This window comes from Mytilus trossulus, chromosome 12, assembly GCF_036588685.1.
Source record: "Mytilus trossulus isolate FHL-02 chromosome 12, PNRI_Mtr1.1.1.hap1, whole genome shotgun sequence".
Classification (NCBI taxonomy): domain Eukaryota; kingdom Metazoa; phylum Mollusca; class Bivalvia; order Mytilida; family Mytilidae; genus Mytilus; species Mytilus trossulus.
The window spans coordinates 42,852,032-42,924,120 of record NC_086384.1 but is presented as its reverse complement, the minus strand read 5'-3'; the positions used below and the strand labels follow the sequence as shown (position 1 = coordinate 42,924,120).

Here is a 72,089-nt window from a genome sequence, read left to right as displayed (position 1 = left end):
GGATACGTTACGCTTTTGCATTTTCACACTTTACGGACTTGAATTACAGGTACATTGACCGATAATGGTTTACTTTTTTAATTTTTTATTTGGACGGAGAGTTGTCTCATTGGCACTCACACCATATCTTCGTATATCTATGTATGTGTGTGCGCGCGTTAAGCAAATCTTCTCTAACAGGGTAATGAAAAAGAACGACGTGTCGATGTCTCAATTCACTAATGATCTTTAGATACTAGCATCACAATATTTTCTGATTCATCAATTGTTTTTTTCTTCCTTCTGAGCGTGAATTATCATGTAAGTTGATAAATAAAGGCAAAAGTAGTATACCGCTGTTCGAAATTCATTAATCGATTGAAGAAGAAAAAATATCCGGGTTACAAACTAAAACTGAGGGAAACACATCAACTATATAGAGGAGAACTACGACACAACAGAAACACAACATTAAAATGTAACACACAGAGAAACGAACTATAATATAACAATGGCCATACATATGTAGCTTGAAACACCTAGCATATCGACAAAACCGACCTCGATTGTCTCAGATTCTGTTTGTTACTTTGATTTGTCTAGTCCTAATTGATTTCGGAGGTTTAAATAAAGGCAACAGTATTATACCGCTGTTCAAAACTCATAAATCCATGGACAAAAAACAAAATCGGGGTAACAAACCAAAACCGAGGGAAACGCATTAAGTATAAGAGGAGAACAACGACACAACGCAACACACACAGAAACGGACCAAACATCAGACAAAACACCACGAGAATAACAAATATAACATGAAAACCAAATACATGAATTTGGAATAGACAAATACCGTGCCACGTCTTATCTCACTATCACATCTATTGTCGCCTTATTCACTAGTACATTAATGACTTAACGTATAATGTGTTGGTACGAACACTTACATGTATCGTTGCGACCTATAAACTTTTGTAAATGAATAATTACAGGTTGCATAAATCGCGAAAACAATTAGGGATACGCACCGAGTTTGTGTCTTGAGGAAACGATGATAGTCCGTCGGAAGGGGACGATAAATGGCTGACCCGTGTTAAGAGAGAGTCATATCTCTTGCACGTTAAAGACACCCTTGTAGATTTCGAAAAAAGAGTAGGCTAATGCCGCTACAAGGCTGCACTCGCACCCGCAAAGTGGAAAGGGATTTATATAAGTTGCAAAACTTGTTTCCCAATCCACTATAAATAAATATGTTTAAACTAAACCGAGTTTTATCTTCACGAAAGGACATTTTAGTCAAAAAGTAAATAATGGTTTGTTGCACATTACAGTTGTGTTCATAAGGCTATGAAGGTATATATGAAGATTATAATCGAATTGCAGTTACATAATAATATAATTATATGTATTTGACACGAGCTAACAGATGCTGCGCGTATTGTAGTGTTGATATCATATTGTATGGAAAAATATAGATTACTCAATACATGTCTCCATCGATACTTTTATCATTTGAAAACTTGAATATAGCAGTTAAGGCTCTACCATTGTTTGAAATAAGTGGAACGATAATATGCAGGCTGGACGATATTGTGATATCATTCTAAATGCATGTTACGATTTTGGCTTGATGATTGATGTCCAGATATCACAAACAAAACCACACAATTTAACACATCTTGTACGTGTTGCATGTCATCAAAAAGTCTGATTTTGCATACTGTGGATTCATTATTATTCATTCGATACCAAATTTTGAGGCTTTCGTGTGTACAGGTATTAGTCTTATATACAGACTATGACTTCTACAAAACCACGAAAACAAGTATCCACGAACATGCAAATTGTCTTAAATCCACGAAAATTGGTAACCACGAAAATAAATGAATTCACAGTACACTATTATCGTTTCAAACACAAATAACTGAACTCTTAGTTATTCATTCATTAAATAAGCTTTTGGTAAAGCTTTATGTATTTTTTGTGAATAATTCTTTTCCTATATCATTAATTTAAACTTATTCTAAAATTTAACAAGTAAATGCTTATATTTTTTTTTTGCAGAGCAATCAGTGATAGCGGATAAAGTCGGTATAAATGCACGTGTCACAACAGAGGCTAAAGTCGGAACAAATGCACCAGTCACACCACCTTCGAATTCACCGGAGCGGACGACCGCAGATTATTTTTATTAATTCTCTGTATCAATCGTAATTTCTTTTAGAAAATTAAAGATGTGACTACATAACCAATAAAATAGTGCAATAATCATCGTTAAAAATTACTTCAATGTATATAGATACAGGAAGTGGTACGAGTGCCCATGAGACAACTCTCCATCGTGACACCAAATCGCCTGCACTGCAGCCGTCCCGCTAGACCACACGACCACCTGGGCTCTACAAAAAATAGAGCTTTCGCTGGCCGTGTGTTACCTTTCCACGTCAGAATTAATCTAGAGGCGTACTGCAGTACGTCTTCATGCCTTATATAGCATGTACTGCAGTACGCCTCTAGATTAAAACTGACGTGGAAAGGTAACACATGGCCAGCGAAAGCTCTATTTTTCGTAGAGCCCAGGTGGTCGTGTGGTCTTATGGTTTGTGTCTATTAAGTTATTTCCCGTAGTTTAATATTAAATTGTTGGTACACTTTTTGATTGAATGCCAATTTTACAATGGACTACGTAATTAATTATTCTCTGGACTTGGTGAAACCCGGTCCTACTAAATAGTCTTTTTTTTCGCAACTGCATGCATGTGAACAGGTCTTTTTTTATACAGATGCTGAGATATGTTTATTATATCTTTTTATTAAACCAAAACTGTTTTAATGGCTTTTTGGATGATTTTTATGTATACCTCTTTTAATTTTTGATTAAATTAATATTTATCTGTGAAATTTGAGTTGTCTTATACATTTTTCATTTTGATATCGTTTTTGAAAAACATGTTTTTTTATCATGTTGATGTCGTACATTTTATATATCTTCCGCATAAACTGTGATCCATCATTATTAGTCTTTCGAAATAGTATTCATATATTATTGTTAAAATCGAAATATTCATACTTGTTTTTGTGCCTTATTTGCAAATTACTTGTCTAAAATCAATGTTCATAACTTAACAAAGTTGTCTCATGCCAATAAAATATCTATATATATTCCCCGAATGCTTTTTCTGTTCCCCGGGCGTTATGTTCTCTTCTCCGGGCGCTTTTTCCTTTCCCCGGGCGCTTTTTCTTCACCCGGGAATATATTGTACATAATTTGTTATACACAATGTCATTATAATAAACATTGTGTATAATGAAGGCCGTACATTGAAGGCCGTACTTTAACCTATAATGGTTTACTTTTTAAATTGTTATTTGGATGGAGAGTTGTCTCATTGGCACACACACCACATCTTCCTATATCTATATATTTGTATTGTATTGTATTTGTATGTGTTTCCATGTGTGTACAAGAGCTCATGACAAGTATAGGTAAATGAGGGTGGTAAAAGGGGGGGGGGGGTGCTTGCACAAAAAAACATGAAATAAGACATAATTTCACGTTCAACGTGAAATAATTTCTGTAATGAAATTTGCACGAAAAATAAATACTTTTATGTGAACCTTTTGTGACTGAGTCACTGTCTTCTCTTATATAAACAATAGACAATATCTTATTCGCACAAACAAATTGACATTAGATGGTTATGGCATACAAAATTAAGACAATAAACTGACAATAGTTAAATTGATTACAGTTATATTAGAGTGACAGTGGTATTCACAGCAAAGAAGAAAAAGGCTATAAATTTCAACAGTTAACACATTATTAATGTTAATAAACAATTTAAAAAAAAAGGACACAAACAAAAATTAGGTTGCATACATGTACATGTATATATATATCAGTTTAATAAAGGGAATTTACTATGCATCACAATTTAATTTTCTTACTATCAACCAAGCTTACAATGAATCGTACACGTACATGTATAACCATTGTTAGTTTGTACAGATATTGTTTTTCACTTACCTAAATATGCAGACATTTCAGCAAAATCTGTCTCCGTCCAGGTATGGTCATTTCGTCCGGCTAGCTGCCGTTTGCGTGTTGCATTTAGGTTGGTCTCTTGGACATGTTTACTAATCATGTCTGTGCCAGTTCACTAATATCAGCATTCAATAATACTTGAGGTCCGGTACGTTCGGTAAACTATCGAACATTTATATATCTTGATTGGCCTCGCTCAATATTATCTCATTCATGCCAGTATCATAAATTTATTTTCCATCCTCCTGATCCTACACGATTTCATCATCAATATCATCTTCCTCCTCGCTAACCAACGGTTCATCTATATCAGATACATTCCCGTTATTCTCACCTTCAATACTTTCGTCGTCTGATATATTTTGAAGGGCTGGTCCAAACACAATTTGTTCCTAAACATCCCATACACTTGGCCTGCCGGAGGCCGCCATATTTGTTATTGTCGCCTGTTATTACATTTGTGTACACGTGTGAGAATCTCATGAATATTCATCGATTAAGTGTATAATTGCCGCCCATTTCTTACGATGAGCACTTGCAATTGTCTCATTTATTGATTTTTAAATGCCACAACATTTATTTGTACGTAAAATTTTTACATTAACGTTTTGAAGACAAGATTCATGACTTTTCGTAGGAAAGCGTAGTTGCGGGGGAAAGGGATAAGCGTAAAAAGCGTATACGCGGTGTAAGGGGGTATAAGCGTAAAAAGCGTATCTGCGTGGTAAAGTATTAAAAGAAATACAAGTTATACAGATGTTCTTAATAAAAGAAAAACTCTTTGTTTGACTTGATATTCCCGATTTAGTATACACATTTATGATATAATTGGTTTACGTTTTTTAAAAAAGTATTTCTTGACGATCCCTGACAAGTGTTTCAATAGACCACTTTCGAGTTCATCCGTCACCGGAAAAAACTCGTCAATTATACGCGCCTTTATCATCGTCATTTGTGCGTTTAGGGGCGTCGTCACTTCCTTTCAATGTTGAGCGAGTGGTTGGAAAACTATAATTCTATATTGTACGAATTATTCGGCAAATTGAATTCTCAAAATTGACAATCAACACTGTAGTCATTAGGGAAATGTCAGTAAGTACCTACAGAGCAACCATTATTTCTAGTTTATCCTGCACAAAGACGATCACTAAGACGCTTGATGAACGTAAATAGTGCAGGGATACAGGCGAGCCCCTCTATCTGGTAAATGACGTCATAAAGGCGTGTATAATTGACGAGATTTGCCGGTGACGGATGAACTCGAAAGTGGTCTATTTTATTTGAAAAATACCGAGCACGCAAAATAAGACTTTTAAAATCACGATGCACGTAAAATTAAATAAGGAAAACACGTTGAACGAGGCACCTGTCTTGCACGACTGAACGTCAAATAAAAAAGTGATAACACGTTGAACGTGAAATAAAAAACGGCGATCTCGTTGCACGAAAATAACCCTTGACCACCCTCGTAAATCTAGCTAGATTATTTCACTTGTATTTAAAAAGGGACTAAGAAAGTCCCTGATTTAAAATATTGCTTTATTAGTATGAATTTTGATTTCTAAAGAAATTTCTCCATGTTTTTGGTTAAAAGCATGTGTGTGTTATTATTGAATGCCGTCTTCAAGAATTAAACTACACATATTTTTTTTACTAAAAAGACAGTAAAGAATTACTATTTGTATGCAACTTCAGAGTACTTCAGTTGTCTTTAAATTCTTTTATATTGCTGTTAAATTGACATTCATACCACATTATCTATTATATGTTACTTTAAATATCAATAAAATCATTCTGAAATGATGAAAATAAAAGTTACGTGCTATATATTTTTAATTAAAATATTTGTGAATCACAATAGAGCATATATCAATGGTTTGGTCTTAGCTGATATCTATTTAGTTCAAATGTAAAACTTGTAATTATGTCTTTAATAACAAAAATCTTTCCCCGAGAAGGATCATTTTTTATGTTTTGGCATATTCCTTCTCTCCAGAAACCGGATGTAAACACTGCCGTCCCTTTGTTCATAGCTGGATTTGTTTTGAATTGCAAATACTCCCCAATAGTAGGAGTGAAGATATCCTGATAATTGTCAGAAAACAGTTCAAGAGGATATATCTCTAGTTGACGTTTTTGAAAATAATCCATCAGCCCACTATTCATAACAGATTTTCCTCCAGTCTAAAAAAATAAATCATAAAGCAATTTTCAACCATTTGTATTAATAAATAAAATATTAACTTTACTTTTGTGGTATAAACCACATTGGCACTGACAATGAATAGATACATAAAAAGTAAAAGGATAAGATTTTTTTTTTTTTATAAATTAACATTTGATATTTTTATTTACATATATATCTACATGTATGACTTACGGGAATAGCATTTTCTTTATCGTTGCTATCATTTACAAAGCGTCTTTTGTAAAGTTCCTTGTAATACGGACTTGCACCTTCCATGGTATCGAGATTCTTTTGCATCTGAAAGAACATAAAGTAAAATATTCGGAAAAAAAATTAATTTAAAAAGAACATCATTAATTTACATGATTTTTTTCATTTCGATTTGTTTTAATTCATTCAAAGGTGAAAACGTGTAAGACGGATCAACCTATTTTTTTTTAAATTAGCGTATAACTTATTTTTTCAAAACACACATACACTATGCACACATGTGCAAAGTAGCAGAAATATTCTATCATACTAAAACATTACTTACGACTTCTAAAAGTGCAATATCATTTGTTTCCGTAGTGAAGTATGTATCTCCGGTTTCTGTAACTATATGATCATTTTCCAACTGCCTCCCTTTGTTTGTCTCCTGAACTTCTTGGTGTTCTTCGTTAGGTTCCGACACAATATCCATGGCTTCTTTAATAAAAATAAGTTTAAACAAATTAAACTGTATAGTCGATGGTTGTGTAACGTCCAGTGGCAAATTTAACGCAAACATATAAAATATTAACATGATAACACAGTTAATTTAAAATATGCATTTTTTTATATAGATAAGACCGTTGGTTTTCCCGTTTGAATGGTTTTGTACTAGTATTAATTTAGGGGCCCTTTATAGCTTGTTGTTGAGTCAAGGCTCCGTGTTGAAGGCCGTACATTGTCCTATAATGGTTTACTTTTAAAAAAATTGTTATTTGGATGGAGAGTTGTCTCCTTGGCACTCACACCACATCTTCCTATATCTATTTACATTTATTTTTCTCATAATTGTATTTTAATAATAATTTTGTTCAACTAATATCAGGGCCTTAAAAAGTAAAACCTTTCAGATTACTATTGGAGTAAATAAAGACTTGTATTATTACCTTCAAACGCTACATCTCTGTCATTTATGTTTCTCAACATCTCCAAATTTCCATTTTCATCTTCATTTATGTTACTTTCAGGTAATATTTCATCAATCTCTTCTTCCTCATTTTCTACATCTAAGTGTGCCTGTGCTAGGAACTTTCTTTCATCTTCAGTTAGGAGCACAAATGGAAGCTATAGAAAAAGAAACGGTTTTATTGCCCGTAATATTTTCACCAATGCTACAATAGATACGTCATATTTACATACAGTACATGTATCACTTTGGCATTTTATAATATTTTAGAATAATTTATGAATGAAATAGAATGAATTTAGTGTAAAACTTTCATATAGTTTCACAAGATGTGTGTGTGTGTGTGTGCGTGTGTTACTTTGTTTGTGTTGTGTTGTGTGTTTTTTTTATTTCAGCTGTTTAATTCGCCATATATTTTAAAATAAAGAATTAAGCTAAGTTTATAGTTACCTGTTCATCAATAGGTGGTGCAAAGTTAGGTCTTTTAAAGTAAAGTTGATATGGTGTAGAAGGCTTTGTACTTTTGTGTACCCTGTTGTTGTAGTTGTAATAAAATTCTGGCAATTTTGAAGGCCAGTCTTTTTCTAACGACATTTCTTTTCTAAAATATTCAGTTAGTGTTCTGTTAAAGCGTTCTACGCGTCCTTGGCTTTGTGGATGATAGGGATGTCCATGTATCTGCCTGGTCTTAAAAATTGAAACAACTTCAGCCAATTTTACATTGGTAAATTCTTTTCCGTTGTCACTCTGTAATATTCTTGGCGGACCATACAGATAAACATATTTTAAAGTTAGTTCTGCTACATCTTTTGCAAATTTTCCTTTTAATGGGCCACCAAATGCCAAGCGAGAAAAGCAATCTACTATGTTGCAAATGTAGTTGTAACCTCTGACTGGTGGCATTTTCTTTAAATCTATTTGCTAACGACTGTTAGCATAAGTTGCAGTAATTGGGCGCCTTAAAACTGTTGTTTTGGGAATTTCTACTGCATTGTTACAGCCCTGGCAGTTCACGTTTAGTACCTTGATGCTTTCTCTAACGACTGGAAATACTGTACTTCTTAAGCATAATATATGTATCAATTTTTACCTAAACTTTAATCATATTTATGATTTTGTTTTTTGTCCATGGATTTATGAGTTTGAACAGCGGTATACGTGCATATTGTATTCTCCAAGGAAGTGATGGAGCGTGTAATGTAAATGGTGTCCGACTTACGGTCGAGTTCAACCAATGGTTTGCGTAGAATACTATACAAATCTTTGATTAAACTGGAGGGGCAAAAGATACCAAGATCGAAAATAAACTAACAACGCCATGACTAAATAAAGAAATAAAGACAAACGGACAAATAAAGCTGTACACAAGAAAAAAAGCTAAAGACTAAGCAACACATACCCCACCAAAAGCTGGGTTGATCTCAGGTGCTCAGAAAGGATGATCAGATCCTGCTCCACATGTGACACTCGTGTTGCTCATGTTTTTACAAACCCGGTAAATAGTATAAATTAGTAGATCAATTAATGGAAAGGGAACGGGATTTGTTACGACATTAGGAAGATATCCGATATCATCTGTGAAACGGATACACCGTAATGGTCAATTAACTTGTGAAGGCGTCCGTAAAATTTACGAAGGTATGATTTCAACTTGACTATAAACAGACAGAAACTTGTTTAAAACTTTTATCTCAAATATAGAGATATTATTGTGGACTTATTTTTCATACTGCTCAAGAAAAAAAACCGAGTATGATGATTTCGCATGACGCCACCTGGTGCAGAAAAATTGGTACAATTTATGTTATCGCATTTAATTATATGATAAGTATCAAATCTAATTATTAAATTAAGAAACTTAATTATTCATAGAATAAAATATTGATTTCGAAATCTCAAGCACGACCTGTGTATTCTTCTTGAATCTTTTATTCTGTTCTTCCTAATGATATACATCGTCTGAATTTTACAGGTATTTGTTTTTGTAAGGATGGGGTCGCATTTATTATAAATCTTAAAAGTATCATGCAAATGATAATAGGCTTCACCTCGATGGAGTAAGTAATGTACAGTCAACTGAATTGAAAAGGCCATACACTGGTTGATAAAGCTCAGATATAGAGTCGTTTTGCAGAGTGCTGAAATATAGTCCACGGACTATATGTATAGACACCGAAGTCAACTCGAAATTCACTAAATTCAAACACACTTTTAAATGAAAAATTCTAAGTTTTCAGTAACAAGAATTGAGAATTCAAGGAGTCAGCTATGATAGAGGAAATAAAGTTATATATACATAATTATATACATTTATTTTTAAATTAACAGTGCTTTGTTTTTGCAATATAAATTATTTGAACATTTGAAACAGATAAAAAGTTAACAATAAAGTGTGAGAAGAAAATAGAAGACATCGTACTGGCAAAAAATATAATTATAAATACTTATTATGTAATCCTACTTGTAAATACATTTTTAAGATATTTAATTTTATTTAATGAACCCCTACGGTACCGTATACCTTGTATCGAGAGAACGATCACTATATTATATAAAGATATTGAATCTTTACATGAAAAGAGCCAGCTGATTCCACAATAGAAAATCACCCTACCCCCCAAAAAATAAAAAAAATAAAAACGTTTTTGTGTGGGTTTTTATGACATGTAAACTATAAAAAGCAGAGTTCTTTTTTCAAGGTGGTTCTTTGAACTTGGATACTGGACCTGACAAAGACTTAACCGATAAATAAATATAGAAATTCGATTTGTCTAATAAACTACGCAAATACAACTACCTGCTATATTTCTCCAGTGTGCAATGACACGTTTTTTGAAACTTACGATTCATTTTTATGCAATCTTTTCCCCGTTTTTCTTTTTTATTTAAATGAGCGAGGACACGTAAAACTTAAATTAAAAAAAAAACATTGAAATAATGCATGAATGTTTTAGATTTGAAAAAAAATCTATGAAAACTGCGCATCAAGAGTCCTTCATTACTGTTACGTCAAACAATGGTTGTTACGTACGACGTCACTATACCACTCTGATAAACAAATCTTCTGAATATCATCTGGCACTCACCAGATAAAAAGCTCGGCACAGTCATAAATTGCCTCACATTTTCTATGGTCTTTCATGTGGTTTTTTGTTTATTAGGTGAATTAACTGCTCTTTGTCTAAACATTTTCTATGATTGCTATTTAAGTCTTGAGATTTTTTGTAGATACATTTAGATTCTTGATCATAAAAGTAAAGCGACAAAAACTTTTTTACCATTCTGTCCGAAAACAGCACTTTCAATTCGTCAACAATTTTTTTTGCTCCCCAATTTTGATGTTCTTCTTTGGCCTTTGCAATCTGTACAATGTACGGCATATCCGCCCAAAACGATTCTGGATTTGGATCCTTTGAAATACCTTTTTTGCGCTTGTTTGATATAGTGTATCCTTCATTTGGAATAGTGTCCTGCTCTGCCATTATTTCTTTTTTGCAATGACGTCATATACTTGATGACGTTTTGTTATGTTTTACGTCGATGAAAGGACATAGATTGGAGCCAAAAATGGCCATAGATTTGAGTAAATAAAGGACAAAATTTGTCCCACCAGTTTCATTTCATTTCCTATTACTAGTATTCAGGTAAAGAATATATACAATACTTTGTTTATAAATATGTAATTAAAGCAGCTGATATATAGCAACATGTTCAAGAGAAGAAGCCCCATTTTTCAAAAAGTTTTCTTTCATAATCTATAAAATACCCTGAGAAATAAGACAAAGGGCTACTGTACAAGCTAATCTAGTAGTTTAATTTCACAATAATGATTCTGAAATTTAAAATTGTGTCACTTTCACTTATAATGTATTTTACTGTTTAATTAAGAAACATAGGCTGTCTTAATTTAAAGACATTTGTTGTGACTCTTGGTCACACTTTATAGAATATAAGATATATATAATCAGTACTATCTATTTAATAATTATATCAATTTTCAGAAAGATTATTCAAATTGTATTTAAACTATGTTTTATTGCATTAAATGTTATCAGAAGTGTTTAAAAAATATGCTAGGAATGATCCCACATATAAAAATTACATGTAGTATATTTCATCCGCCAGATCTAATTTCTTTCAATATATATATATATATATACATAGCTAGGTTTTTAGTTTTACATGTAGGTGTCATTATCCATATTTCTGAATTGGTTTTTTTACTTATATTTTGTCTTTTATTTTTTTACATTTAGTCCTTCTCTGACCAATAGGGAAATATCTCTTTTTTATATCATCATAACATAGTTATAAATCGAGTTTCGTTTATTTTCTTTCTAATTTTTGTAGAGTAAACTCCTTCTTAATTTTTATGCATTTTGCTGGGTTTTTATTTTTGACTGGTGATATTAAGGGGAGATAACCACTTGCACAAATCGGCATAAAAACCACCGCTTCGTTTTGAAATCAATTTGACGTTTGCGTATCCAACATTCGATTGCCGAGATATTCATATCGAGTGTTTGTCTTAATGAGATGCTTTATTAAATTTGAATTCAGCCCATCATTTTTAGTTTTCTCGTAAATATTTAGATTTTTCGATCAGGAGACTTGACAACTTTCACCCAAACTCCACGTTTGCAGATAAAATAAAGAATAAAGGACTTTGATTTGATGTGTGAGCTTTGACGAGAATAAACTATGGATACTCAAGATTGTTTTAGTCAATAAGTTTTTATTACGACAATAGTATTTAGTGAGTAAAAATGAGGTTTGTCTCGTCCGTTTTTTTACTGAATTTTCACGGTCACGTGACTCTATTGTTGCTGATAAACTTGGGGTCAAACCGTGACCTGCTTTCCAACTGTTGAGACAATACAGGAAATAGAGTTGGAACATCTATGACGCAATATTAAAAAAGGACATAGATTTGGGGAAAGGACATAGATTTGAGGCCGGACATAGATTTGAGGCCGGACATAGATTTGAGACTTACATATGTATTTCAAGCATATATAGTATGATTTAACCATTGATATGAATTAACGACATTTAAAAACTAAATGTTAATTTTTTTTTAAACTGTTACCTTTAACATTTTTGTCTCTAATCTATGTTAATGAGTATAATTTGAGAAGCTGTTAAAATTGAACTTTTCAAATATATCATCTATGCAGGCAGATCAAAGGTACCATACATTAAAAGTAATATATGACAATTAGAGCCATTTTTTACGAGGTCATCATTATTTAAGTTCATTGCTTGAATGCTTGACAGAAAATATTTAACAACCTGTAATGAACAAACTGAGTCTATATAAAAACTCAAGTAAATAAAAATTACAGACTACTACTGAATTCATAACAAAGATGTTTGGTGGATTCTTACTCTGTGTTGTGTTCGTATATGGTAAGTTACTTTTTTTTTAACAAATACATTTAAGGATGTACTTAGGTGAGGTTAGGTGAAAATTAATAAATTAATAGATTAAAATTGATACTATAGGTTGGTAGAGCATCAATTAAGGATTAAGATAAGCTAAATATATTGATAGGTCATGGACCTTTTTTCGAGATATTTGAGATTTAAAATATGGCGCGAAAAGGCTGACTCGGACTTTTACCTTATATTTGCATTCGTATTGTTTGGGTCTCAAACAAAAGAAAGAAAATTAAGAATCTTCTAAAATTTTGGTAAATGACCTTTCATGAGTTATTAAGTCTTATATAAAAAATTAAATGGGTGTTATGGGGCAAAATAATTCACATTGTATTGTATCGAAAAACACCAAGGAGTCCGAACATTTGACGCAAATTCCAAAACCTCACCTAAGTACATCCTTAACAGTCTATGGAAGAAGCGTATCGATAAAAACTTTTCTCATATCAATGAGCGATATTGTCTAATATCAATTGTAAATATGCAGACATTCCATGCGGAAAATGTTGTTTTCGGCAACGAAAAATTAAGAAAATACTTACTTTAAAACGTATTGTTCAAATATAAACAACAATTGAGTCTAAATATACATTCAGAAGTAAGTTAGAAGCTAAAGTTTATGTCCGTGTAAAATTTGAAGTGCTGTGTTTTTCTTATATACATAAATTGACAATGCGATACTTTTAAAATATCAATGCGATACTTTTAAAATATCAATGCGGTACTTTAAAAATATCATAGCGGTGTATTTGTAATATCGATATTAGTAGTTAATAGTATTAATATTTGACTGCTGTATACATATTTTGACAATTTTATATATTATGTTTGTTTTGTTCATGCATCGTTGTAAATATGACAGAATTTGATGATACTGTCATACACGTGACAGGTTTTGCGCAATATAACCAGGTTCAATCCACCATTTTCAAAATTTGAAAATGCCAGTACCGATGGGGTTCAATAAACCATGTCGTAATCAAATAGCTAAGTATCCAAATCATTGTTCACATATATATAACATTTAGCAAATTTATAATGAACGCACAGAAATAATATATATCAGATATGCTCGCAACGCATGCATGGAAGACTTTCTTTATTGAAAACAATGAAACTGACTTTTGATAAAGATGAATCATACTGTCCTCGTTCAGATCGATTCGACAAAATTTGGCCTGTGCATTTTTGAATCTCCTTTTTTAACAAATTAGATTGTTGGTTTTCCTGTTTGAGTGGTTTAATACTAGTAATTTTTAATATATCCATAAATCTTATATCAGATAAACCCTTTATAAATAACTGCTTTCCTGTCCTTCAAAACGTCATGTGGGTGCTGAATCTTTTGTGAAGTGCAATATGAACAAACACACTTCTAAAGCTTTAAAGGTAACGACAGTTATGACGGTACAAGAACCATTTCGTCAATAAAAATACCAAATAAACAGCACTGAACGATCTAAATGTATGAATATAGAAAAAAATATATACACATATCTAACGTTAACGACATTTACATCTTATTCATTTGATTTCTAAACATTTTTTTTTGGGTATTCACTTGAATTTATAACAAGCGATACGGATTGTTATTTATACGATCGATTACTAGTCAAAAACGCAAGTCAAATCTCTGTGGTAACAAAGCAACGGAATGCCCTCACGGTCATTGCGATGTAAAAGAGCGTCCATGCGGCGAGCTGATTATGTTCATAGTGATATCGATTTACCAACAGGGAAAATCTTTGATATAAAAAAGAACTGTTTTCCTTCTCAATATTTTTTCTATGTTAATAGTAAATACATTTTCTGTTTGACAAGATTTTTGATTTTCGTTGTATCTGAAGTTGTTCAATTTATAGTCTGAGGCTACTCAGTTGGTATCTTCAAAGTTCGGGACATCAGCATTTGTACATTTTAATTTGTTTGGAATATTTATTTTACCATTTGAATATTTATTGTTATTTGGAGCTGTATTGGATTGGACTATTTGAAAGAATGTTTTTTTTAAGTAATGACATGTATGGTCCGCAACGAAGTTGTCGGCGCCATATAGCTTTACCCTTGTTCGAAATTCCGTCATTCCGAAATTCCGTAATTTCGAAATTCCGTCATTCTGAAATTCCGTAATTTCGAAATTCCGTTATTCTGTTACAAACCATTATACGGAGGTTTTTTTTGAAACGCCTTCATATATTGGGCTGATTTTTGTTATGTGAGTTAACCATGATGAGTTACAGATCAAGAGTAAGTTTTGTTCTGCTTGGCTAATTTTTGCCGAAATTACGGGCTATGGACTTTGATAAATTGTTGAAAATCTCAGTTATACAGACTTTTTTTCTAACTGATTTTTTTTGTATGTGAGCTACATGTAACTATGATGATTTGCAGATGAAATTTAAAATTGTTTGCTCCGCTAATTTTGGCCAAAATTAAGGGTTTAACAACTTCGAATTTTTTTTGAAATTCACAGTTATACTGACTCTTTTTCTATACGCCTCTAGATTTTGAGCTGATTTTTGACATGTGAGACTACTATCATGTTTGTGTCCACATTTGTTATTGAAATTGCAGATTTTTCAACATTTTAAGACAATTCGTGTTTCTTTGACATATCTAGTTTTTGTCTGTTTCGATATTACCCATGTGGAGAAGCTATAGCAGTGTGACGTCAAGGGTAGATCCAGCCGTTTTCAAAAGGGGGTTCCAAACCTAGGATAAGGGGGTGTGTTCCAACCATATGTCCAAATTCAAATGCATCGATCGGCCACTGGACCTATATTAGAATCTAATAGGTTGGTAGTTAATTTACAACCGCATTTAAATTCCACCATTGCATCATCACTTCAAACAGAATTAGTCGGTTAAACCATGTGATTGAAAACAATAGACTGAACAGGTTGTTAACACTTTCAAATATCAATAGGGTCAAGCAACATTTTTAAAATGATAAGATCGTGTAAGCGTTAATTTTGTTACAGATACGAAATTTTAGTGATATTGATCCTCAAACATTAAGCCGGTCATGTACTAAGTTTGTGAATTATGTTTGCGGTTCTTTTGACATGCATTGTGACGTGTCATCGTATTAATTTTATGTTAGAAAACTATAGCAGTTATATTAGAAAAGTATCGCATTCATAAACTTTTGATATTAAAAAAATATCGCATTGATATTTTAAAATAAAGCAGTATCTTTGACTTATAGGTGATTTTGGCTTATCCAACAATTGAATTCATCTCAATTGCATTCCACATAATTTGCTACATGACATTAATTGATTTTGTACATCTACAAACGATAAATCGTGCATTTATGTCTCATTTATTCAACAATTCAATTTTCTCGTTTAAATACACCTTGCTTGGTATAACTTAAAATAATTCATGGAAATTATACAGCAGACGTATGTCTTGTTTAATGTCAGCCTGTTTTTATAAAAGAATCATTACTTTATACCGAGAAATCTTCGTTCCTTCATAAAAATGTAAACATTCGTCTGAGATTTCCCACAATGCAACTCGTTGATATAAGACAATATCGCTCATTGATATAAGAAAAGTTTTTATCGTATCGCACCTTCCATAGACTGCTTAAGATAACAAGCTTGTTTTTGTTTTCAATAATGTATGTTGGATTGATTCCAATTGTAACAGAAGAGGGGCGAAACATAAAGGAAGCCTTTGATGTTCCACTCTGAAATGCGGCTTAAATTAGAGATTTACGTACTAAATAAAACATCCACGGAGCTATTAAACTTTTATATTAATAGTTCATTCAACTTGAAAACTTCAATTACACATTTATTTTCATAAATGAGTGAAAGTTTCCCCAAATTTTTGGCTTAAATAATTGAATTTTTAAGGAAATGAGAGGTATAAAAGGACCAAAAGATACCTTGTTATGAAAAAAAAGAGGGTCAATTATTTAAATTTATCATCAAAAAGTCATAATTTGTATCATATTCAACTATTTGTAAGCAGATGAGATAAATATTTGTACATTTATTGGTCCACATTATATTCTGTCATGACGCGGCTTAATTTGAATTTTAACAAGATATGATGATCGAACCGCTATAGATTTCGTCTAACATTATACTTCATTTTCTTAAAAAAAGTAAAATCACAAAAATACTGAACTCCGAGGAAAATTCAAACGGAAAGTCCCCAATCAAATGGCAAAATCAAATGATAAAACACACCAAACGAACGGACAACAACTGCCATATTCCTGACTCATACCATTGTATTGATAATAGCAAAACGTGATGGTAATATTCGAAACAATCAGTATTTTGAAGTAAAAATCTCATTCAGTTTGTCCAACAAAAAAGTCGTCTTTATGTGTAATACCAACAAATCATAGTTCGTCACATTTGGTTGCATACGAATAAGGCACATTTGGTTGCATACGAATAAGGGTCGAAAAAAATATTCCATTGAATTTGACAGTTGTTCGAAATTAGTTTTGCATTTCATTGCAGTCAAAAAATTCTTAGTCATAACATATATCTTGAGTGTTTCAAAGCACAATTATTTTTTTATTTGTTTTTTTGTTATGAATATTTTGGAAACTTGAGTTATATATTTACTAAAGCTTGTACAAAGGAAAAAAAGTATGAACATTTGATTGTTTAACATCAACTGACGTCTTTTTTTTAATCTTTTTATTTATAGGAAATGAAATGTTATGTGAAGTTGTGTCTATGGGACTGGACAGGATATAACTTTACTCTTGCCAAGTATTTATGTATTTGAAAAACAGATAAATTCTGTGCAATTGTTTTTTAAATTGCAAAAAACAAAGACAAATCGGGGAAATTAATGGTGGTATTACACCTAAAGCGAAACTATACAAAATAAAATTTAAAAAAACTATTGAGTATTGTCCTTGTCGTCAATAATATTGATTTAATGAAAAAAAAATAGTTTAATCATTAAAATGTGTTGTTAAAACATCAAATGTGTCAAACGAACAGTAGCTAAAAAGATGAATAACAAAGCATTTGTTTTACATGTTCAGTATGCTGTGATGACTGTCCCGATAAATGGTATCAGTATAAAGATCACTGTTACTGGCCGTCAACATCCTCAGCACATGACAGGAGACGTGCAGAGGTAACATCAAATCTGTTGATTCATTTATTGTCGTGGGTACCAAATATCGTGGATTGTTGAAAATTTGCGTAATGGTTGATATTCCTTGGTTTTGTCAATCTCTGTACACATAGCCTATAGAAAATATCTCATTCGTTGAAACTTTGAATTCCTAGTTCAACTGTACTCACGAAACCCACGAAAATAGGTGTCCAACGAATAATAATTAATCCACAGTAGATAATTCGTGCTACATTTGCCGTATGATAGATAACTAGATTCAATCTAAGTTTTTAATCACTACATATATGCACTACACAGGGCCGAAAAATATAAAACAAAATTACAGCATGTTAGAAACACAACGTTGACACAGATTATAAAAGACAAAATGAAATAATCAGGATGAATATAAATATTACAACATCCAAAATAAAATAAAAGCTAAACAAAAAACGGTAAAAGTTATGTTTCTTTTTCATTGAATCTCAGTAAATAGGCCAACAAAAAGTATGCATGTCTGTAGAACTACTCTGTAAATTGAAACTAACAAAATTTTAAATAAATTGATAAGAATTTACTATTATATTTCTCCCGGTTTTATTGGCAGTTAATAGTACAGGAATGAATCTTATGGCCATTGTTGTAACACTACAGGGCATTGTTAACAACCATTAGTGAAAATATCTGAATTTGGAAAATAGCTTCACGATATGATAATTTGATAATTCTACTTAGATAATAGGACAAAATAGTTTTTGTTCTGGCATAATATTGACAAAGAAAACTTTATTTATTTAATTATTTATGTATTTCTCCGTCTGTGGTGTTCTTGCATTTATTTGTACTGTATTCCCGTCATGGAATGTTGAAAATGAGCGGTATATTTCACATTGCCATAAAGCGCTGAGGTTTGGCTAGCCACAAAACCAGGTTAAGCCACCATTTGTTCTGAAAATGTCCTGTACCAAGTCAGAAATATGACAGTTGTTATCATCTAAATATTCGTTTCTGTGTAGTTTCAACGTTGTTTCGTTGTTTTCTTCTTATAGTTGATGTGTTTGCCTCGGTTTTAGTTTGTAACCCGGATTTGTTTTCTCTCAATCGATGTATGACGTTTGAACAGCGGTATACTACTGTTGCCTTTATTTTATATAGGAATAAGATACCACAGGGTTAATGGTCATATAGCATCACACAATTAGATGCGTCATAATCAATGTAATTTGAATAAAATAAATGTTTTGAAAAAAAACCATTACATATCCTTATACTGTTTGGAAATAATCATTGTTGACTATAAAAAAAAATGTTTTCGGTTTTACGAAATACATATAGAATGATTTACATTCTGCCAAAAAAACATGTGTATGAAATGACATTATTTAATTTTTATTGTTTAACCACACTACAATTTCGGAAGCAGACCAAACAATAATCTTTTTTAAAAGAATGATCAGGGGACTTCAATGGGAATGCAATTCATATTTATTTCATATTTTTTGTTATGGCTTAAGTTGGAATAGCTTTATGTTTATCCCTATGGTGTATTTCGTAACGGAATTATAACTTACTCTAAATAGCTATAGAATTATACCTTGAGATTTTCTAGATTATTATTATTTTTCATATCTATTGCTTATAATCTTTACAGCGAAATTGTGAGAACAAAGGTGGATATTTGACAGAAATAGGGGACCGTGACGAGAACGATTTCATAGCTCGAATGACGTTTGGTGCAGGTAATTATAAGTGTTAAGGGGTCTCGATGTCCCGGTGGTCTGATTAGTTGAACAAATAAATCACTCGCCAGTCGAAATTAAAGTTGTGAGTTTGAATCCCGTACGGGGTAGGTGCATTCGACTTCTAACTTTATTGACTAGTATTGTAAATTTTCCTACTTAATGATTGATAAATTTTATTTGCATCACTATAACATTCTATGACTATATTTTTAGAATTGATACGGGTCAGCACAAAAGTTTAAAAAAATGGCATTGACTTTAGAAACAAATCAACAAGCAAAATAATGTGTTCAATTTCAAAGTGCTTTTATTAAACTACTGATCACAGTGATGTGATTTTACACTGAACATTAATTTGAAAAATTCCCACATTTTTTTCATTATAATTCTATAAACTTACAATAGATATTGACCACTTCTAAAATCCCAATTTTTTTCTAGTTAAACAACTGATTATTTATTCGCAATAACATTTCGCAAAACTGTCATAAATAGTGTCTATGAGATACACACGTAATTCGAAATGTGTTACTCAATAAAACAAAACCATAAAACATTCGGCTTATCATTGAAACTTCAATACTAGCAACAAGTCTAAATATTTCTAAACCACAATTCCTGAAAGCAGTACCATTTATTTCCAACGAAATTAAATTGATTTATGGAAATGATATTTCTCTCCCTGCTTTATTAGTACATTTTGTTTGGGTATTTGACATCTTTTAAAATTTGAAGCTGAGTGACATAAAGTGTGAAGAATTCCAAAACTATTTATTTTGCTTGTTTGAAACTATTCTTTGTGCACACTTTTCAACAAAACGATCTGTTTTTGAGCGAAGCGATATTTCTTCTTCTAAACTTGTGATATAACTGCATACATTTCCTAACAGATATAACACTGCATAAGAGCCATACTCACTGTTTAGAATATGCCAAAGTCTTAATATATAATTCTAAATTGAAGTTGATAGCTACTCAAAATATTCTACATTTCATACATCCTTGCCTTGCAAATTTATAGTTTAAGCTTTTTGGTAAAGTTTAGTCAGAAAAAAAGTTTCTGATGCACACAATGAAGGTCATATTATGTCCACATACTACATATTTAACTTGATAGCAAGTTCTATATCAAATATGTAAACCTTATTAAATTAGATTTATTAAATTAAAAACTAGGTACTGGGTTCTTTATTGGAATTGTTCATGAAGAAAAATCTGGTGGATATGTTACTGCAAGCAATAGTAGTGAATTGGAATATAGTAACTGGCAAGAAATTGTAACAGCTAGACCCAGTTGCACAAGAATGGGCTATCTTGGCTACTGGGAATCTTACTTGTGTGACGAAAAACAGTATTTCATTTGTGAGAGGTATGATTTTTTTTAGATTTGAGGTATATTTTTTATTGTGGTTATAGTTAATCATCGAATCTTATGGTCAACAAATGTTCTGCTTCCGAACTTTTACAAAACCGCATCGTAAAAATGGAAAACAACACGTTTAAAAATTTCTTGCGTCCGAAGCGCTTTTCTGGATTTACCTTCATCAGGAACGCTCGAAGCCAAACATTTGAAATCCGAAGACAGATAGGTACCGAAAATCGTTAGGTATATGTCAAAAATACCTAAAAAAAATAGCCAAATTCATCTAAAGCCAACTTTGCCTGAGGGAGTTTAAACCTTAATTTCATAATAATTTCAAAATTTATTAACGGTCAATTTTAGTAAAGTTTGTTGAACCATGTCAGTACCGAAGCACTGACTACTTAGCTGATGATACCCTCGGGGACTGATAGTCCACCAGCAGAGGTATCTACCCCGTGTTGTAAAAAGTTGAAAACAACACGTTAAATAATTTTTTGCGTCCAAAGAGCTTTTCTATAAAAATATCTATAGAAAACACGTTTGTCCGAAATAAAAAAAAACAAAAAACAACGTATTCACGAAAAAATGAATTCATTACATCACACTTTAAATGCACCTATTCTCAAAGTAAAAGTCCTGGCATTAACTCGACACAAAATATATATTTATCTGTAAATGTTTAGACAATTCTAATATGACGACCAATATATCGACAACAAGTATAATAAAGTATATCAATTACATTAAGAGCAGTCGCATTAATACTCAAAAATGGCTGTTTGTGTTTAGCTTACCTTCTTTATAGTATGTAACCACATGGTGTTATAGGTGTTTTTTTAGTTTACAAACGATAAATCGTGCATTTATGTCTCATTTATTCAACAATTCAATTTTCTCGTTTAAATACACCTTGCTTGGTATAACTTAAAATAATTCATGGAAATTATACAGCAGACGTATGTCTTGTTTAATGTCAGCCTGTTTTTATAAAAGAATCATTACTTTATACCGAGAAATCTTCGTTCCTTCATAAAAATGTAAACATTCGTCTGAGATTTCCCACAATGCAACTCGTTGATATAAGACAATATCGCTCATTGATATAAGAAAAGTTTTTATCGTATCGCACCTTCCATAGACTGCTTAAGATAACAAGCTTGTTTTTGTTTTCAATAATGTATGTTGGATTGATTCCAATTGTAACAGAAGAGGGGCGAAACATAAAGGAAGCCTTTGATGTTCCACTCTGAAATAGGTGCATTCGACTTCTAACTTTATTGACTAGTATTGTAAATTTTCCTACTTAATGATTGATAAATTTTATTTGCATCACTATAACATTCTATGACTATATTTTTAGAATTGATACGGGTCAGCACAAAAGTTTAAAAAAATGGCATTGACTTTAGAAACAAATCAACAAGCAAAATAATGTGTTCAATTTCAAAGTGCTTTTATTAAACTACTGATCACAGTGATGTGATTTTACACTGAACATTAATTTGAAAAATTCCCACATTTTTTTCATTATAATTCTATAAACTTACAATAGATATTGACCACTTCTAAAATCCCAATTTTTTTCTAGTTAAACAACTGATTATTTATTCGCAATAACATTTCGCAAAACTGTCATAAATAGTGTCTATGAGATACACACGTAATTCGAAATGTGTTACTCAATAAAACAAAACCATAAAACATTCGGCTTATCATTGAAACTTCAATACTAGCAACAAGTCTAAATATTTCTAAACCACAATTCCTGAAAGCAGTACCATTTATTTCCAACGAAATTAAATTGATTTATGGAAATGATATTTCTCTCCCTGCTTTATTAGTACATTTTGTTTGGGTATTTGACATCTTTTAAAATTTGAAGCTGAGTGACATAAAGTGTGAAGAATTCCAAAACTATTTATTTTGCTTGTTTGAAACTATTCTTTGTGCACACTTTTCAACAAAACGATCTGTTTTTGAGCGAAGCGATATTTCTTCTTCTAAACTTGTGATATAACTGCATACATTTCCTAACAGATATAACACTGCATAAGAGCCATACTCACTGTTTAGAATATGCCAAAGTCTTAATATATAATTCTAAATTGAAGTTGATAGCTACTCAAAATATTCTACATTTCATACATCCTTGCCTTGCAAATTTATAGTTTAAGCTTTTTGGTAAAGTTTAGTCAGAAAAAAAGTTTCTGATGCACACAATGAAGGTCATATTATGTCCACATACTACATATTTAACTTGATAGCAAGTTCTATATCAAATATGTAAACCTTATTAAATTAGATTTATTAAATTAAAAACTAGGTACTGGGTTCTTTATTGGAATTGTTCATGAAGAAAAATCTGGTGGATATGTTACTGCAAGCAATAGTAGTGAATTGGAATATAGTAACTGGCAAGAAATTGTAACAGCTAGACCCAGTTGCACAAGAATGGGCTATCTTGGCTACTGGGAATCTTACTTGTGTGACGAAAAACAGTATTTCATTTGTGAGAGGTATGATTTTTTTTAGATTTGAGGTATATTTTTTATTGTGGTTATAGTTAATCATCGAATCTTATGGTCAACAAATGTTCTGCTTCCGAACTTTTACAAAACCGCATCGTAAAAATGGAAAACAACACGTTTAAAAATTTCTTGCGTCCGAAGCGCTTTTCTGGATTTACCTTCATCAGGAACGCTCGAAGCCAAACATTTGAAATCCGAAGACAGATAGGTACCGAAAATCGTTAGGTATATGTCAAAAATACCTAAAAAAAATAGCCAAATTCATCTAAAGCCAACTTTGCCTGAGGGAGTTTAAACCTTAATTTCATAATAATTTCAAAATTTATTAACGGTCAATTTTAGTAAAGTTTGTTGAACCATGTCAGTACCGAAGCACTGACTACTTAGCTGATGATACCCTCGGGGACTGATAGTCCACCAGCAGAGGTATCTACCCCGTGTTGTAAAAAGTTGAAAACAACACGTTAAATAATTTTTTGCGTCCAAAGAGCTTTTCTATAAAAATATCTATAGAAAACACGTTTGTCCGAAATAAAAAAAAACAAAAAACAACGTATTCACGAAAAAATGAATTCATTACATCACACTTTAAATGCACCTATTCTCAAAGTAAAAGTCCTGGCATTAACTCGACACAAAATATATATTTATCTGTAAATGTTTAGACAATTCTAATATGACGACCAATATATCGACAACAAGTATAATAAAGTATATCAATTACATTAAGAGCAGTCGCATTAATACTCAAAAATGGCTGTTTGTGTTTAGCTTACCTTCTTTATAGTATGTAACCACATGGTGTTATAGGTGTTTTTTTAGTTTCTGACTTACAAAACTTTGTCATGAAATGAGTAACAGAATCACTCATTTTACATACGGAATTCATTTCATTCTTTTATTTTCTTATAATGTCATCTTGACATTTACCATTATCATTACAGTGGTGAATATATAGACAAGAGTTCTTTCGGAATATGGAATACACGCACCAATTCATATATATATGATGGTCATTACTACAGAACTGTGAGTTTAAAGGCAACATACGATGATGCTCAGGTAAAGGGAATAAATATTTATTACGACTATTTGTAAACATGAAATTTATGACAATACACCAGGTAAAAGGTTTTACAAAAAAATATTAAGTCGTGAAACTGAATACTAGAAAGTTACATCAAGAACAATTTCAAAATATCTACCCATTAAAAAAACCCACAGGATCCTTAATTTGTGTAGATACATTGAAGACTGCAAGCTGGGTTTCATCACTTAGTACTGTTAACAAACTTTTTTTTCGCGGATACTTTATTTCGCGTTTAGACCTCGCAAGTCCACTTCGCAACGATTTGATTTCGCAATTTTCTAATTAACTTGATGTAGTTGAAAAAAGAATAGATCCAAGTTATACACATTCGCGACGATTTAAATTCGCGGTATTTTTCTCGCGAAAATTAGTTGGATTACAGTATATCAATTATACGTTTTGGTCAATGTTTCAACATTTTTCTACCTAGTTGCACACTAAATATGTGCGACGAAAAACAATGTCCTTGACGAGACTGCTGCTAGTGAAATTTATGACGTTAAAATATTAGTAAAGGGTTTGGTTGAAATACCTTCATACAAGAGGGACGAAAGATAGCAGAGGGAATATGTCGAGTCTGTCGTTTACTTTTAGAAATGTTTTCATTGCGAATAATGCTCTTAATTTTTCTCCTTTCAATATATTAGCAAGTTAAATTTCATGACGTTTAATAAGATAAGATAAGACATGATGATATAACTTTTATTTACCAATCATGGTGCCCAAAATGTGAGCTACTTGTATCAAATCAAATAAATTATAAAATAAAGCACTGTCAAAGATTAGAATGAAGATGTCATAATTACACGGGTTGTGATTGCTAACAAACGGTGTGAATTTCGTGTTGCTATAAGCTGTAGACCTAAGTTGAGACATGTGTCTAACTTCTACCGTTCCCTTGTTTTGTCTTATAGTGCGGTTGGATAGTTTTGTTCCGTCAAATATGTCTATATTCATTCAAACGTGTTTCCTTGAAGTACGCGTTACGAACAATAGTACATACGCGTCTGGCAAGTACAACACAATATATTTCCTTTTATGTTAAAAAAAAATCACGAACATGTAAGTATTGTTGGGTGGGTGTCTTCTCATATAGTATATAAAAAGTAAAAAAAAAAACAAAAAAAAAACTGAACTCCGAGGAAAATTCAAAAAGGAAAGTCCCTAATCAAATGGAAAAATCAAAAGCTCAAATACATATAAAGCTAACAACTGTCATATTCCGGACTTGCTACAGGCATGTTCTTATGTAGAAAATGGTGGATTAAACCTGGTTGTGAAGCTAGTTAAACCTTTCACTTTTATGACAGTCGCATTAAATTCTTTTATATTGACAACGATGTGTAAACAATACAATCAGGCATAAAAGGTGCAAATGTCAAAAATCGGGATACAGCAGTCAATATTGTGTTATTATCTTAATCCCTATAAGACAAACAAATATGTATCAATAAAGTACTGTCTTTATGGTTTATCCATTCTTAAATATCAAATTTTTTATATGTATTTAATTGCTCAAGAATATCACTCTATAGGAATATACAGATGAGTATTACATATGAATTCTTGTTATATTTATATAGATTTAGGTAATATTTTGCCCTTTTATAAACATTAAAAAAAATGCCAGCACAGTATGATTACAGGTACACAGTCTTCAAACAGTAAACCATGAAATGATTGGGTTCTAATTAGCAAGGAATAGAAATAACTTATGAAGATTTAGTATGAACGCCATGGAGACAATAAACAAAAGTACACATGATGGTTTTTTTTCTATTTTAGAAAAAGTGTAAGAAAGCTGGTGCGTATCTTGTTGAACCAAACAGCGAAGCTGAGAATATCTATGTCCATGACAAAATGCGTGAACCATGTAAGTGACTTAACAAGAATTAAGATAAACTAAACATGTAATCGACGATCGCAATTATTTAATACTGATGGATTGGGAAGAGAAATCTTGTTTTACATTGAAAGAAATATCAGTAAATAATGTTCAAAATATGTTTAAAGGGTAGGTGTTCAGGCAAATACAATCTAGAAACGGTAAAGATAGTCTGACTTATACCGGCGTCACGTATTGGCGTATAGACCTACGTGCACCAGACGTACAGAGAAAATTGACTAATTCAGTATACTTAAGGTGCACGCGAAAGAAACGCTAAGAAATCGTTAGACGCGTGTTGCATAAGTTTGAAGTACGTCAAAATGCAGAGATATGCTATAACTCTAAGAAATTTGTATGCAGCATAAAAATGTTCATCTAACTGTAGCGTTTGTCAAGCGTATACCTGTTCGCTACACGCACGTACTATATACGTTACATGCGCGTTGCAAAACGCTACAGATAAGTTTGAGACACGTTTAGGGCACGTTGTTTACGCTTCAAGATCGTTTGACATTTACTTAGACTCTTACTTGGCCGTATCCGGGGCGTGTTTATAACATACGTTCCAGCACTCCGTGAACGTATAAAACGCACCCGTGGCGTATCAAAAACGTATTTTTGTGTAATACCACCATTGATTTTCCCATATAAGCCTTTGTTGAATTTGCACTTTTCATAAAATTATACAGAATTATCTTTCTTTCAAATACAGTAATACTTGGCATGAGTAAATTATTATCCTGTTCAGTGTTATAGAAAGAAATCACATAACATTTCATTTCATATAAGAAATAAACCATCACTGCAAGTTAACCAATCAAATGTTCACCTCTTGGTTTTTTTTATCTGTGTACAAGCTTTAGTAACCATGTAACCAAGTTCCTAAAATATTCTACAGAAACACCACAAATATAAAAATCATGTTGCTTTGAAATACTCAAGATATATGTTTATGACCCAGAAATGTGTTACTGCAATGAAATGTAGGATTGTTACCTACAACTGTCAAATTCAAGGGAATATTTTTTCGACCTTTTTTCGTACGCAATCGGATGTGACGTACTATAATTTGGTGGTATTACACCTATTAAAGACATTTAAAGAAAAGCGCTCTGACATTTATAATCGCATATGTGCGTGAATATACAAGACCATGTTTATCCAAAAGTAGTTCACGGATAATCGTCCCAGGAACGTTTTTCCTTCGTAGCGTGCATTTCATCTGCGTTAAACAAACGCCAGACATACCCCAATATACGTTACTTCAACCCCCGATAAACGCTTATGTGCGCTTCCAACATTTATGATAAACGCAATGATTTTAATTTTCCTATAGTCAACTTTCCATTTCTGTGTCGCAACATTCCAGCGGCACCAGCATATGAAGTATATGTGTCTCAATTGATACGTTACTCTAGAGCCAGCTGAAAGTACGTTGATTTTGTTGAACGAGAAATACTGCTACAGTTGCTAAGCGAGGGCTATGAATCAATCAAATTAAGGTCATCACTCAAGAAATTGTACGGTCTCCATCATGAGCTGATTGGCCATTATGACAAAAGTGTGTCAGAAATCATATCTGATACTCTTCCGCAGTCATAATAACCTTCCATCTTTACCGAACTGAACAAAAAAATAACACGACGGGTGCCGTATACGGTGCAGGAAATGGTTACCCTTCCGGAGCACCTGATTTCACTCCCGGTTTTTAGTGGAGTTCGTGTTTTTTTTTTTAATTATTTATAAATGTTGATGTAAATGTCTTTTGGTTTAATGAGTCTTTGTTTACTTGGTTTGATTGTTATTGTCCTGAACGCCCTTAACACGTTGTGCACACGAAAGAGATAAGATTGACAAATTGACTGCGTCAAATAACTACTAGGGTATTGATAGCTTACATAATTTTTGGACACCGTCGGCGAACGTCGATACTTTACGCTGATGTGTTCCGCCGGTATTAATAACGGAACAAAATTTAGTTGAGTTAAACCGGTGTCACGAAAGCACAGACCTCTTTCTTTGACTGTTTTGATTATATCTTGTATAACTAAAACAAAAAGTACAAACCCGCAGAACTCTGCTACCAACAGATAGTTAACAAACTAGGAAATAATTTGTATTCATTTGTTATTAAATAAATTCATCATACCAGGACTTTTTTTTTGTGTACGCCAGTCCTGCGTTTCGCCTACGAAAGACTCATCAGTGTCGCTCGAATCAGGTTTTGATGTAGAAAAAAAACAGCATGGTAAGAAAGTACAAATAAACCCGCTATAACAAACACTGTTCCATTTTACTATTATTGTCATGGTTAGGAAAAACATACAATCACACTTTTACAATTTCAATCTCAAGTTGATATACGTGTCTGTTAATATAACAATACTTTTTTTAATCTACCTGTGATAATATAACCGTCACAAAAATGCGTCACTTTTTGTGACGTTTATCTATTCATGAATCGCAGTTTATATTTCGTCTTTTTCTGTGTCCTGGTGCTCTGTTGTTATTCCCTGGTCTACATATTGTAATGTTCTACTATATTATTTATGTACATATTTCTCTGTGTTTTTGTGATTGTTTGTACTGTATTCCTGTCACGTAGTGTTGTCATTAAAGCGGTATTTTCAACATTGTCATATAAGCGAGAGTTTTGGCTAGCCATAAATCAGGTTCAACCCGACAAATTTTCTTAATATGTCCTATACCAAGTCAGGAATATGGCAACAATTATATATATTTGGTTTAGCGTTTGCTTTTGTTGTACTTCAGTGTTGTTCCGTTGTTTTCCTTTTAGAGTTAATATGTTTCCCGGTTGTTTTTTTTGCTTAATTGAATTATGACTATAGAACATCAGTTGAAGACCACCCAAAATTTCTAAAAGGTTTGCCAAATACAGCTAAGGTAATCTGTTCCTGGCGAAATATCCCTTAGTATTTCGGACAATTCAAAAGTTACCTATTAGGTATAAAAAAATAGTTTCTGGTTACATAACAGGTGTAGTGGTGAATGATTTTATGATGACTGCAACTGATCAAGGCTGCAAAATGCAGATATTTTTACAAAGTTTAGCGATATTACTCTCATGTGGACTATGAATAATGTTAGCATTTAAATAAATGTTTCTCCTTGTGAAATTGTTTTAACATTTCTCAAGGAACTGGTAGTGCAGATTTTGTATTTTCTTAATTTGACTGCCAAATATTCAATTCTATATATAATTAAATATGTTTTATTGTTCTCTTATCACATATTTGTTACGAATACGTTGAGTTTTGCATATACAATAACCTCAAAATTGCCCGGGGCAAAAAAACGTATATTGATATTGTGCCCTGATTCTAAATGACGTGACGTCATTGCGTCCTTAACGACACGTTTAGTGATAAAATGTTTAAGATTTTACCTTTTATCTTTCATTAAATTGTGATAATTGACCTTTTTTTCTCTTTTCTGCAGAACTTAAATATGTGATAAAAAGATTATAACATGTCTTTTCCATATTGGCCCGGGTATCATCCCTCGACCCATATCGGACCTCGGCTACAACCTCGAAGCCGATATGGGAGAATCGGGATGATACCAGGGCCAATATGGAAAAGGGCATGTTATATCTATACTTATAGAAAATGTATACATCTTGTTAATTAAGAAATAATTGATAACGCTATCCTTAATTGTCATTTTATCATGTGTAGGCATTACATTCGTGATTTTTTTTGGCCCGAGCGATTGGGAAAATTTAGGTTATTTCTATATCCGATGTGAATAGGTGTAAAGCGTTTGTGTAGGCTCTTCCATGAACTTCCCTTTTTTTTGTTTGTAAACAAGCAAACGACTGGCAATGTTATTTTTCAGAGAGAGGAGTTTTGAACAGCCTGCATGAACTGTTGTCATATCTAGGTCAAATATGTCAATTTCGAATTGCAACACATTACAGTCATTATAAATGAATTAGTAACACTATGTGCATCATTTAAGTGTTTTAAGATAATAAAATATATTAAATGCATACCAATTTGATGACATTCATTATTCTGCAGTAGTTAATATACGCATGTGCAAACCAATTTTGTTGGATTTAGAGCAAGGGGCTACTCCTAAAACGAAAGAAGCACGTCATATTAGCATTGACAATAGTACATGTAGTATGTCTTTTCCCTTATAGTTCATACTGAATGGTATTTTATTGGAGGATCGGATACCGACCGGGAAGGATATTTCGTCTGGAGAGACAATCAAGCTTTAACCTTTGAGAATTGGTGGCCGGGAGAACCTAATGATAAATATTATGAGGATTGCATAGAAATGAGATATTGGGGAAAGTGGAATGACGTCACTTGTAGACATTTCAGCCGATATATCTGTGAAAAGTACGTAAGACCTAACAAATCAGAAGAAGTATAAACATATATTGATATGTACTTTACTACGACTCAAAACACGACTCTATGACAAAATTTATGACTTCAACTTTCCAATTGCCAGCTTTTTATTTGTAAGCACTATTAAAAAAACATTGCTTCATCGTTTGGTATTTACGTACTAGTATATGAGCGGATGCGTTACGCTTTTGCATGTTCACACTTTACAGACTTAAATTACTGGTATGTCTGTGTTTGCGCGCGTTAAGCAAATACTGCTTTAACAGAGTAATGAAAAAGAACGATATGTCTATGTCTCAATTCACTAATGGCATTTTTTCTTGTCTGATTTATCAATTGTTTTTTTCTTCCTTCTGAGCGTGAATTATCATGGAAGGTGATACATAAAGGCAACAGTAGTATACCGCTTTTCGAAATTCATTAATCGATTGCAAAAAAACAAATCCGGGTTACAAACTAAAACTGTGGGAAACACATCAAATATAAGCGGAGAACTACGACACAACAGAAACACAACATTAAAAGTCACATACACAGAAACGAACTATAATATAACAATGGCCATACATATGTAACATATTGACAGAAACGAACTATAATATAACAATGGCCATGCATGTGTAACATATTGACAGAAACGAACTATAATATAACAATGGCCATACATATGTAACATATTGACAGAAACGAACTATAATATAACAATGGCCATACATATGTAACATATTGACAGAAACGAACTATAATATAACAATGGCCATGCATGTGTAACATATTGACAGAACCGACCTCGATTCTTTTGGATTGTCTCAGATTCTATTTGTTACTTTGATTTGTGTGGTCCTAATTGATTTATGAGGTTTTACAGCTACTGTCGCCTTATCATCTATTACATGTTTGTTGTGCTTATGAAGTAAGACATTATTTCTCAGCTGAATCTGGACTTAACGTATAATGTTTTGGTATGAACACTTAAATTTACCGTTGCGACCCATAAACTGTTGTAAATGAATAATTACAGATTGCAAAAACCGCGAAAATAATTAGAAATTCGCACCGAATTTTAACTTCACGATGGAACATCTTATTCAAAAAGTGAATATTGATTTGTTGCACATTACAGTTGTGTTTATAAGGCTTTGACGGTATATGCAGCTTATAATCGAATTGCAGTTACATATATAGTTATATGCATTTGACACGAACTAACATATGCCGCGCATATTGTATTGTTGATATCAATTTGTATTGAAAAACATAGATTACTCAATACATGCAGTGTATCCATCGATACTTTTATCATTTGAAAACATTTTAGTATAGCAGTTAAGGCTCTACCATTGTTCGAAATAGGTGGAACGATAATATGCAGGCAAAACGGTTTTGTGATGTCAATCTAAATGCATGTTAGGATTTTGGCATGCTGATTGATGTCCACACATCGCAAACAAAACCACAAATTTTAATACATCTTGTACGTGTTGCATGACATCAAAAAGTCTGATTATGCATACTGTGGATTCATTATTATTCGTTGGGTACCAATTGTCATGGCTTTCGTGCGTACAGGTATTAGGTTAATATGCAGACTTCGACTTCGACAAAATCAACGAAATAAAGTATCTACGAGCATGCAAGTTTTCCTAAATCCACGAAAATTGGGACCCACGAAAATAAATGAATTTTCAAGTTCATTATTATCATTTCAAACATAAATAACTGAACTCTTAGTTATTCATTCATCGACTAAGATTTGGTTAATCTTTATGTAATTTTTCTGAACATTTCTGTTTCTATATCATTAATTTAAACTTATTCTAAAATTTAACAAATAAATGCTTATAATTTCTTTTGGCAGAGCAATAAGTGATAGAGGTTAAAGTCGGAACGATTGCACCAGTCACACCATCTTCGAGTTCACCGGAAGGGACGACCGAAGATTATTTCTATTATTAGTTCTCTGTATCAATCGTTATTTCTTTTAAAAAAATTATAGATGTGACCGAATTACCAATAAAATAGTACAATTATCATCTTTAAAAATTACTATAATGTAGATAAATATAGGAAGATGTGGTATGAGTGCTCTCCACCCAAGTCATAATATGTAACAGAAAAATCACGGAGCATTGGCTCACACCGAACAGCAAACTATAAAGGACCCCAAAAAATGAATAGTGTATAACCATTCAAACGGGAAAACCAACGGTCTAATCTATATGTTAAACGAGAAACGAGAAACATTTATGAACCATATCAATAAACAACCACTGTACATAGATAAAGCCAAGCAGGAAAACCAATAATATATTATTTAGTCTAAATATCACCCTAACAATGTTAGATCTGTAAATTTGCTTTTGCAAATTTATTGTTTTTCTCGTGCTACTGGTGTTACCTTTCTTCGCCAGTTTTAATCTAGCGTCGTAACACAATACATACTATATAAGGCATGAATATGGAATTGTTACAGATCAGCTGACTTATCTATTGTAAATGATCCTACAAGTCAATATAAGATGCAGTCACAAAAATAATTATATTATAAGTACGTCTGAACCAGTGACTACTCTACAACCGATTTAATCCATCGGATCACAAGCAATGATGGGGATACAATGCTGAAAATACATATGTATATATAATTCATCTAAACATCAGCCCAATATTTCGGATAACAGATATCCTTCATCATTATGATTATGATGTTGAATGAACCATACCAATCTACTTTGATTAAACTATAACAATTGTGAAATCTATACACAAAAACAAATAAACCGAACATCATAGTTTAGACGCCTGTAAAACTATAGTATCATCATAGACCAGACATGTCCCTGAAAGTGTCCTATTTTGTACGTCAATATCAGAAAGCTTATAATGGCAGACATCATGTTGTGATTTGAAATTATGTATGAGATGTTCCACATATTTTTAGCGTTCTGGTCGAACTCACAGTATTATGTATACATATATATGCCTTATATATCATGTACTGTAGTACGCCACTTGATTAAAACTGACGAGGAAAGGTAACACACAGCCACCGAAAGCTTTATTTTTGTGAAGCCCAGGTGGTCGTGTGGTCTAGCGGGACGGCTGAATTGCAGGCAATTTGGTGTCACGATATCTCAGTAGCATGGGTTCGAATCCCGGCGAGGGAAGAACAAAAAATTTGCGAAAGCAAATTTACAGATCTAACATTTTTGGGTTGATGTTTAGACGAGTTGTATATATATATAGACATATAATTTTAAAATTGTACCAGCGTCTGTGATGTTCGCTTAAACTGTATATATTTCAAGATTTTGATAGTGTCTTTAAAATTTGAATTGACATGATTCATTTGACATCGTGCTATTACCAAGGAAGGATATCTGTTATCCGAAATATCTAACATTATGTTCGTTTTATTGTGTTCTTTGGTGATGTTGTACCCTTTTAGACTTGTTATATATTATATTTTGTAATGTACTGAATCATAATTATATAATAAATCGCCCTGTAAGATTTATCGTTGACTATTTATTCAGTCATTTTATATATAGACATTTATATATGCCGTAAACAAATTGCTAATCGAAGATCACCAGTTGTTTACATCAAAACGTTTGTCAAAGGGGGTCTCATTTGGGGGTTCTGATCCCGGATCCCGCTTACTGTTTTATCAGATTCCCGTACCCCGCCTACAATATGTACGTAAGCAGTTCTCATTTTTTTGTAATTTCACGTGTCCCTCTAGATTTCATTTCCCGTTTTCACAGCACAATAATTTGACTTTTACGTGTCACTCTTACAAAAAATCTTAGACCCCAATGAGACCCATTTCGAAGTTATTGCTTCTATTGCAATTAGGGCACTGTAGACAGAAAGTGTCAGTGAATGCTTATTTATTATATACATCATACCACATCATGGTAATTTCTATGTGGTATGAGATTTTTTCTTTGAGGAAGACCGTACTGTGTCTTATAGATGTTAACTTCAATGTCATTTGGTCACTGGTGGAGATATGTCTCATTGGCAATAATATAACATCTTTTTATTTCTTTATATAGCAAAACATACAAAGGACATTCTTACAAGTTACTACATAAATATTGTATGTAAGAATGAAAGATTTCAATTATAAAATAATCTAAAAGAATTTTTGATATCCTTATTTGTGCGAGAGATTTATTTGGGTTTCGTAAGTACAGGTGAACCACGTATTCAAATGTCCAACGAATTACTTATTTTCAATAGGCTTTAAATTCAGGGATGGGCAAAACCACGAAATAAAATATCCACGAAAATGACAGTTTTCAGCAATCCACGAAAATTAAGACCCACGAAAATGAATGAATCTACAGTAAGGTGGGAAAACTTCCCCGAGGGCATCGCCAGCCTAGTAGTCAGCACTTATGTGTTGACATGAATTATCATTGATATAGTCATAATTATAAATTAACTGTTTACAAAAACCCTGAATTTTTAAATTCTAAGGCTTTTCTATCTCAGGAAGAGATTACCTTTTAAAAATTTGTATTCGGCAAAACTTTTTTGAATTTGTGGACCTCAAAGCTCTCATACTTCGTACCTTATTTTGCCTTTCTAACTTTGTTCATTCGAGCGTCACTGATAAGTCTTTTGTTGACGAAATGCGCGTCTGGCGATAATACTAAATTTCAATCCTGGGTTTCTATTATGAGTTTATTTAGTCTTTTGGAAAAAGAAACTATCACAACTGTTATAAACTAATTTAACTTAGTTATTGGATATTACCAAAATAGAAAATACCACATATAGATAAAGGCAAAATAAACCTACATTGTGGGATAATAAAGAGTGCTTAAATTACCTTTGTAAATGTATTTATACCGAAAACAACTTTTAAGTACAGAAGATGCTTTTATGAATTTTTTGAAATACATTAACATAATGAGGGTAAATTGAGGGTGGCATACTTTCATAATTGTTCGATGGGAAATACGAAAAGCCGCCTACAATGAAATACAATAACATCATTATTGTAAATTGAGGGTGGTATAATTTTATTATTGATAGATGGGAAATTCCGAAAAGCCGCCTACAATAATATACAATAACATCATTATTATTATAAATTGAAGGTGGTATAATTTTATTATTGATCGATGGGAAATTCTAAAACCGCCTACACTAATATAATAGTTACATAATCATAATTATAATAAATTGATGGAAGTATAATTTTACCATTGGTCGATGGGAATTTGCAGGACCGCCTACACAGTAATGACTGCTGTAACCATAGTTTGACTATTATTCCGATTATGTTAGTTTTGTTCACGCATCGTTGTAAAAATAACGGAATTGGATGCGACTGTCATAAAAGTGAGAGGTTAAGCGCTATAAAACGAGGTTCCATCCACCATTTTCTACATCTGAAAATGCCTATACCAAGTCAGGAATATGACAATTGTTGTCCATTCGTTTGATGTGTTTTATCCTTTGATTTTGCCATTTGATTAGGGAATTTCCGTTTTGAATTCTCGGAGTTCAGTAGTTATGGGATTTTACTTTCTACACTTGTTTATCAATTTTTTTTTTATGACGATATGTCGTTATTTTAATGAAAGAGTTTAGACATCATTTTCCAGTAAAACACAGCGTTTGGTATTGACATGATTCAGGCAGAGGTTCATCACAAGAATGTGTAGCAATGATAGGAAGCAATTTGATATGATTGCTATTAGTTCTCACATATTATTTTAATATCACCTTCCATTAGTTAGTGTAAAATTGAAAATGGAAATGGGGAATGAGTCAAAGAGACAACAACCCAACCATAGAAAAGACAACAGTAGAAGATCACCAATAGGTCTTCAATGCAGCGAGAAAACCCCGCACCTGGAGGCGTCCCTCAGCTGGCGCCCAAAAAATATATACACCAGCCCAGCGACAACGAACGCCACACCAAACTTCAAAACATACACAAGTAACTAAAATTAAAAATCAAACAAGACCAACAAAGGCCAGAGGTATTGTCTTATATAGTTTTTCTAGACTAGTAAAAAAAAATGAAAACAACACGTTTAAAAGAGGGACGAAAGATACCAGAGGGACAGTCAAATAGTTTAATAGTTTCATGCGTCCGAAGCGTTTTGTTTTATTTACCTTTATCAGGTACGCTCAAAGCCATATATGTGAAAGCCGTGGAAGCATTAGTACCTAAACAGTATAAGAGCTATATGACAAAAAATACTTTTAAAAAAGCCAAATCCATCTAAGGTCAACTTTGCACGAGGGAGTTGAAACCTGAGTACATAATTTCAAAATTTAAAAACGGAAAATTTTAGTAAAGTTTGTTATAATTCATGTCAGTACCGATGTACGGACTACTAAGCTGATTATACCCGCAGGGACTGATAGTCCAACAGCTGAGGTATAGTAATTGCTAACATCATCCAATTGATGTAAGAAATTTCAAGTCAAGTAATACTAGCATCTGCTTTATCATTATATTGTTATATAATTACAATTAAATACTATGTATAATAATGAAGTTTTCCGAATAAGATTTTTTTTTGTATTCAAGATTTGGATGAATGATGGAATGCGTGGATGTTAGGTGTCACTTATATACAAAAAAAAAAGGTCACCAACTTCGCGTTCACGGTAAATACCATTCTAAGGTGTGATCTTTGTGAAAAATCCAACAAAACGTCGAAATATTCGTAACGTGCATGCGTTGCAGGCCGTAAAACGTTATTTTTTTTTATCAAAAGACATGAAAAATTTAGAAGCTTTTGTGAATATTTGACAAATAAAATCATTTGTTTTGCCTCATATATTTTTTTTTATATATTTGCCGTTTTCCTTTTACAAGCAAAATAACTGTTTCTTTTAACTTTTGGTATTTAAACAAAACAATATATAACAGCAAACAAATCTCCGAAACAATGATGACGTAGCTTCACTAAACTATCATAGCGTAGTAAAGAAAGACGTTACATCTAACGCATTGTTTACTGTGTTCTTCCTGTAGATCTTTACCACTTTTCAACTGCAAACATTTTAGCAACGCCCAAATATGTATTCGTGAATTATGAACCCGTCGAATTTTGTCTAAATAGCGAAATTTGACACCCGCAAAAAAATCCTCCTTAAGGTACACGAAAGACGGTATGTGTTAACTATAACTGTTTACTATTAATATATCAGGAACAGGGTAGCATTTGTCCTTTCAAAACAGCACGTGAGACAAAATGTTTTCCACAAATATTTATTTCCAAACAAATATATGGTTTTAGAATTGACACGAATTAACGAAAGTTAAAATTCCACACTGTTAAATGATATTCTCAAACCTTATCATTTGACATTTAGGTATCTAATCTTTGTTAATGAGTATAATTGTATAAGCTGTTAAAATTGACCTTTTCTGTATCATCTTTTTTGAACTTTTGGTCCTCAAAAAGGTCCAAGGTAACATACATTAAAAGAATTATAAGACAATTACAGTCAATATTTACGTGGCAAGTATTATTTCAGCTAAATTTATGATTGCGAAAATTGTTTAATGACTCGTAATGATAAATAATCGAGTCTATATAAAATTTCCAGTTTTCAAAAACAATCAAACACTATGACTGAATTCATACCGAAGATGTTTGGTGGATTCTTGCTCTCTCTATTAGTCGTATATGGTAAGCTATTATTTTAATGATATATAGAATATTCATTACACACTTGTTTTGTTGTATACAATGTGATTGGGATTGAATCAGTTTTAAAGTAGAAATTAACGTAAAATCTGATAAGCAATTTCTGTGACATATCACACTTTAACATGTTTGTATTTAGGCCTGAAAATTAAAAAAAAACGTTTAACAACTCTTGCAAAGAGAAGATACAAAAAGAGCAGTACATAGATTATTAGTCATATAAAAGAGGAATGAAACATAACATATGGAGAGTCAAACTCATAGATAGAAAATAAACTGATAACACCATGGCTAAAAATTAAAAAAAACAAACATACAAATAATAATACAGAAGACACAATATAGAAAACTAAAGACTAAGCAACACGAACTCCACCAAAAATTTGGGTGATCTCAGGTGCTCTGGAAGGGTAAGCAGATCCTGCTCAAACTTTGGCACCATATGTAGTACCGATGAAAAACAGGCAATAGTTTTCTCGTTTGAATTGTTTTACATTGTCGTATCTGGGCCTTTTATAGCCGACTATGCGGTATGGGCTTTGTTCATTGTTGAAGGCTGTACGGTGACAGATAGTTGTTAATGTCAGTGTCATTTTGGTCTTTTATGGATAGTTGTCTCATTGGAATTCATACCACATCTTTTTTTTTTATAATACCATAAAATTATGTGAATAACTTAAAATTGATAAAAAAAAATCAAAAACCATGGCTGAACGCTTGTACCCTGAAATGATCATAGGCTCCTTTTTCCACATATGACAATCGTTATTTTATTTGTGTAAAACAAAGTGATAAGTTTTGGAATTTCGGGTCTTCAATCTTCTACGACTTTATACATATAAGTAATCCGATGTCAATTTTTCTGGTCGTATTGAAGATGTGCAAATGTTTTGCCAAAAAAGGATAAATTAAAGATTTCCTTGTTTTTCAGAATTAAAGTGTAAGCAATGATTTAATAAAATCAACATTCAACTTTTTACCTTACTACTTCTCCTTTATTTTAGTGAATCTTAATGGGGAAACACATTGAAATAAAGCAGATATTAACAAGTCCAATATAATAGATACCAGCATTGCCTAAAATAAAATAAAAAAGACGAATGGCTAAACAACAATGACAAAAAATTACACAAGCAAACTTATGGCTAAGCAATACGAACCTTACCAAAAATCGTTTTTTTTTCTTCCTTATTTCCACTAGCGAAACTTCACACCTACATTAATTTAAAAAAAAATAATACTGCATTTATCTTAATATTGCAGTAAACTCTTTGACTTTTGTCTATTTTGACAAAAACATTAATTTAATTGAAATTATGTGTTATCCATTGAAATATGTTGTTACATGTAGTACTGTATAGAAATCAAATGTATTAAACGAACAGTAACAAAAACGGTCAATAACAAATCGTTTAAATTTAACATGTTCAGTATGCTGTGATGAATGTCCCGATAAATGGTCTCAGTACAAAGATCACTGTTACTGGCCGTCAACATCAAGTGTATATGGCTGGAAAGCTGCAGAGGTAACGTAAAATATATGATGCTTGCTGCATAAGCAGAATGATAGATAACTTTACATGTATATTGTACCTCAGTCTTATTAGTAAATGTAAAAATAAACAGCACAGTGGCGGATCAAGCGGATAGGGGGGGCGAGGTTCGACGATCAATTCATTTGAATGGGAAAATAAGATTAGAACCCCACCTTCATCCTGTGTTTGGAACACTCTTCCCTCTTATTAGAATGGCTGGATCCGCCCGTGTATCATGATAACGATGAAACAGATGACAAAAAGCAAGATGAGATATTAACACTAGGGCTAAAGTTGGGATAGGTCTTAGGTAATCCAAATGTTATGTTTCTTAATGGAACAATAACTAACTCTTAAAAGTATTATTGATTACAGCCGATTGCATTTAGTGTGTAGATAAAGGTAATATCTTTGGTTAGCTTGCTTGCTAGCTGAACCGTGAAGTCATCACTAGGTAAGATATTCTACAGTCTTTATAGAGTAGTCTTATCAAACAGACAGATTGGTTATCTGTCGGACTAGTCTATGTATAAAGGAGGGTGGTATTTAACTTATAATGACTTCACGGTTCAGCTAGCAAGCAAGCTTACCAAAGATAGTACCTATACTTATTAACTCAATGTAATCGGCTGTAAATATAGCAGGCGAATTTTACGATACTTATCTTCAGATTTGTTATATTCATTGTTAATAATCATTGCAGAGCGCATGTGAGAGGCGTGGTGGATATCTGACAGAAATAGAGGACCATGACGAGAATGATTTCATTGCTCGACTGACGTTTGGAGCAGGTAATTGTAATTGACATTTATAAGTGTATTTATCTTTTATAATAACCGTAGTACTATCTCTTCCTCTTCATTTATGACTTACATTATTTTACTTATATGTATTCCGAATGTTTACTTGTCAGGAATAATACAAATGGAACCACTATCTTAAGAAAATCTACCTACCTAGTTGGGCCCATGCAATCTCGCTGGACTTTTATGGGCTCGTATTGCTATTATACTTTTTTGTGTTATGTGGGTTATTGTTTTCTTTGTTTATCATATTTTTGTTGTTATGGTGATTGCCAACCTTCATCGTCTTTTACTTTTGCATAATTCCCTGTTTAATATTAAGTACTTTATATCGTATCTAAAACAGACAATAATCAATCATCAATATTATAATCAAAGAAGAAGGAATATCAAAAATAATTTAAAATGATGATTCTGTTGTTTTTTTTTACAATACATTAACATGTGTTTCTACAGTTCATTAATTGATAGTTAATTCATGTTATTTGCACCACTTTAACCTTCAAGATCTATGCTCTTAGGATTGATATGGGTCCGCACTAAATTTCCAATAAACGGCTAACCTTGAGAAACTAATCAACTGAGTAAAATCATGAGTTCAACGTTGAAATGATAAATATCTATAAATTACAGTGGTATGATTTTACACAAAACATTAGAGTGAAAATTTCTTTTTTTAACTGTAATTATACGAAAAGACAGTACATGTAGATATCAATCACTATTAACATGCCAAATGTATTCTAGGAACAAAACTGATTGTTCATTCGTAATAATAAAATAATAACTCGCAAAAGGTTAAAAAAAAACGGTGTCACTTTTGACTGATCATTGCAAATAAAATATTTGAAACAATGCTGATTTTGTACATTGTAAACCAGGCACATGGTTCTTTATGGGTATTGTTCATGAAGAACAAGCTAGTGGATATGTTACTGCAAGCAATAGTGATGAACTGGAATATAGTAACTGGCTAGAAGTTCAAAATGACGAATCAAATGGGCCAAGATGCACAAGAATGGGCTATCTTGGCTACTGGGATTCATACTCATGTGACGAAGAACAATATTTCATTTGTGAGAGGTAAAATATTGCAATGTTTTGAATCAAACGTACGTGTATTTTGTGGACAATGTAAACATAAAAAGAAGATGTGGTATGATCGCTAATGAGACAACTCCCCACAAGAGACCAAATGGCACAGAAATTAGCAACTATTGCTCAACGTACGGCCTTCATCAATTAACAAAGCCCACACTGCATATTTGGCTATGAAGGGAAAGGCCCCTGAAAGACAATTCAAACAATTCAAACGAGAAAAACTAACGGCCTAATTAGTAAACCTCGAACTTTAATGTTCAACAAATCTTAGTGCCTCCGGAATTTAACAAAACTCAGTTATATTATACACACGACAACATGTTGCTCCGAAACAAAAAGGTTTTTTTTCATTCACGACATGAAAACAGAAGCCAGAGTATCACAACTTAAGTACACTTCACTCTATTGTCAATGTCCTGACATTTTTATACACTGATCTGTATATGTTTAGTCACTCAAGAATAATTGTAAAGAAAAAAAAGGTCAATATTTCTTATGCAGGATTGAACTTGGACAGTTTTTACTAATGTGTTTAGGCCCTTAATACTTATAACCTATTAAGGTGTAATATCACCAAATCATGGTACGTCACATCCGGATGTATACGAAAATAGGTCGAAAAAATAAATTCCAATAAATTTGACAGTTGTAGGTAATTAATCCTACATTTTATTGGAGTAAAACTTTTTCTGTGTCTTTAACATATGTATTGGATATTTCACAGTACCATTATTGTTTTATCTAAGGTTTCTTTAGAATAGTTTTGAAACTTAATCTTTGATACATGGTTACTAAATCTTGAACACAGGCTGAATAAGGGGGAAAATTTGATTGGTTAACTTCCTTTTTTTTTTTTTTTTTTTTTCTTTCTAATTTTTTTTGGTTCACTTCCAGTGATGGTTAATTTCTTATATGCAATGACATGTTATGTGAATTTTTTTCTATAGTACTCGACAGGATAAAAATTTACTGATGCCAAGTATTTCTTTATTTAAAACAAAGATAAATATTACACATTGTTTTGAAAAGTGCAAATTTAACAAAGAATACTAGGGGGAAATCTTTGGTTGCATTACACCAAAATGTGTAAGTGGTCTTTTTTTTGTTTATTTTTTATGTTGTTATTAGGTCTTTCCACTTTTCTGAGGAAAGACCTATTGTTTTTCTTCTGATTATTTTTTTTTTTTTTTTTTCTTCCGCCTAATTTTCTTCTTGCGATAAACATTTGTTTCGCAATATGTCGCTTAGATATTTGGTATATGATATCGAACAGTTTATGCGCTTTTGAAATTTACCCTGCGTAAACGAATACTTTTCTTTGTAGGAGTTATCTCCCCAAACACTGTTTTCCTTGTTAGCGCAACTCCTTCGCAACCGTAAAATATAATGACAAATTTATTTTACAAAATTGCTTGTTATATCCTTCGCATGATTTGTCCTATTTTGACCGAAGTGATATGAACGCTCCATATGAGAGTTATTTCCCCTTATGCATTTGATATAAGTGATATGTATTTCTATCTTGTAAACCATAAGTGCTAGAGACCAAGGATCTTTTGATTTGAGGTCCTTGGTCCAAAAATATAAAAATTAGGTCAAGGTCAAAGGTCAAGGTCATATTCTAATTTTTGAATTTGGCTTATTTCCACTAATTTCCAGAAACCGTATAAGATATCGACATATTATTTTTTATAAATTGTTAGTTGCGACATGTTGTAACACATAAATTTTGATTGCAAGGGTACGTTAAACGTAAAAGTGAGTTTTCTCCCCTCTTGTATTTAAAAATACGCGTATGGTGATATAACTGATTAACCAAATATTATTAAGACCTATGGTCTTTTGATTTGAGGTCCTTGGTTTATGATCTTGAAATTGATCTCAAGGTCATAGATTAATTTGACGTTCTAGTTTTTGACCTTTGCTTTCAGCTCATATATATACATGATATAGCCATGAGACTTAAAAGGTATCAAACCATTTAACCTTGACAAAAAACAACCGGAAGTGACCTTGTGTAAGCCGGAAGTAGCTATTTTTTGTACTTTAGTAATAAAAAAGTATATAGAACCAGATCATTTTGAAATCAGTGTCAATTAAATATTCAAATATTATCTGAAGTAACATTTTTCAAACCGGAAGTAACAAATTATCTCCCTTATTTAAAAAAATATTGTATAGAAACCATATATTTCTGGAATCAGCGTACAATAACCTATCAGTTGACGATTGAAATGACATTTTAAACTTAATTTTACAACTTTCATATCAAAATACATTGTTTTCAATGGAAAGACCTTCAATTGTTCTCTGAACAATTGGTTTTTAATTATTATTATTATTGTTACACCAGAAACACGCGTTTTTACTCTTGGAATTTATATCGCTCTATTATTCTCTAATAATGTCCTCTGAACAAATACAATTTCTATTACTGTTCAGCAATTCCCGACATTTGCTATATAATTAGAATAGTAAAATGGGTGATTGATTTTTACCCAGTCAATTCTTAATGACTGACACCTATTTGGTATTCAAGCGATTTTGTTTTTGTCACACGTCTCTACGATTTTAAATGGTTGCATGACATTTGAATAGGCAACACTAAAACAATATTTAGATGAATAAACAAATACTTACCGATGCATCCTAATTTCCATTTCTAATTAGATTGGATACCCTGTACTAGGTGAACAATTATCTATTTTTTTCAAGTTTCAAAGAGTGGCGTTTTCTCGTCGAAACAATTGATACAGAGCAAGAACGCGAACATTTTTAAATTATTAACTTTATTTTAAAAAATCAATAATTTTATCACAAAATTAAAAAAAAAAACGAATGGTAATGAAAAATATTGAAACATAAACAAAGTGTTATTAATCACTTAAATTTCCTTTTTATTTTTTCAATACTAATTTCTCATCTTGAAATTTATTTCAAATCTTTTGTCCTGATTTCTAGCAAAACAAGTTGAACCCTTCTTAACATTGTCAGCGTTACGCTCTAATATCTACTCGCTCTGTAAATGAAATGTTTTTCATCGGATAAAAAAAACCAGGTGTTTCTATTTCATATTTTGTTGATAAATTCAACTTCAATCTTGTACATCGCTACTTTCTGTTGATTATTATGTTTCAATAGTAATAGTAGCATTTGTAGCAGATGTTGTCAACGTTGTTATTATCATTACAGTGATGATTATATAGGCAGCAGTTCTTTTGGAACATGGTTATCAAATACCAATTCATTCACATATGAAGATCATTACTACAGAACTGTTGGCAAAAAGGCAACATATGCCGAAGCTCAGGTAAAGGACATGAGTATTTGATTCAACTGTTTGCAATCATAAAATTAATAAAAATGCACCAATAAAAACATACTGAGTCATTTAAGAATATAAGTTTAATTTCACAAAACTACATATTGCATCAAATGAACAAATTCGTTAAGACATGTAACTATAGCGCTATCATATCATGGCTTTGGCAATCTGTAAGCGAGGATTTAACAAGGATTTAACCATGAACTAAAAATCCAAGGTGTTCACGACGATCAACATTATTTAGGATGAAACATGTGTTTCCTTTTCCAGTCTATTAGTAAAGATGGGTAAATTCTCAATTCCTTCTAACGAATGTTCAAAAATAGACTCGTCACTGACAATATCTTTTATATATGTGTATATATATGTAATTCGTCTACGAACACCCCAACAATGTTACATCTGAACCTATGACAACACTAACACATATGTCATCCATAGGATCACCAGTGATGGTGATACAAGGATGTAAAACATACTGTATATGTAATTCGCCAAGCAATGTTAGAACTGTAAATGTGCGGAAGCAAATATTTTGTTATTCCCTGGAAGGGACTCGAACTCATGCTACTGAAATATCGAGGCACCAACTCGCCTTGCACTGTATCCGACGCTCTTTTGTACGCTTTAGACAACTCGGCTACCTAGGTTCTACAATAATAAAGCTTTTGGTTACTTTTCCTAGTCAATTTTTAATCTAGCGTCGTAACACAGTACATAACATTTAAGGCATGAAGATGGATTTTTTACAGATCAGCTCAATTATCTATCTATATGATCTCACAAAATAATGTAGGATGAAGTCCTAGAAATAATTATATTATAAGTACGTCTAAACAAGTGACTACACTACGACAGATATCAGCTATCGGATCACCAGTGATTAAATCTGCATAATAATCTACTCTGAATAACAGCCCATATCGTGTCACCAAATCTCCTGCACTATATCCGACGCAATAGACCATTCGATCACCTAGGCTGTCATACATATATTATTGCTAAAGACTAGTACTCCAAAATAATATACTAACGAATATAACAATTAAATTATTTTCTCTTTATTAAAATCAAAAGAAGGTCACCACAACATACTTACAGGTAAACTGTCTTCAAAAAGTAAACCATGGAATTATTTTGTCTATTTTAAAAAATGAACAATATTAGTCATGCTGATTTTTTTTATTCTAGAAAATGTGTAAGAAAGCTGGTGCGTATCTTGTTGAACCTAACAGCGAAGGTGAAAATGTCTATGTGCATGACAAGATGCACGAAGTATGTAAGTAATTTATCAGGAATTCATTAAATCGAACATGTAATCAATTGTTGCAATTACCAAATACCGATGGATTACGAAGAGCAACTATTTTACTATCAAACGAATCTAAGGAAATATTCTGACTATGCGATATGGGCTTTGCTCGTTGTTTAGGCCGTACGATGACCGATAGTTGTTAATTTGGTATCTTGTGGGGGGTTGTCTCATTGGTAATCATACCACATCTCCTTTTTTTATACAGATTAAATCGTTGCTTTTCCTGTTTGAATGGTTTTACAATAGTGATTTTGTAACTCTTTATAGCTTGCTGTTCGGTGTGAGTCAAGGGTCCGTGTTAAATATCGTAGTTTGAACTATAAAGGTTTACTTTATAACGTTTGACTTGGATGGTGTATTTGCCACTCATACCACCTCTTCTTATATCAATATAGAATATTTTTTTCAAGTATCATAATTCAATTCACAAAATATTTATAAAACACATTTCTTGAATCACTTTCGTCAGGTACGCTCGTAACAAAAATGACATATTGTTCAGAAGTATAATTTTAATTTTCGTTGTTTATAAGCGGAAAGTTTTGAAATTATAGCCACAAATATCCAAGAATATACTTTTAAAGCAGAACATTAGACTACATGAACATCCTACACCAGACTTACGTCATCGTACGGCCTAAACAACGAGCAAAGCCCATATCGCATAGTCAGACTATTTCCTAAGATTGTTATATTATTGTTCGTTTATGTGTGTGTTGCATTTTAACGTTGAGTCGTTTGTGTTTTCTCTTATTTTTGAGATATTGAGATAAGACGTGGCACGGTACTTGTCTATTCCAAATTCATGTATTTGGTTTTCATGTTATATTTGTTGTTCTCGTGGTGTTTTGTCTGATGCTTGGTCCGTTTCTGTGTGTGTTACGTTTCGGTGTTATGTCGTTGTTCTCCTCTTATATTTAATGCGTTTCCCTCGGTTTTAGTTTGATACCCCGATTTTGTTTTTTTGTCCATGGATTTATGAGTTTTAAACAGCGGTATACTACTGTTGCCTTTATTTACCCAAAATACAGGCTTACAAACAAAAACAAGCAAGGAATGATTCAAATAGCCTGTGAATGTGGTTGGGTTAAATCAATGTCACGTGTGCACTGACCTCTCCCTTAGACCGTGTTTACAGTATCTTGTAGAATAAAACGCAGAATACAAAACCTTCATGTTTAGAAAGTACTCATTATAACGCCACTACAAACACAATTTCATTTTAATATTCTTGTCATGGTTAGAAAGTTCTTAAAATAATATCATTACAAACTCAATATAAATTCAATGTTTTGTACATGTCTGTAAATAAGATCTCTTTTATCTTTTGAAATTTACCTGTAATGATATAAACGTCACAAAACTACGTCATGTTAATCCATTCATATGACGCACAGTTTTGTTTTCGTTTTTTGTGTCCTGTTGATGAATTTAATTCATACATATAGTAGGTGTCCGTTGTTATTCTGCAGTTTACATGCTGTAAAGTACAATCATATTATTTATTGATAAAATTGAGAATGGAAATGGGGAATGTGTCAAAGAGACAACAACCCGACCAAATAAAAAAAACAACAGCAGAAGGTCACCAACAGGTCTTCAATGTAGCGTGAAATTCTCGCACCCGGAGGCGTCCTTCAGCTGGCCCCTAAACAAATATATACTAGTTCAGTGATAATGAACGCCATACTAATTTCCAAATTGTACACAAGAAACTAAAATTAAAATAATACAAGACTAACAAAGGCCAGATGCTCCTGACTTGGGACAGGCGAAAATGCGGCGGGGTTACACATGTTTGTGAGATCTCAACCCTGCCCCTATACCTCTAACCAACGTAGAAAAGTAAACGCATAACAATACGCACATCAAAATTCAGTTCAGGAGAAGTCCGAGTCTGATGTCAGAAAATGTAACCAAAGAAAATAATCAAAATGACAATAATACATAAATAACAACAGACTACTAGCAGTTAACTGACATGCCAGCTCCAGACTTCAATTTAACTGACTGAAAGATTATAATTTCATCATATGAACATCAGGCACAATCTTTCCCGTTAGGGGTTTAGTATCATACCATCATAACATATATGAGAAGGACATAACCCGTGTCATGCCAACAACTAGATGTATTTTTCTGTGCTGAGCGTTTGTATTGTATTTCTGTCAAGAAGTGTTTTCACTTTAGCGGTATAGTTAACAGTGTCATGTAAGCGAGAGTTTTTGCTAGTCATAACACAGGTTCAACCCATATTTGTTTCTTAAATGTCCTGTATCGAATTAGCTACATGTCAGTTGTTATTTACAGTCTGTTTTTGTTTGTGTTAGCATTTGCTTTTGTTGTATTTAGGTGTTTCTGTTGTTCCATTGTTTCCCCCTTTATTTGATGTGTTTCCCTCGGTTTTAGCTTGTTGCCGGGATTTGTTTTTGCTTAATTGAAATATGACTATTAAAAAGTGGTATACTATTTTTGCCCTTCTTTAAGGCCAAATAAAGTTCGAAGTTGAAGACCACTGAGGTGACCTATACCTAAGAAAATAGGTTCTCAAAAAAGTCAAAAGTTATTTACTGTGGATTTATTATTATTCGTTGAATACCAATTTTTGTGGGTTTTGTGGGTACAGGTTAACCACGAAATCAAATGTTCAACGAATATGCAAGTTTTCAGCAATCCACGATAATTGATACCCAAGAAAATAAATGAATCCACAGTATACAGTATACTATTCTTCTGTATTTCTGTATCGTTGAAAAATCGTTCTGGAATTATTTCCAAAACATGTGATACAAGTCGAAAATATTAATGAACTTCAAAAAAATTATAGTCAAACTTAACTCTGTTAAAAATTGTGTGTTTACATTCAAAAGTTTTTGAGTAATCAAGTTTTTAAATTTTACAACCAATCAAGACATGTAGTAAGTTTTGATGTTATATTTGTTATTCTCATCGGATGCTGTCTAATTCTTAGCTTAGTTCGTTTCTGTGTGTTAAATTTTAATGATGTGTCGTCACTCTCCTCTTATATTTAATGTGTTTCCCTCGGTTTTGGTTTTGTGACACGGATTTGGGTTATTTTTCTATCGATTTATGAGTTTTGAACATCGGTATTCTACTGATGCCTTTATTAAGAAAAATGGGTGAGGGATACAAAATATGATTTTACAAGAATCATGTACATTTCATGTAATTTTAGTCAATTCTTATTTCTTAGATATGTATATTTTCAATTATTTATAACAAAACAGATGAAATTATATTTATTTTGTTCTTAAATCGAAGAAAAATCACATATTAACAAAATTGACAGCATGGTAAATTTTACACAAAAAACATTAAATATGATAAAACTTTCTTATATTAACACCTACCTATAGCTTTTGTAAGTAAAATTTATTCAGATTGGTCCTAATCATCTTTATAGAAGAATGAAAATAGTTAAATTGTGGAACTGTGATTTTTTTCACGATAATAGCCCAAAAAATAGGTAAAAATCGATGAAAATAGGAAAATCCTCAAAATTGGGAATTTTTAAAGGGCTGTAGCAAACATAGAAGTGCACCTTCATATGATCATTTCTTCACCATTTTTTTACAGTCATATAAAGCACAAAATCAGGTTAAGAAAAAAAAAAATTCTAGAAATTTTTGCTCATCAGACATGTCAGAGGTGAACATTTTTTTTTTACAGTCTTATATACCCCAAAATCAGGTTAAGAAAAAAACTATCATTTTAGACATTTTTAGCTCCTCAGAGGTGAACATCCTTAAAATTATTTAAAGGATAAATAACAGGTGTAGTGGTGGATGAATTTACGACGACAGCAACTGTACAATGATACAAAACGTAGAGCCCTTTACAATTCTTAACAATATAACTAAATATTAAGAATGCTTCCATTCAAATAAATGGTTCTAACTTAACGAGGAACTAGAGCACAGTCTTTTTATCCGCTTTAGTTCCTTAAAATTATGTCCTAATCGTAATGTAGATATTGTATTTTCTTAATTTGAATGCCAAATTTTCAATTTTATCATGCTTTTTTGTTCTATAATATTAAATGTTTTAAAAAGTTGGTGCTAATATTGTTAAATGACAAAAATGTTTTTCTCATAGTTTATGGTCATTGGCGATATATTGGAGGATCGGACACCAAACGAGAAGGATATTTCGTGTGGAGTGACAACCAAGCTTTAACCTTTGAGAATTGGTGGCCGGGAGAACCTAATAATAAATATAACGAGGACTGCATGGAAATGAGATATTGGGGGAAATGGAATGACGTCGATTGTAACCATGACAACCGATATATCTGTGAAAAGTACGTAAGACTTAACAAATCGGTTAGAGTATGAACATATATAGATGTGTGCTCTATTAAGATTCAAAATAAGAATCTATGATGACTTCAACTTTCCAATTGTCGGCTTTCAATTTTTAAGCAATAATAAAAAATACTCTGCTCCATCGTTTCGTAGCAGATACGTTACGCCTATACATGTTCACAATTTACGGACTTAAATGAATTAGTGTGTCTGTGTGTGTCTACGCGTTACACAAATACTGCTCTAACACAGTTATGAGAAAGAAAGACTGATACGATGTATCAATTCCTAATCAATTTAGGAGGTTTTAAAATATGCAGTTGCCTCATTAGGGATGTACTTAGGTGAGGTTTTGGAATTTGTGTCAGATCGTTAGACCCCTTGGTGTTTTTCTATACGATACAAGATAAATATTTTGGCCAATAACACCTATTTATCTGTTCAATAAAATTTATTAGCTCCTAAAAGATCATCTAACGAAATTAAAGCAGATCCTTGATTTTCTTTCCTTAGATATGAGACCCAAATATACCAATGCAAATATAAGGTAAAAGTCCGAGTCAGCCTTTTCCCGCCATATTTTAAAAATCAAATATCTAGCAAAGGACCACCGTGACCTAGATATATTAAGCTTATGTTGATCCTTAACTAATGCTCTTTCTGAAAAAAGCATCAATTTTGAATTCTTGTTTATTTAATTTTACTTAAGTACATCATTCACTAGTACATTTTGGTTGTACCTACGAAGTAAGACATTATTTCTCAGTTGATTTTTGACTTTTTATACAATGTGTTTGGTATGAACACTTGAATTGACCGTTACGACCCATACATTGCCATACACTGTTGTAAAATAAAATTACAGATTACTAAAATCGCGAAATAAATAACGGATACGCACAGAATTTTAACTACACGATTGGAATTTTCAAGTCAAAAAGTGATTTATTCGTTGCACATAACATTTGTGTATAAAGGCTATGACGGATGTATGCGATTATAATCAAATTGAATTCATATATATAATTATATGTGATTGGCAAGAACTAACATATGCTGCGCATATTGTATTGTTGATATCAGATCGTATGGAAAAAATACAGATTACTCAATAAATGTAGTTTATTTATCGATACTCTATCATTTGAAAACTTTAGTATAACAGTTGAGGTTCTATCATTTGTCGAAATAGGTGGAACGATAATATGCAGGCAAAACGGTATTGTGATATCATTCTAAATGCATGTTACGATTTCGGCATAATGATTGAAATCCACATATCACTAACGAAATGTCGAATCTTAATACAGTTTGTACGTGTTACATGTTATCAAAAAGATTTTGCATACATTATAAATATCGTTTCAAACATAAATAACTGAAGACTTAGTTATTCTTCTATCGAATAAGTTTTGGTAAATGTTTATGTCATTTGTGTTAACATTTATAACAAATTAAACAAATCCATTCTTTTGATTTTTTGCAGAGCAATTGGTGATAAAGTCCCGACGACAGATGCACGTGTCACAACAGAGGCTTTATTCAAAACAAATGCACCAGTCACACCTCCTTCGAATTCACCGGAAGGGACGACCGAAGATTATTTCTATTATTAGTTATAGTTTAAGTAAATAATTTCTTCGACATTCTCTGCATTAATCGTTTTTTCTTTAAAAGATATATAGATGTGAACATATAATCAATAAAATAGTGCAATGCTCATCCTTATAATTACTTGTATGTAGATGGATAAAAGATGTGATATGGGTGCCAATGAGACTACAATCTCATTTGAAATTGTGAAAATGAGACTTTCAATAGAGTGTAAAGGTGTAAGGTAAAATGTGACTTTTAATAGAGTTTGTATGTTAAATATGTTACCATTCAAGTATTTATTGCAACCTCATCAAAATAAGTTAAAAGTGGGTTATAAATTTCACCGAAACTGCCCTATCAAATGAATATTTTTTGGGGTTGGCTTCAAATTCATCAATGTTATTTAAAAGAGGAGAGTTTTCTAAATAGGCCAAACATAATCAAGGATTGGTACCGGTTAGATTTTTTCGTCAATCGAAAGGTGAATTACTAAATATAATTCCTATCACATTTGTGGAAAATCAATAAGCAAATTATTTTTTTCTAAAATAAATGAAAATGTATAATGTTGACAGACCACGATGTAATGTAACGGCGACTGCGCAAATGAAATATACAGTGCTGACGTCGACAAACAATATCTTTCAATATTATTTTAAAAAATATGTATAATATTTTACATCCCTGAGTTGAATATTTAATGGTTAGCGTATATGTTCATTGTATCATAGGCCTTAATTTAGTTGAAATATGGACGATATGGACGTTAAAAATTAAGGCTTTAGAATAAAGCGTTAATAAAAAATTATTTTCAAGAACATAAACATTTTGTTATCTTAAGACATTCAACTTAAATATCGGAACTCAGTATGTCTACTCTCGAACTCCTTTTACTCCTTCAAAATAAGCTGAGAAATCATCCCAGAGGGAATCAACAACCTAGTAGTCTGCACATCTGTGTTGACATGAATTATCATTGATATAGTCATAATTATAAATAAACTCTTTACAAAACCTTGAATTTTTGAATAGTTACGCTTTTCTACCTCAGGAATAGATAAACTCATATGCTTTTGGTAAAACTTTAAGTAAACTTTGGCCCATAAAGATCTACAGCTTCGTACTTTATTTGCCTTTTTAAGTTTTGTATTCTAGCGTCACTGATTAATGTTTTGCAGACGAAACGCGAGTATGGTGCAAATACCAAATTTCAATCCTGGCTCCTATGATGAGATTATTTATCCATTTGAAAAAGTTAATTTTATCACAATTGTAATTAACTGATTTAACTTACTTATTGAATATTACCAAGAATGAAAATACCACTTTATAAATTTGAGAAACCAAACCTACTTCAAGGGAAAATCATCATATTACTTCTTTTAATGCAACAAAAACCATTTAAATGTGCAGAAACTGAGATTAATAATATTTTGAAGAAGAAAAAACCTTTAATGACTCTTTCAAGCTTTAAAAGTAGATTTGTCTGTGCCTTGAACATTTTTTTATTCGAGCGTCACTGATGCGTCTTTTGTTGACAAAACGCGCGGCTGGCATAAATACAAAATTTTAATCATGATATCTATGATGCGTTTATTTGAGCATGTATTTAGGCCGAGAACAACTTCAAGTATTGGTTAGATTTGCACTGACTGACAACAGATTTTTTATGATTTTTTTCAAAATATACGATAACATATATAATAGTGATAAATTGCGGTTGGTATAATTTCATTATTGATCGATGGTAAATTCGAAAACAGCCTACAATAATATGCAATTACATAATTATCAAAAATTGAGGGTGGTATAATTTCATAATTGACCGTTGGGAAATTCGAAAACCGCCTACAATAATATACAATTACATAATTATCATAAATTGAGGGTGGTATAATTTCAAAATTGATCGATGGGAATTAAAAAAAATTGCCTAAAATAAATTTTATTTAAATGAAATCATGTTATTATGAACAAAATGTCAGATATCAACTTCGCATCACTCACAGATGTTAGTTCTTACAAAATTCAGTGAGAGGTTTATCACAAGAATTTCAAGCAATGTTAGTTATCAATGAGATATGATTGCTATTGGTTCTCACCTAATTTCTAAAATATCACCTTCTTATAGTCAGAGTGTATTGTCTTGTCGTTATTCGTTATTTATCTATACATCATTGAAAGAGAAGCGAAAGATAACAAAGGGATATTCAAGCTCGTATTAGGTTGAAAACAAACTGACAACACCATAGCTAAAATTTAAAAAAGAAAACAGTAGTACACAAAACACAACATAGAAAACTTTACTAAGCAACAGAAACCAAATACAAACTGATTCTGTTTAACATGTACACCCGCCAAAGTAACAAAATAATCTTTATGTTCAGTACTGTAGTGAATTTACAGTACATGAAAGACGTTATATGTTAACTGACACTGTTAACTGTTAAATATCAAAGCAATTTACTGGGAACGGGGAAATAATTTCCATCTTAACACAGCATGTAAGACAAACTGTTTTGCACAAAAAATATATTTTAAACAAATAAATGTTTTTAGTATTGACAGTAACGACAGTTAAAAATCCACCATGTTTAAGAATATTTTAAAACCATATCCTTTGACATTTAGGTATCTAATCTTTGTTAATGAGTGTAATTTTAGATGTTGTTAAAATTGACCTTTTGTATATCATCTGTGAAGACAGGTCAGAGGTAACATACATTAAAAGTAATATAAGACAATTAGAGCCAATTTTAACGTGTCAAGTACTTTTTCAGATAGATTTATGATTGCAAAAAAGTTTGACATCCTGTAATGATAAATAATCGAGTCTATATAAAATTTCCAGTTTAATAAAAATCAGACACTAGGACTGAATTCATACCGAAGATGTTTGGTCGATTCTTGCTCTCATTGCTAGTCGTTTATGGTAAGCCACTTTTTTTTTAAATTATATATAAATTACACATAACAAGCATGTTTATGTTGTACATAATTTGCGTGGGATTGAATCAGTATTACATTTCGTCCCCGATGGGTATCACCAGCCCAGTAGTCATTATTTCGGTGTTGACATGAATATAAATCATATGGTCCTTTTTATAAATTTCCTGTTTACAGAACTTTGATTTTTTTCGAAAAACTAAGAATTTTCTTATTCCAGGCATAGATTACCTTAGCCGTATTTGGCACAATTTTTTGGAATTGTGGATCCTCAATGCTCTTCGACTTTGTACTTGTTTTTATTAATATTTGGATTTGAGCGTCACGGATGAGTCTTAAGTAGACGAAACGCGCGTTTGGCGTACCAAATTATAAGCCTGGTACTTTTGATAACTATTACAGTATAAGTAAACGGAAAATCTGCAGAAAAATTCCTTCATTTTAACTTTACTTTTTCAAAAGATTTCCAACTCTTATAAATGTTTGTATTCAGGATTGAAAATTTGCCAAACATTTGAGAACTGTTGCAAAAGGAATGCAAAAAACAAAAGAAAGCAGTACATAGATTATTAGTAAAAAAAACGTACCGTTTGAAAACAGACAATAACATAACACGACGGGTGCCATATGTGGAGGAGAACCTGCTCCCCATACTGGAGCACCTGAGATTATTTGTCTGTTGGTCTTTTCATTTTTAGCCATGGCATTGTCAATTTGTTTTCGATCTACGAGTTTGACTGTCACTTTGGTATCTTTTGCCCCTCTTTTATATGAATAATTAAAGATTAATAAAAACCTTATCAAAAACCAGTTATGAACGCTTGTACTCCAAAGTGTCATCGTCTCCTTTTTCTTACATCCTGTGTATTCATTTATATTCGTGGGTGCCAATTTCCGTGGAGAAAAGAAAACTAGCATATTCGTGGATTATTAATTTCGTGGTTTAACCAAAGTATGTATATAAGTCTAAACAAGTTTTTCATTCGTTGAACATTTAATTTCGTGGTTCACCTGTACCAACGAAATCCACAAAAGTTGGTACCCCACGAAATAAATGTTCGAAACAATTTAAGGCTAGGTATATAAACATGTTCAGCTAAATTTGCGATAAGAAGATGTCCATATACATAAAAGGGATGTTAATCTGTTTGGTTTTAATGGAGATTGGCAAAAATGAACAAATTAAAGCCTTTCAGGTAAATTGACAGAAAACAGACATTAACAGGACGATTGAAAAAATTATCAGTCCGATTAAAAAAGGCATCAGCATTGATTAAAATAAAATTAAAAAAAGAACTTTGACAAAACATCACATTACCAATTAATGGCTATGCAATACGTACCTTACCGAAATCGTCTTCTTTTTTTCTACCTGATTTCCAACACCGAAACTTCACACCAACATTTGAAAAAAAGATTTTACAGTAAACTCTTTGACTGTTATCTTTATCGCCGACAATATTGATTAAATAAAAAAATATTTCATTGAAATGTTCTTTTAATGCATCATAAAATCAAATATGTTAAACGAATTGTAACAAACAAAACAATCAATAACAAAGCGTTTATATTTAACATGTTCAGTATGCAGTGAGGACTGTCCCGATCAATGGTCTCAGTACAAAGATCACTGTTACTGGCCCTCAACATCAAGTGCATATAGCTGGAAAGCTGCAGAGGTAACTAAAATATATAATGCATGCTACATTAGCAGCATGATAGATAACTACACATGTATACTCAACCTATGTTTTATCAGTACATATTAAGAGAGCCGTGTGGTATTGGTTAATGCATCGGACTACTAGCACAAAGGTTCCTGGTTCGATTCCCGTTTGGGATAAAAATTTCAGGAACTCAATTTTCGGCTCTCCCTTGACACCATTTGCGAGTATGATCTTGAGGAAACGATGATAGTCCGTCGGAAGGGGACGATAAATGGCTGACCCGTGTTAAGAGAGAGCCATATCTCTTGAACGTTAAAGACACCCTTGTAGATTTCGAAAAAGAGTAGGCTAATGCCGCTACAAGGCAGCACTCTCACCCGCAAAGTGGAAAGGGATTAATATAAGTTGCAAAACTTGTTTCCCAATCCACTATAAATACATATGTTTAAACTATTAAAAAAAGAAAGATGAGAGAAAAATACAATTACAACAACCATTATAAAAAAAGGTATCATTATATGTTTTTTGAAAGCTTCACTTTGATAGTGGAGCAAAACAGTCTTTGTTCTGATATATTATTGACAAACAACGACCTCTGTATAGTAAAGAGCATATGGCATTACACAAATGTTTTATAATCAATGTACTTTAGATAAAAATCCTATTCTTGCAAATCAAACCACTAGATAACCTTATACAATATTGTAGAAACATTCATTTTTGACAACTAGAAAAAAATGGTTTCGGTTTTACCAAATACGAAGAATTAATTTGATTCTTAAAGGAAACAATTGTATAAAATGATATCTTCAATTTCTATAGTTAAGCAAAACTACATATACAGTCCAAATTCAATAAACTTTCATGAATGTCATCAGAGGGACTACAATGGTATTATTGGGTAAGTAGAACAGTCGAATTGTACTCTGATGTTTTCTAATACCTGTCTTTAGCTTTTTGATATCTACTATGGATTTAATTCTTTTCGTGGGTACTAATTTTCGTAGATTTAGGAAAGTTGAATGACGGTGGATAGTTTATTTCGTTGTTGAGCACTGTGTACAATTTTTTAGCAAATTTGTCATCCGTTAAACCTTTAATTTTTTGTGCTTCACCTTAACCCACGAAATCCCCGACAATTGGTATTAAACGAATACTAATGAATTCACAGTATTTCTAATAATCATTGCAGCGTGTATGTGAGAGTCTTGGTGGATATCTGACAGAAATAGAGGATCATGATGAGAATGATTTCATTGCTCGAATGACGTTTGGTGCAGGTAATTATAAATGACATTTATAAGAGCATTCAGGTGGTATATACTAAATTTAGTCCTGGTATCTATGATGAGTTTATTTACATAACACTACAGGGAGATAACTCAGTAAAATCAGCTAAACGTTTTAATCACGTTGTACTGTTAAGGAAATATTAAGTTTCTCAATGATCAAAATAAGTGTTGGTCAAATTATTATAAAACCAATGAAAATTTTCTGATGAAATGGTTGGTTCAAACATATTTTTTTATATTTTTGTCAGAGGGTTAAATATTTGGTAAAAAAGTAATGAAAATTAAACGAGGCAAATCAATTTTTGTCAAGGTGTTGAGTACCACCTTAAGTGCATCTTAATTTTATTATAACCGTATTCTAAGCTTACATTATTTAACTGCTACCTGAATGTTTACTTGTCAGGAATAATACTAATGGTACCACTATGTAGATAAAAACTACTTTCTTCATTGGGCCCTTGAATTCACGCTCTTCAAAGATTGTATTGCTATTCCTTCTTTTTTGTTGTCATGGTTATTCCCTACCTTCATTGTCTTTTATTTTTGCATAATTCCGTTTAATATCCATAATTTTATATCGTATCTAAAACAGACAAAAATCAATATGATAATTAAAGAAAAAGGAATGATAATAAGAAAGGTAAGAATGATGATTTAGTTTGGTTATTACAATATACTAACATTTGTTTCAACATTACATTAATTAGTAATTATTGCATGTTATTTGCATCACTGTAACCGTCTATTGTATTAGGATTGATATTGGTAATTTTGAAGACCTGTTGGTGACCTTCTGCTGTTGTTTTTTTCTATGGTCGGGTTGTTGTCTCTTTGATACATTCCCCATTTCCATTTTCAATTTTATGCACTAAAGTTTCAATAAACGGCCTTGCTTTTAGACACCAATAAACCAAGTAAAAGCATACGTTTAATTGTAAAGTGTTCAATAACTACAAATATCAGTGGTGTGATTTTACACCTTTCATAAATCTGCAAATCCCTTGTTTTAGCTCACCTGGCCCGAAGGGCCAAGTGAGCTTATGCCATCACTTGGCGTCCGTCGTCGTCCGTCGTCTGTCGTCGTCTGTCGTCGTAAACTATTTCAAGAATCTTCTCCTCTGAAACTACTGGGCCAAATACTTCCAAACTTTAACTGAATGTTCCTTATGGTATCCAATTTATAAATTGTATCCGAAGTTTTGATCTATCAACAAACATGGTCGCTATTGCTAAAAATATAACATAGGGGTCAAATGCAGTTTTTGGCTTATAACTCAAAAACCAAAGCATTTAGAGCAAATCTGACATGGGATAATATTGTTTATCTATCTGTCCTGAAATTTTCAGATAAATCAGACAACCCGTTGTTGGATTGCTGCCCCTGAATTGGTAATTTTAAGGAAATTTTGCTGTTTTTGGTTATTATCTTGAATATTATTATAGATAATGATAAACTGTAAACAGCAATAATGTTCAGCAAAGTAAGATTTACAAATAAGTCAACATGACCGAAATGGTCAGTTGACCCCTTTAGGAGTTATTGCCCTTTATAGTAAATTTTTAACCATTTGTCGTAAATCTTAGTAATCTTTTACAAAAATCTTCTCCTCTGAAACTACTGGGCCAAATAGAAGATAGGAGAAAATGATTTTTGTTTTGCTTTTGAAGAAAATAGGACGATTCAAAGAACATTTAAATAAATTGAAAAGCCAAAATAATCATTGATGAGAGATTTAACCAAAAGAATTAAGGTGAGTGATTCAGGCTCTTGAGAGCCTCTTGTTTTAATTGTAATTACCTATCATCAATATTACCATGCAAAATATATTCTAGGAATCAAACTGATTGTAATAATAATTCTCAAAAGTTTAAATAAATAATGTCTAAGAGATACACATGTAATTCGAATTATGTTATCCCACATAAAGCAAGCCATAAAACATTTGACTGATCATTGAAACTTTAATAGTCAAAACAATCCAAAATATGTTTTTACTATAATGAAAGTAATGGCATATATTTCCAAGAGAGCGATTTTTTTGTGCGACGTGAATTTTCTTTTTTCTCAAAACCAATGCTTCGGGCGTAATATAATCTTGGTTTTTCATATAATTCGAATACAGAAAAGAGCTTTGGACACAAACTATGCATACCTGGTTATTTGTTTATTCATTTTTAACTTTGTCGATGACGATTTCCGTTACTAGTCATTCACCAAGTATATAACAAGTTCAGATGTCAGTATATTTCTATACGGACCGGATTAATAATATTCCCTTCTTCGTTCATTAATAAACTGACAACGCCATGGCTAAAAAAATAAGAAAAACAGACAAATAAAAGTACACAAACCACAGTATGGAAAACAATATAATACTAAGCAACACGAACCCCATCAAAAACTGAGGATCTCAGGTGCTCCGGAAGTGTGAGCATTCCTGATAAAAATAAGTCAAAAAAAGTAAAATCACAAAAATACTGAACTAGGGGAAAATAAATTCGGAAAATCCGTAATCAAATGGCAAAATCAAATAACAAAACGCATCAAAAACGAATGGACAGGAACTGTCATATTCCTGAATTGATACAGTCATTTTCAAATGTAGAAAATTGTAGATAAAACCTGGTTCTATAGCGCTAACCCTCTCACTTTAATGACAGTCTCATCAAATACCGTTCTATTTACATTGATGCGTTAAATAAACAACCACAATAAATAGAATAGTCAAAATATGGGTACATTGGAAAGCGCTTTTGGATGCACATAATGTATAAAATATCATGTCCATGTCCAATATATTCACAGGAATAAACAGGTCTGTATCAAATCGTGTAAACCTCATTCAATTAAATTTGGTCATTTTGAAACCAGGTACTTGGTTCTTTATGGGTATTGTTCGAGAAGAACAATCTAGTGGATATGTTACTGCAAGCAATAGTGACGAAGTGGAATATAGCAACTGGCTAGAAATTGAAAACAATGAACCAGGTGGGCCAAGATGCACAAGAATGGGCTATCTTGGTTACTGGGATTCATACTCTTGTGACGAAAAACAGTATTTCATTTGCGAGAGGTAAAATATTGCAGGATTCTTTAATCAAACATACGTTTATTTTGGGAATGTAGGTTAAACCTCGAACTTTAATATTCAACAAATATTCTGCCTTTGAACGTTTACAAAACTATGTAATATAAAACCCACGACAACATGTTTTTCCCAAATCAAAACAATTTTTCATTCATGACATAAAAAATTCACAGTATCACATTTTAAGTTAACCTTTGCTCAATTGTCAATGTCCAGACATTTTCTGTACATTCATCTATACTAGTAACAATTGTAAAAAAAAGTTACATTTTTTTATGCAGGATTAAACTTGAACGTGTTTTACTATTGAGTTTAGGCCTTGATATTTATGTCCTCTGAAATATGTTTGTGGATTTTTTACTTATTGTTGTTGTTGTTATCATTATTCATATTTTTTGTCTTCCAAAATCTTTGTCACAAATAGTAGATGAAACGTCTTACACCAGGATTAGCGTGTTACTCAGGAAATTTATATGGGTCATATATTCTCTATTAATGTCATCTGGTCCTTTACAATTTCTATCACAATTCCACAATTCGCGACATTTTCTTAAAACATCACAGAACTAACAAAAGTACACAATGTCTTCAAAAAATAACTAACCGAGGCATTAAATTTTCCATTTCTTATTAAACTTAGTACTCTGTACATGTACTAAGGTGAGCAATTGCATGATTATTTTAAGTTTTACAGAGTGGGGTTTTCTTGTCAAAACAATTTATACAAAACAAAAACTAAGTTTTTAATTTATTAGCTTTTATTTCAGAAATCAAATATTTTATCAGAAATTAAAAAAATAAAGTTTGAAAACGTTTGTTTGAATACTTATTACATCTTGAAATTCATAAACATTGTTTTATCCTCATTTAAATCAAACTGAGTTGCCCCTTAATAGACATATTTACTCGCTCTGTAAATGAAACCTGTTTCATCGGATAAAAAACAGGTGTTTCTAGTTAATATTGTGTTGATAAATTCAACTTAAATCGATACTTTTGTTGATAATTATATATCATAAGTAATAGTAGCAGTTGTAGCGGAAGTAACCAAATTTATTATTTTCATTACAGTGATGAATATATAGGCAGCAGTTCTTTTGGAACATGGTTGTCAAAAACCAATTTATTCAGATATGAAGATCATTACTACAGAACTGTTGGCAAAAAGGCAACATATGCCGAAGCTCAGGTACAGGACATAGATATTTGATTCAACTGTTTGGCCATTGTTATATTATAGCTCGTTTCTGTCTGTGTTGAATTTTAGTGTTTCTGTTGTGTCGTTGTTATCCTCTTCTATTTGATGTGTTTCCCTCCGTTTTAGTTTATGGCCCGGATTCGTCTTTTTTTAATCGATTTATGAATTTCCAACAGCTGTATACTACTGTTGCCTTTATTTTGCAAACAGACAATTGATAAAAATGCGCCAGTGAACTATAAAAGAAATACTGCGTCATGTAAATGTATAAATTCAAATTTCAAAAAAACTAATATATGTTGCAATGCGAGGATTTAGTTGTCTAAACGAGTTATATGATTCATCATTTTTATTTTCTGAATCAATATTTAGATTATATGAATGATTATATTGATTTTATGAATGAATATTTGATTTTGTTATGAATATTTTGATTTTGTTATGAATATTTTGATTTTGTTATGAATATTTTGATTTTGTTATGAATATTTTGATTTTGTGAATGAGTATTTTGATCAAATGAATAATGATTTTAATTTTATGAATCGATATCTAATTGTTACGAACACTTTTTGTTATGCAAAATTATTTGTATTAATGAAAATATATCATTTTTTTAATGAACAAAAACTCATTTATAAACATATATTTATGTTTATGCATATATAATTTTTTTTATGAACACATATTTTAATTTTTTAAATTCGTAATTTATTTCTATGAACACATATTTTAATTTATTAAATTCAAAATTTATTTTTATGAACAAATATTCGGTTTTACGATTAATTCTTAATTTTTATGAACATATATTTTTTTTTTTTGTGAATATTGCAACGTTTCTCACGCCAAACTTATGATTTTTTTCTATTTTAGAAAATGTGTAAAAGAGCTGGTGCGTATCTTGTTGAACCCAACGACGAAGGTGAAAATGTCTATGTGCATGACAAGATGCACGAAGTATGTAAGTAACTTATCAGGAATTTATTAATCGAAAATATAATTAGCGGTCGCCATTACAAAACACCGATGGATTACGAAACTATTTTCCCCATCAAACAAATCTAAGGAAATAACGTTTTTATTGATGAAAAATACTTCTTGAATCACGTTCATCAGTTACGCTCAAAACGAAAAAAAAACGATTGTGAAGAAGTAAAATTTTAATTTCTTTGTTTATGAGTGTTCAGTATTAGTAATAAAATCTAAAAATTCCAAGAAATATACTTTTAAAACTGAACATCAGACCACAAGAACAACCAACACATAATATACTTAAAAGACAGGTGTATAGACAAAAACAAACAATAATACATTGTAATACATGTAAAAACTATTAAAAAATAACAAAAAATGTATAAGAATTTTACAGATGACGTATTAAAATAAACGTAAAAGACATATTAAAAGAAAAAAAGGAGTTAGCGGTCAAATATTTATAAGGCATTAACATGAATAAAACCAGAGGATTTGGAAAATCGGACAAATAATTCCAAAACCGGACAAGCGAACATCCTTAACAAAATATGGTTGGGTCAAACCAGTGTCCCTTGTCTCTCCTTTCGAGTGTTTTTGTAATATCTCGTAAAAGCAGAACGAACAACACAAACACGAAGAACGCAGCTACCGACAGATAACTAACAAACACTGAAATCATAAGTATTCATTTTTAATTAAATAAATTCACCATGAATACTAGTATCACCAATTTGTACGTCAGACGCACATTTTGCCTACACGTTTTTGATTAAGAAGAAAAACCTTCATGTTTAGAAAGTACTCATTATAACACCACTACAAACACAATTTTCTTTTAATATTCTTGTCATGGTTAGAAAGTACATAAAATAACATCATTACAAATTCAATGCAATGTAAAGTTCTTGTACGTGTCTGTACACAAAACGAACCTTTTTTTAATTTTAGAAATTTTCTTGTGATCACATAAACGTCACAAAAATACGTCACTTTTTGTGATGCAGCTTCATTCTGTGATGCGCAGTTTTGAATGTTGTTTGTTTGTCTTGGTGATTTTCTAAATTCATAGGAGGTGTCCGTTGTTATTCTGCGGGTAACATGCTGTTAAGTTCATTACCGTATATTATTTATTTATGTATTTCCCTATTCTGAGTGTTTGTTCTGTATTTTTGTCACGAAGTGTTTTCACTTTAGCGAAACATGTTCATATAGTCGGGTGGTTTGGCGAGCAATACAAAAAATCCCCATTTCCATTCTCAATTTTAGCTTGAACCCACGTGTGTTTCTCAAAATGTCCTGTACAGTGTTAGAATATGTCAGATGTTTTCTGGTGGTGTTACCGTTGGCTTTTGTTGTAGGTCAATGTTTCTGTTGTTCCGTTGTTTTCCTATAGTTGATGTGTTTCTTTCTGTTTTTATCTCTTGCCCGGATTCGTTTTGGATTAATCGAAATATGACTAATGAACAGCACAGTTTTGTAAAAACTTGAAAACAGCACGAATAATAATTTATTGCGTCCGAAGCGCTTTTCTGGATTTACCTAGACTAGGAATGCTCAAAGTCAAACATTTGAAATCCGAAGGTGTATAAGTACCGAAACCGTTCAAGAACTATATGTCAAAAATACCTAAAATAAATAGCCAAATTCATCGAAAGCCAACTTTGACTGAGGGAGTTGAAATCTTAGTTTCTTGATAATTTCAAAATTTATAAAATAAAGTTACGGTAGTATATTCCTTGGAAAACAATCTTTAGGTTCTCAAAAATTTCAAAAGTTATCTATAAGGGATACTATTAAAAATCATTTAAAGGGTACATAACATTTGTAATAGTGAATGAATTTACGATGCCAGCAACTCTTCAACGAGGCAAAACGCAGAGTCCTTAACAATTCTTTCAATTTTATCAAATCTAATAAATATAGATTCTACCACTGCATCGAGTGCAATACGATATGTATCCACTCGAGACAGTAAAATTTTAAAATTTAAAATGCAAGACCCGCCGAGCGTTTTAAATATTTAAAATTTAACTGTCGAGAGTGGATAAATATCGTATTACACAAGATTTGGTGGTAGAATCGGTTTCTATAATGATTTTCAAACAATATGCAGGCAAACGTATTCCTTCATTTCGAATGATCTGCCAAAATATGTTGTATTTCTATGTGACGTCATCAGGCGTGGTCGCCTTTTTTCATGTCGTCACAATATGACATTCAGAGGAGAGCAAAAAATTTCGACGTCATAATCGGATTTTAGCCAATGAAAACTGAGATCAAACGAACCACACGTTGATTATTTTTTTTTTATACAATTGGTGCAGAAAGGGATATTATAGCATTTAAATAAATGGTTCTGTTTGTTAACTTTATCTATCATTTCACACAAAGTACGGGAGCACAGTTTTGTTACCCGCATTAGTTTCATAAATGTATATCATAAAGGTTGTGCAGATTTTGTATTTTCTAAATTTGACTTCCAAATTTTCAATTTCAAATAAGATTAATCATGCCGTTTTGTTCTATTATAGAAAATGTTTTAAAAAGTTGGGGCTTATATTTCTAAATTACAATATTATGTCTTTTTGTCCCATAGTTCATGGTCATTGGCGATATATTGGAGGATCGGATACCAAACAGGAAGGATATTTCGTATGGAGTGACAACCGTGCTTTAACCTTTGAGAATTGGTGGCCGGGAGAACCTAATAATAAATATAATGAGGACTGCATGGAAATGAGATATTGGGGAAAGTGGAATGACGTGGATTGTTATCATAACAACCGATATATCTGTGAAAAGTACGTAAGACCGAACGATTCAGTTAGAGTATGAATATAATTATATTGCCTAGCATACCGACGGACTCGATCTCGTTTCTTTTGTAGTTCAGAAAATTGTCTTAGATTCCGTGTGTTACTTTTATTTGCTTTGTCCTAATCGATTATCGAGATGTTAACATCTACTGTCGCCCTATGAACTTGTTAATTTATGTTGGGCTTTTGAAGTAAGACATTATTTATTTAATTGATTTTGATATTAAAATGTTTTTGGTATGAACACTTGAATTTACCGTTGCGACACATTATAACTCTGAAAATAATGAACTACAGATTGCAAAAATCGTGAAAAATAATTAGGCATAGATACTGAATTTCAACAACACGATAGAACTTTTCAGACAAGTGATTATTTACTTCGATAACAATTATAGTTGTGTATGTAAGGCTATGACGGATATATAAGAGTATGATTAAATTGTGGTTCCAGATAAAAACAAACAGATGCTGCACATGTTAAATTGAAAAAAAAAGTTCACGTATATCATTTAGTATCTTGATCGATAATTTTATCATCTGAAAACTAAAATATCGCAGTTACGGCTCTACCGTTGCCCGAAATAGGTTGAAAGATAATATGCAGGCAAACGGTGTTGCGATATCTTTCTAAATGCAAGTTACGATATTGGATAGATGATTGCTGTCCACATTTTACGAACAAAACCACAAATATAGATACATTTTGAACAGGTTAAATACCATAAACAAATTCTGATTTTGCAAAGATTTGTATTGCTTTCAACGTAAATTACTGAAGTCCTAGTTATTCATCCTTCAAATAAGATTTTGTTTTCTTTTGTGTCCTTTTTGTAAACATCTTCTTTACCCATACCATAAACTAATCATTAAATCAAATAAATTAATGAATTCATTTTTTTTATGCAGAGCAATCGAAGAAAAAGACCCGACACATGCTGAAGTCGGAACAAATGCACATGTCACAACAGAGGCTGAAGTTGGAACAAATGTACAAGTCACAACAGAGTCTTTGGTTGAAAAAAATACACAAGTCACAACAGAGGCTAAAATTGAAACAAATACAAAAGTCACAACAGAGTCTAAAGACGATACAACTGTACCATTCACATACGCTTGGAAAGAAACGACGACCTCATATTTCTATAACTAGTTATTATTCAAGTAATTCATTCCTTCTTTCCAATCCAACAGTTACTGCAACGCAACATGTTATCTATTTAATCAAATATAACCTAAAAACATTTTTCAATAAAACAGTGCAATGTTCACAGTTTAAAAGTACTTGAATGTACACATGACAGTATCGTAGTTAACTATTGGCCTGATCAGAACTATCCCGGATAGTGTCCTATTTTGTTGTCCGAACTGATTTATTTTAACATGGTGCAGATTTTTAAGAATTTATTAAATAACAAAATGCAATTGATGTTTCCACAACTTGTGTGTATTTTTATCAATGTTCGTCTACTTAAAGATACCCTTATATTTTGATGTCTCTGATCGAACTCACAGCAATACATTGGTACACATATGTTTATATATACAATACGACTGTTGTACCCATATCTTTGACATTGTTACCTATTATGTCTGATTGTTTTGTTCACACATTGTTGTCAATGAAATAGAATTTTAAGCGACCGTAATGCAGTTTTTAGGTTAAGCTAGCTATAAAACCAGGTTTAGCCCACTATTTTCTACAAAAGGGAATGCCTTTACCAAGTCAGGAATATGAAAGTTTTTAGTGTTTAGGATTTTACGTTGTGATTTTAAGTGTTGTTTCTACAAATAACAGTCATGTCAATATTTTGTCATAAAAACGTGCTTCTAATTCAAATTTCATGAGACTAATGAAGCAGTTGAATTTAAGAAACAGTACAATCAATTAAACAACACATAGTTGTGATGGTGATATAGCAGATAAGCACCTTCCGAAAAGAAACATCAATTGTCAACAGTTGGCAATGAGTTCTGTGTTCTTTACGTTGTCTTAGTTTGAAATTCGAATGACAACTGTCATACAAGTGGGAGGTTTACCTTACTTTAACACCATATTTAACACACAATTTTCTTCGGAACATGCATTACCAAGTTGTTTTTTACACATTCCGTTGTTTATATTTAACAGGTTTTTTTATGGACTTTCCCTTTTTACAATTTACCTTGGAGCTCGGTATTTTAATTTTGCAATTTGATTAGGGATTTTCTAGTTTGAATTTTCCTCGAAGTTCAGTATATTTTGTGATTTTACTTTTTTTATACGGTTTTCATGGAATTCTGAAGATGCTCTTGACATTTTGTTACTTATGAATCATTACAAATGCTCATGTAATTTACATTAATTATTTTTAAAGTTGTTGAAATTGGTTCTAATTGTACAAAATATCAATTTACGATCAGTCTGCTAAATATGATTTTATTCTATAAAGTTCAATTTTAATCGTGTGTGATATATTACGATGAATGAGAGAAATAAAATATATATATATCACAAACCGTCAAAGGTTACAATAGAAAACCGATGTTCAAATCCCGTAAATAAATTTAAAAAAAAACATCAAAATGACACATCTGGGAAATTGCATTGAGTCCAAGAAATCTAAAAAAATTGAGTCCAAAAAGTCTAAAAAATTGATGATTATCTCATGATATTCGTGTATCATTGAGTATTCGAAATAAAGGCAACAGCAGTATACCGTTAACTTGTTTAAATGTCACAAATCAAATGAGATTTCTACCATTCATCACGTGCAAATGAAAAACACCCATCCAAATAACTAGTGTATAATAATGTTATATATATCTTCTATTGGATATTCGTCGATGCGTATAAAACTGACAAGCGATTAAAATTGAACTTTATAGAATAAAATTATATTTAGCAGCACTGATCCGTATTTAATATTTTGCACAATTAGTACTAATTTCAACAACTTCAAAAATAATAAATACAAATTGCTTGATAATTTGTAATGATTCATAATTAATAAAATGTCAACTGAATCTTTAGAATTCCATAAAAACCGTATTATAAATACAGAAATAAAAGGTAATTGTAAAAGAGAGAAGTCCATAAAAACTCACAAAATAAATAAATAAAATCAATGGAACGAGAGATATTCCCAACTTGGTACATTCATTTCCCGAAGAAAATTGTGTCTTAAACATGGTGTTTGAGTACAGTCAATCTCGCACTTGTATGACAGTTGTCCTTCAAATTTCAAAGTAAGACAGCATAAAGAACACAGAACTCATTACTAACTGTTGGCAATGCAGGTCGAGGGCGTGACAATCAGCCATATCACCATCACACCTATGTGGTGTTTTTTTTAAATTTATAATACTCAATTGTTCCTGTAGATTCATAGTAGCGTGTTTGTCTGTTTTAAAATAACGTTGAAAAGTGAGTGATAAGCCACCACAAATAGCGAAATGGTAATTGATCCTTATCTAATCAGAGACATTACCGAATTCGTAAACTATCGGTCAAGTGTATTTTGAAGCCTTTAAAATTAAACGAATTTGAACAAAGTATTGACAGGACTGTTGTAGGTAGTAACAAAACTTAAAATCACAACGTGCAACCCTAAACATTAAAGAAATAGCAACATGAACCTCTTTCAAAAATACGAGGGCTGATTGCATGTGTCCTGAAAGACTAAGCAGATTAATCAGATCCTGCTCTAATAGTGGTACACGTCGTTCAACTCACTAGAAGTACTAGTTCGGTGATGTTCCAATCCAGGAAAAAAGGGAGGGATTGGTATCTGTGATACTGATATTCCATGTTGATCAACCAACTGGCGATGACGTCACTAGTTAAGATTTGATTGTAATAAATAAAACCATAGTATTGTGAAAGTATAAACACAAAGAGAGAACGAAAACTGGAAAATCTAAAAGATAACGACATATTGTGTTTTGCTCACCTCTCCATAAAAAAAACCAACCGAAAACAAGTCAAAAACACAGTTAAAGAAAATCTACAAAACGCAATAAAAAAATCTTACTGAACAACACAAACCACTACAATCGTTTATTTTAAATTCAAGAAATCAATTATCTGGGGAAGAAATCATCAGCTTTAAGTTTGATTTTGGGAGAGGAATTGTAAGTACTAAGTAAGTTTTCAAAACTTTAATGCTGAACAAAACGTCTGCACGTAGAGTAATTCCATCTTTGTTATTCAAACAAAGAATGACAAAACAAGAGGAAAACATTACAATGCGCTCAGATGTTTAAACTCATCAATTTAAAGCTGTTGAAAGCAATGAATATGTATGTATGGTATTACTGGACAATATTTGTTGGCCAAACTGTCTGATACGTATCGAAAGTCCAACTGTAAATCAGAAAAAACATCATCCACAGGATTGGAAATTAACCGATGTAATCAGCAGAGTCTTTTGACTGAATTTTATGTGACTCTCTAAGTAAGATTGATTGGTTTTTACATAACACCACTTTCAGCACTTTTCTGTCAGTTTATGTGGTCAGTTTTCATTGGTGGAGGACTTTGGAGTGCTCGACAAGAACCATGACCTACAGTAGGACGTCTGCCAATCCTAGGCAATTAAGATTGGAGTAATGCACGCCTGCCACGTGCTGGATTCGAACTTACAACAGGTTAAAGATACAGTAAATTAACTACCTTGACCACTTCCCTTAATCTAGGTGAAGAAAGTGTTCATCATCATATCTGTCATAGGTCCATGGTGTCAGATGACTATCAGCAGTTAGCTTACTAGTTTTAGAACAGAAGCTGGTTTTACTTGCATTACTGGCTTTCCTGTTGCTTTATCTTATGGTTTTTATGCAAAGTTAATTGACATGAATATCAATTATGTGGTCACTTTTTATTTTCCTGTTTATCATGTTTATAAAAGTATGATTTTTTCGAATTACTAAGGATTTTCTTATCTAGGCATTGATGACATTAGCCGTATTTGGAACAACTTTTTGGATTTTTGGGTCCTCAATACTTATTTGGCCTATAACTATTCTGTGCATATATCACTAATGTTCTTTTGTAGACGAAACGTGCGTCGGAAATATTAATTAACAATCCTAGTACCTTTGTTAACTATTCAGGTAATTCTTGAACTTAAAAAATATAAATCTTCAGTCCGAGAAAAAGAAAACATATCACAGGAAAGAGAAAAAAAGGAAAACAAGCAATAGTCAATAACATGATATCAACACTGAATAGTTAGCCAACGGGTTTTTTTTTGCCATCAATTTACTGTTTGCAAAACTGTTTTATTCTTGATAATAATTATGTATTTCTCCCATGCGGATTACCCTGGCCTAATCATTATTTTTAAACTTTTGGTCCTTGGCGATCTTCAACTTCGGTTTGTTTCTCTGTCCTGTATTTTCTCCCATTTTCCTGTTTTTCTATCGTTACCCTGTCTTGTTATGTTGTCATTTTAATGTTATCATTAACACTGCCATTAAAGCGGGAGGTTTGGCATGCCACAAAACAAGGTTCAATCCACCATTTTTT

General features: G+C 32.0%; 4 protein-coding genes across 4 annotated transcripts in view; 3 read left to right on the top strand and 1 right to left on the bottom strand.

Moving 5' to 3' along the window:
* LOC134693437 (macrophage mannose receptor 1-like) overlaps positions 1 to 2,230 on the top strand; it is a 7,255-nt gene extending 5,025 nt beyond the window's left edge. Inside the window, exon 5 of the mRNA XM_063554261.1 lies at positions 2,041 to 2,230. Within this exon, the coding sequence (XP_063410331.1) occupies positions 2,041 to 2,062 (22 nt within the window). The 3' untranslated portion in view covers positions 2,063 to 2,230. The remainder of the gene's footprint in view (positions 1 to 2,040) is intronic.
* Positions 2,231 to 5,890: 3,660 nt separating this feature from the next.
* On the bottom strand, positions 5,891 to 7,385 carry LOC134692474 (uncharacterized). The gene is made up of 4 exons (XM_063552927.1): positions 7,346 to 7,385; positions 6,745 to 6,896; positions 6,402 to 6,506; positions 5,891 to 6,205 (listed from the first exon to the last, which is right to left on the bottom strand). The coding sequence occupies exons 1-4, from the start codon at positions 7,383 to 7,385 to the stop codon at positions 5,891 to 5,893; spliced, it is 612 nt and encodes a 203-aa protein (XP_063408997.1).
* A 31,085-nt stretch (positions 7,386 to 38,470) lies between these two features.
* Positions 38,471 to 52,716, top strand: LOC134692140 (macrophage mannose receptor 1-like). Its single transcript, XM_063552572.1, has 8 exons — positions 38,471 to 38,576; positions 40,026 to 40,120; positions 40,833 to 40,920; positions 41,814 to 42,015; positions 45,226 to 45,343; positions 46,550 to 46,637; positions 50,790 to 50,994; positions 52,485 to 52,716. The coding sequence occupies exons 1-8, from the start codon at positions 38,516 to 38,518 to the stop codon at positions 52,612 to 52,614; spliced, it is 987 nt and encodes a 328-aa protein (XP_063408642.1). The 5' UTR covers positions 38,471 to 38,515; the 3' UTR covers positions 52,615 to 52,716.
* A 2,770-nt stretch (positions 52,717 to 55,486) lies between these two features.
* LOC134692473 (C-type mannose receptor 2-like) lies at positions 55,487 to 68,020 on the top strand. The gene is made up of 8 exons (XM_063552926.1): positions 55,487 to 55,526; positions 57,125 to 57,219; positions 58,400 to 58,487; positions 61,372 to 61,573; positions 62,660 to 62,777; positions 63,663 to 63,750; positions 66,361 to 66,565; positions 67,490 to 68,020. Exons 1-8 carry the CDS (start codon positions 55,487 to 55,489, stop codon positions 67,731 to 67,733), a joined length of 1,080 nt encoding a protein of 359 aa, XP_063408996.1. The 3' UTR covers positions 67,734 to 68,020.
* Positions 68,021 to 72,089: the final 4,069 nt, after the last annotated feature.

Bases quoted from the DNA above. Each gene is read 5' to 3' on its own strand.
- LOC134692474 (XM_063552927.1), bottom strand. From the start codon at position 7,385: ATGTTGAGAAACATAAATGACAGAGATGTAGCGTTTGAAG. The intron at 6,507-6,744 runs GTAAGTAATGTT...ATGTTCTTTCAG, and splicing joins ATATTGCACTTTTAGAAGTC to ATGCAAAAGAATCTCGATAC. The intron at 6,206-6,401 runs GTAAGTCATACA...TTATTTTTTTAG, and splicing joins ATAAAGAAAATGCTATTCCC to ACTGGAGGAAAATCTGTTAT.
- LOC134692140 (XM_063552572.1), top strand. From the start codon at position 38,516: ATGACTGAATTCATACCGAAGATGTTTGGTGGATTCTTGCTCTCTCTA. The intron at 38,577-40,025 runs GTAAGCTATTAT...TAACATGTTCAG, and splicing joins CTCTCTATTAGTCGTATATG to TATGCTGTGATGAATGTCCC. The intron at 46,638-50,789 runs GTAAGTAATTTA...TTTTTCTCATAG, and splicing joins TGACAAGATGCACGAAGTAT to TTTATGGTCATTGGCGATAT.
- LOC134692473 (XM_063552926.1), top strand. From the start codon at position 55,487: ATGTTTGGTCGATTCTTGCTCTCATTGCTAGTCGTTTATG. The intron at 55,527-57,124 runs GTAAGCCACTTT...TAACATGTTCAG, and splicing joins CTCATTGCTAGTCGTTTATG to TATGCAGTGAGGACTGTCCC. The intron at 58,488-61,371 runs GTAATTATAAAT...TTTTGAAACCAG, and splicing joins TCGAATGACGTTTGGTGCAG to GTACTTGGTTCTTTATGGGT.